The 67,197-nt window shown below is 60.2% G+C and overlaps 5 protein-coding genes across 5 annotated transcripts; 1 reads left to right on the top strand and 4 right to left on the bottom strand.

Annotated features, from left to right (window-relative positions):
• Positions 1-2,745: 2,745 nt before the first annotated feature.
• On the bottom strand, positions 2,746-4,182 carry LY6D (lymphocyte antigen 6 family member D). Its single transcript, XM_086695500.1, has 3 exons — positions 4,066-4,182; positions 3,257-3,355; positions 2,746-3,021 (listed from the first exon to the last, which is right to left on the bottom strand). Exons 1-3 carry the CDS (start codon positions 4,115-4,117, stop codon positions 2,780-2,782), a joined length of 393 nt encoding a protein of 130 aa, XP_086551626.1. The 5' UTR covers positions 4,118-4,182; the 3' UTR covers positions 2,746-2,779.
• A 7,618-nt stretch (positions 4,183-11,800) lies between these two features.
• Positions 11,801-17,283, bottom strand: LOC147571779 (secreted Ly-6/uPAR domain-containing protein 2-like). The gene is made up of 3 exons (XM_086695502.1): positions 17,161-17,283; positions 15,138-15,236; positions 11,801-12,770 (listed from the first exon to the last, which is right to left on the bottom strand). The coding sequence occupies exons 1-3, from the start codon at positions 17,210-17,212 to the stop codon at positions 12,559-12,561; spliced, it is 363 nt and encodes a 120-aa protein (XP_086551628.1). The 5' UTR covers positions 17,213-17,283; the 3' UTR covers positions 11,801-12,558.
• A 21,212-nt stretch (positions 17,284-38,495) lies between these two features.
• On the bottom strand, positions 38,496-45,992 carry LY6K (lymphocyte antigen 6 family member K). Its single transcript, XM_086695497.1, has 4 exons — positions 45,912-45,992; positions 40,881-40,976; positions 40,019-40,123; positions 38,496-38,852 (listed from the first exon to the last, which is right to left on the bottom strand). The coding sequence occupies exons 2-4, from the start codon at positions 40,954-40,956 to the stop codon at positions 38,593-38,595; spliced, it is 441 nt and encodes a 146-aa protein (XP_086551623.1). The 5' UTR covers positions 40,957-40,976; positions 45,912-45,992; the 3' UTR covers positions 38,496-38,592.
• Positions 45,993-47,705: 1,713 nt separating this feature from the next.
• On the top strand, positions 47,706-56,756 carry LOC147571777 (glycosyl-phosphatidylinositol-anchored molecule-like protein). The gene is made up of 3 exons (XM_086695496.1): positions 47,706-47,796; positions 48,343-48,450; positions 56,303-56,756. Exons 1-3 carry the CDS (start codon positions 47,733-47,735, stop codon positions 56,590-56,592), a joined length of 462 nt encoding a protein of 153 aa, XP_086551622.1. The 5' UTR covers positions 47,706-47,732; the 3' UTR covers positions 56,593-56,756.
• Positions 56,757-59,680: 2,924 nt separating this feature from the next.
• LOC147571776 (cytochrome P450 11B2, mitochondrial-like) lies at positions 59,681-65,796 on the bottom strand. The gene is made up of 8 exons (XM_086695490.1): positions 65,558-65,796; positions 65,013-65,168; positions 63,807-64,006; positions 63,474-63,677; positions 63,086-63,240; positions 61,897-62,063; positions 61,388-61,466; positions 59,681-60,861 (listed from the first exon to the last, which is right to left on the bottom strand). The coding sequence occupies exons 1-8, from the start codon at positions 65,794-65,796 to the stop codon at positions 60,748-60,750; spliced, it is 1,314 nt and encodes a 437-aa protein (XP_086551616.1). The 3' UTR covers positions 59,681-60,747.
• Positions 65,797-67,197: the final 1,401 nt, after the last annotated feature.

Raw genomic sequence — 67,197 nt, 5'->3', positions numbered from 1 at the left:
ACTTGGATGTAAATTTAAAAAAATAAATAATTTAAAATATTAAAAAAAAACAAGAAAACCCTTCTAAAACTATGTTGGTTTAGCAAGGTTGCAGAATAAAAGGTTAATGAGCAAAAAATTCATTGTATTTCTGTATTCTTACAACCAACAATTGATCATTGAAAATACCATTTATAAAGAGCATCCCGTGCAATACTTAGGGATGATGTTGACAAAAGATGTGTAAAGCCTGTTTGCTCTGAAAGCTGCAAAACACTGCTGAAATACATTGCTAAGGGCGTCAGCAGATGGAGAGGTACGCCGTCCTCATTGATGAGCAGACTTAATAAGATGTAGGGGTGCCTGGGGGCTCAGTTGGTTGAGTGTCCAGCTTTGGCTCAGGTCATGATCTCACAGATTGTGAGTTCAAGCCCCCCATTGGAGTCTCTGCTGTCAGCATGGAACCTGCCTTGGATCCTCTGTCCTCCCCTCTTTTCTCTGCCCCTCCCCCATGCGTGCTCGTGCGCGGTCTCTCTCTCTCTCTCTCTCTCTCTCTCTCTCTCTCTCTCTTTCTCAAAAATAAACATTAAAAAATAATGAGATGTAAATTCTCCTTGAACTGATCTATGGATTAGGTGCAGTCCCAGCCCATATCCCAAGGGCATTGTTCATGAGGAAACTAGGAGGCTAACTCTGAAATGCATATGGAAATGCGAAGGATCTAAAATTGCTAAGACCATTTTGAAAATGAAGGTGAAAGGTAGAGGTGTCACACGATCCGAGTTTCGACCTTAATATACTCACAACAGTGTGGTAAGGGCGTCAAGACGGACATACAGACGGACGCACCCGTCGGAGTGTCCACGGTTAAGGACCCACAGCACTTTGTGTCCGCGAGCGTGTGGAGTGGCCGGAGCCCTCTTCCACTGCCGGTGGGGATGGGGGAGAGCAGCCTCTTTGGAGAGCAGTTTGGTGGCCCCTCCGATGGAAGAATCCCCCTATCACATGCCCCTGGATTCCACTCCTGGGTTGTACCCAAGCAAGCTGTAAACATCTGTCCACGCAAAGACCGGAGGCGATTGCCCACAGCGACATTCCTCATGAGGCCTCAGGCGTGGGAACCTCCCAGATGTCCATCAACAGGTGCGTGGGTGGAGGGACCATGATGTGACCGTATAGCGGAGTCCTGTCGGCAGCAGGAGTGAATGACAGAGACCCCCCCCCCCCCCCCCCCGCAGCAGGGATGTGTCTCTGGATCCTGCTGAGGAAAGAAACCCGAGACCAAAGAGTACGTGATGTGAGATTCCATTTTATCCAATTCTAGAAAACGTGGGCTGATGCACATGGGGTGTTTCCAGGCTTGGGGGGGGGGGGGGGCGGCGAATGGCTCTGTTACAAACAGCGCACGCGGTGGTTGCCAGGGGCGGGGCGTGCAGGGGAGGACGGAGGGGGTGCGCAAAGGGGTTGCAGGCAGCTTTGCGGGTGATGGGCTGCTCACTGTCTTGGTCGTAGCGGTGACTTCAGGGGCACAGAGCGTGTAAGTCTCATCACGGTGTGCACCCTGGGTGTGTCCACTTTATCGTTACTTCAGGTGTGCCCTGACCGAGCTGAGCAAAGACAGAGGATGTTGGATGGTGACGAAGCCATGGGGGTTGGGGCGGGACACACGTGGGCAAAGCTGGGGACGTGGGTGTAGCTGATGGTGGCACCCGTGTGAAGCTCCTAATTTAGGTGATGTGATGGAGACACAGAGGCAGGCCGAGCGGGCGTTGTCCCCCCAGCAGGTCTGGGCGCCAGGGCCCTCAGGCTCCCCGGGCCCTGCTCCCGCTGGTCCCTCAGCCAAGCACCCTGCGGGGGGCCCCGCCAGCCAGGGTTCCTCCTTGCCGGCACCCGAGTCGGGGCTCTGTCCGGCCCAAGGTGAGGCCTCAGAAGGTGGTGGCCGCCCGGCAGGGGGTGAGGCCTCCGAAGCCTCTGGTCCTCCTAGGAAGGGGCAGGCTGCTTGCTTGGGCATCTGCGGGGGTGCTGAGAACTCACAGGGACACAATGATCCAGTTGCCCAGATCGGGGCAGCAAACCTGGAACCCGGGCAGCAGGGCCCAGATCCAGGCAGTTGGGCCAAGGTAAGTTTACCCACATTGGGTTGACCGCATCCAGGTGAGCTCAACAGCCCCCTTTGCCAGCCTCCCTAGGGTGGAAGTGGTGTGTGTGTGTGTGTGTGTGTGTGTGTGTGTGTGTGTGTGTGTGTTCTGACCATTTGGGTCACAGGCCTTCTGCCCTGTGCCCCCCACCCAAGCCTCCTCCAGGAGCGTCCTCTCCTGGGGCTGCAGAGAAGATGCCTGGGGAGGGTTGTGTCTCCTCTGAGGTGGGGGGGGGGGGATGACACTGGTATTTCAGGAGTCCTGCATGAGGCCAAGACGGGCCCTGGGTGACAAGTCCCAGGCCCTGGGGGCCTGTGAGGCGGGATGGCCTCCTCCCTCCCCCCTGCACTCCTGAAATAGGAAGACACAACCACACTGGTTTTCGATCATTTATTCCTGTGCAGAGGTTCAAGTAGAAAAATAAATGGAAACCCAACAGAATGAATGTAAAGTCAGAAGGGACACGTGCATCCTCTCGTCCGGGGGGCGGGGCTCCAGGCCATCAGCTCGCTGGCTGCAGCCCCAGACCCTCCGAGGGGGCCCCCAGCCCAGGAAGCGGGAACCTCCCCCGTCGTGGCGAGGGAGGGGCTGCGGAATCTCCCAGTCCGGGAGAGGAAGCGACGGGGGCCTGGAAGTCCCCGGGGGGGAAGGGGATGGGCAGGTCACAGGCTGGGGGCCGAGAGGAGGGCGGCGAGGAGGAGGCTGAGGGCCAGCGCCAGGCCGGGGGCGGGGCCGCTGAGCCGGCTGCGGGCGGGGGCGCTGCTCTGCAGGCTCTTGTTGCACAGGTCGCCCTGACAGCACCGGGTGGCCGTCGCGCCACTGCTGACCTGGCCCTGAAGGTTGTGCGTGGGCGTGCACGACTCCACGCAGTCCTTCTCCACCAGGTTCCCCAGCAGGGGCTCCACTGGAACGGATGGGCACAGTCAGACTGGGCAGCTGCCTCTGAGCCCCCCGCCCCCCCCCCCCCCCGCGTCTGGCCTCCCCAGCACCCCAAGTCCCAGCTCCCGGCCCCCACCGCCCCCCGGCCGACTCATCACCAACCCGTCCCCACCAGCCTGCCGGCGTCGGGGCCCCTGAGCGGAGCTCTGGGGTGCCCTGCGGGGCCCCCTTCCCTGGCTCCGTGCTCCCGGGTCACTCACCCTTGGTTATGGTCCTGCAGTAGCGTGCGCTGGCCGCACAGTCCTGAGCTTTCTCGCAGTTGGTGGAGCTGGAGCAAACGTGACAGCGGAGAGCAAGGGCTGGGGGGCGAGGGGCACAGGGGTCACTGTCTGGACCGAGCCCTCTGCCGCCCCTGACCCGCGCCAGGCCCCTCCTACACCCCAGGCCCTGCCAGGGCTCCTGTCTCCCCGGAGGCAGGAGGCGACAGTCCTCGGCTGCCCAGAGCCTGGGACGCCGGGACCCCTTGTGCCGGGAGGAGGGGCTGTGCTGGGCCTGTCTAGAGAGCTGGCGGTGCTGGGTACCAGGGGACCCTTCCCCAGGGACATCACAGAGCTCTGAGACTTGCTAAGAGCAGCTCACAAGACACGACTGCTGCCCCCCCCCCCCCCCCCCCCCCGCCGCCAGAGGCTGCCCCCAGCGGGCGGAAGTGGCCGTGAGGACCTGAGTCAAGGCCCAGGGCTTCAGCCGGACCACGCTGAGCCTGTGGGAGGAGGGGCTTCCCGGGGACCAGACGGTCAGGGGCTGGGTGACCCGAACATTGGTCTTTCCCCAGGGGAGGCATCTCAGCACCGCTCCCAGCCTCTCTCCCTCTGCGTGTCTGATCCCATGGGCTGATTCGAAGATGCTGCGATATTTTAAGTCTGATTCCACTAAGACATGGGTTCATTTTGTTTGAAATTCAGTCCAGGATTCCCTGAGCCCAAAGGCCGGTAACCTCAGGCTTCTAGAGCGTGTCCCACAGACCCAAGCTGCCCACCCGCCCCAGCCCTGCACCCTGCCCTTCACCCACCTGGCCCCGCGGCTACCGCCAGTGCGACAAGGAGCAGCAGACCTGGCTTCATCTTGGGGTGTCTCCGGGAGCAGTGGGGGCCCCTCCTCTCTGGAGGCCTTATAGCTGGGGCAGGTGCTGGTGGGAGGGACCAAGGCGGGCAGGTGGCCAGGCAGTAGCGTTCCACCCGCCCCACCCTGGCTGGCCCACACCCACCCGCCCGGTGCGGCCTCCCCTGCCACCTGGAGGGACCTCTGCCCCTGGCTGCCTGCCCCCCGGGGCAGGGGGCTTCCCTCCCCCCACCTCCGGGCCAGGGACAGAGGCCTCCGCTGGCTCTGCAGCTCACTGTGTACTCTTCCTCTCTCCGGCTCTCTGTCCGACCCCCGGATCATTTTGTCTCAGACCTGTCACCTCCTCCCTTGTGACCCCCACCCTCAGATAAGGTCAACAGGGTCACAAGCCTATGCAGGTGCCCTGTGGGCACCCAGGGCTGTGCCTCCCGCGCTGGCGCTGCCCTCCTGGGCTCGGGGCTCAGGATCGCCAGGCCCACCCATGGAGCCCTGGGCAAAGGACCCCACGGAAGGAAGGCACCTTGCTGAGATGCCAGGACCTCGGGGTAGTGAGAGGAAGAGGAGCAGGGTGGGCCGCGGGCTCGGGGTGTGGATGCTGGATGTGCCTGCAGAGAGGTGAGCGTGGGACCAGGGGCAGGACCTGGGGCACTGGGGGAGGGGCAGGGGCAGGGCTGATGGGGGAGGGGACGGTGCCGAGGCCGAGGTTCGACTCGCTCTCCAACTGGGAGAAACCGAGGGCCCCTCAAGTGTCCAACAGCCCTTCCTTCCACCCTCCCACCAAGGACTCTGTCCACCGTGCCCTGGGCCCCGGCCCTCCGAGGCCTCACCCTGTCCCTGCCCTGGCAGGCCGAGCCGACTGTGGGTGCGGGTAGGGCCAGAGCACAGGCGGAGATGAGCCCTCCCCCTGCCGCAGCCCCCATCCCGCAAGTACTGGAGGGCCTGCTGCAGGGAGGGGAGGCGAGGCTGGAGGGAGGACAGGGTTCAGGCTGGGGAGGTCTGGGACCCCTTGGCCCTTCCTCCCAGCGTGGCCCTGGGCGGGACAGCTCCGGAGCTGGGCCTCCCCTCTCCCCTCCCACGTGGGGTAAAGTCGGGGCTACATCCGGCGCCAGGGGTCCAAGGACGCGCCGCCTGACACTCTGTGCTTCGCTCCCTAAAGAAGTTACTGGACCTGGTGGGAGTGGCCAAGGGTGGGGGGTGGTGTGGCTTCCTTCCAGGACCCTGGGGGACGCCAGGAGGCCCCTGACGCGGTCCCACAGGCTGGTCCCAGCCTCCCTGAGCCTTGTTTAGCGCAGCTGGGGTGTCCCCTGACAGGGCAGGTGATGCGGGGGGCCCCATGCCCACATCCCAAGAGAGAAAGTCACCCCAAGCTCTGAGGCCTTCCCGAATTCATTCCACAGCCATTTATGGGCAGATGGAAGGCAGGGTCCTGGGAAGCAGGATATAGGTCTTGGGGAGGGGGTGGTGACTGGCAGATGGGGAGGGGTGACTCACTGAGGCCAAGGGGCACGGAAGCTACTGGAAAAACAAGTTTGGGGGCTTGGATTTCCTGTAGGGCCTGGTAGAGCTACGGGGTCCGGGGTGTCGGGCAGACCAGGACTGGAAGTTTGGATGTGAGGCCCGTGGGCAGCAGGGTCCCCTCCCCTGGGGCTGGAGGGGACCCAGCACACCTGGCCCATCCGCACAGGGCACCTCAGGCTTCACTGTGGCCGTGTGCTCTGGAAGCAGGGAAAGACACCTATGGGAGCAGATGTGGCAGCTAGGCCCTGGTTCCACGGGGAGAAAGCCTTTGTCTCTGGTGAGGCAGCCAGTGAGGACAGGGGCTGCCCACCAGGGTGTGAGCTGCCTGTCCTGGGGGCCTCCTAGCAGAACTATCAACAGCAGCCTCAGTCACAGTTTGCTTGGGGGAGAAAGTGGGCAGTTCCCATGGCGGGAGCTTTCTGAGAACTGGGAGTCATTGGAAGGGCAGTCAGGGAGGACTTCCTGCAGGTGGTGACCTGATTGCCCTGATCTTGGAGGCAGATTTCAGGGGAGAGAGGAGTCGTCATGGCCCTTTAAGTTAGCCCCCTTCCAGCATCCTTCTGGTGAGGAAGTGAGGTCCCAAGAGGGCCCCGCGGGCTCCAGCCAGGTCACCCTGGCAGTGGCGTGAACCCGGACACTCCTGTGTCCATGGCCTCTCCTCCTGTCCCCCTCATCCTCTGGAGAAAACTGCTACTTTCCAGAACTCAAGCCCTCTCACCCAGTCCCTGGAGCTAACAGCAACAACGGCTAGAAGAGGTCGTGAAGGGGCACAGGCGGAGGGTGCTACCAGCCCCCACCCTCAGCCCTGCCTGCTTCCTGAACACAGCGGGCCAGGAGGCCAGGCGCCGGGACAAGCCCAGACCTAGGCCGGCAGTGTGCCTTTCCTGCTCACGCCCCCCGCCCCACAGGCCCCACACCCTGCCTTCCACTGCTCCCCACGTCTCAGCCTTGGAGTGCGGGGAAGGACAGGAATCAAGGCCTAGACCACCAGGCCATGGGGGTCCCTGGGGTCGCACAAAGGGGTGAGTGGCCCAGAGAGGGAAGCAGTGCGGCACAGGGGCCACTCCAGGCGTTCTGAAAATGCAGCCGGGGAGGCCCTGGGGCCCTGCCTTGGGCTGTAGGTGAGCTTCCGCGTGGGCAAGTCAGGTTCCCCCACTGGGTGCACCCCCAAGCCTTGGGGCCTGGGGACAAGCCTCCTTCAGTTTCAAGTTGCGTTACAGGCGGGTCCCACGGCTGCACACAGGGGGACACTGCACCTACCCACTCACTCCCTTGGCTAGCAGTGCCCATCATAGACCCTGCGCTCTGGGCATGACAGGGACAGACAGGAGAGACAGGGCCAGCCCTTGGGACCCCTGGATGAGCTGGGGAGACGGTGCACAGACAAGCGTACCCCATGTGAGTGGGAGGTCAAGGAGGCCAAGGGAGGGGGGTCTCCTGAGGATAGAGCAAGGACAAGGGGGTCAGGGCCTGGATCTGGCCCCCGGTGGCCTCTGGCACGCCATAGCCCTTCCCTGTCTCTGCCCCTTCCTCCCCAGCAGGGCTGAGGTGACTCCCTTGTGAGTCAGCCAGTGGAGGGATACGGTGCCCCCTGAGGCCTTTGCGCCTCCTTCGCACGCCTGCACACACGCATGGGGCCTCCCTCGGATGACACAGAGAGGGCCTTGTCCGTGGTCACCCAGTCAGCAAGTGGGAACCAAAACTGGGCCCACCCTCCACTCTGTCCCTGCTGGCCTGGGGCTCTTACCCCACACCCAGGCCTCCCTGCTCCTCCCTCATGCGCAGGAGACTCACCCTTACACACAGGGCCACAGGCCTAGACATGGGTCCCTCTCACCTGCTTCCCAGGGCCTGGCATGGCCCCGCCTGTTCTTCATCATCTCCTGGGACCATGGCCACCGGTGTGGGGCCTCCCTTTCCCGCTCTGCCAGAGTGCAAATCCGGGGAGCAGCCACATGGGCAGCCCTTCCCTGCCTTGGGGTGCAGCCTGTCCCCCAGGAATGCCTGGACTGGAGCCCTAGGCTCCCGTAGACCAAGAGAGACATGCCAGTTCTTAGGCCTGGTGGGCCACTCCCCTGCGAGAGGCCCCGCACGGCTCCTAGGACCAGCCCCGGGTCCCCCAGCAGCGGTCTGACGTGGGCCCAGCCTATCGGCGTCTCCGGCTGTGTCTGTGAGAGGCACTGGGATTCAGGGGACCGGGTGATGGGGGGAGCTCTCAGAGTGGGGAGTGAGGGCTGTGTCCTTCCATGAAGTAGAGGAAGAGAGCTTGCCGAAGGGCACGGGCACCGAGCCACAGAGCCACAGCAACCTGGGGACCTCAGAGTTCCATGGCTGCAGGCTCTTAGCAGCGTGGGCTTGCAGAACACGCAAACCTGGAATTGCAGAAGCTAAAGCACCTGAGATCCAGGTGCCCTGGAGGGGGTTTATTCTCTGCATGTTAGGATAAGCTCCCTCTAGGGTTTGAGAAAAAGAAAATGTGCTCATGTTCTACCCCTAGGTTCTCCCTTCTGCTGTGCCACTGCTCACTGCTCCTCCTGCTATATAGCCTGAGCTTGTGGCCTTAAACCCTTGAGCTCCATGATGGCATTGGGTGTAGGTTCCAGGGTAGTGAACACCTACCACCTACATAATCCACCCATCTGTAGCTTACCCATCCACCCATCCATCCATCCATCCACCCATCCATCCATCCATCCATCCACCCATCCCCCGTATCACCTACCCATCCATCCATCCATCCATCCATCCATCCATCCATCCATTCCTCCATCATCCACCCATTATCTGTCCACCCATCCACTCATCCACTCATACAACTTATGTATCCTGTAGGAGATAGTTACAGTGATGTCTCTTTCTCCTGTCCCCTCGTCCCTTTCTCATTCACATACACACCTACCGCCTGACAAGAGAAAACAGTAATTCTCAAAGACTGTGGAGTGAAACCCAGTGGGGCCTCTGAGAGGCCCTAGATCTACAACTGGTTGGCAGGCAGCTCTGGGATTTGTGACACCCAACATGCACACACTTTCCTTTTACTTAAGATTATATATGATTTGGGGGTGGCTTTGAGAGGACATCATTGATCCTAACACTTCAGAGAGAAATAAACATCTTACGTGGATCGTGTGCCCTGTCAGTCTGTCTGTGTGTCTTTGGCCCTGGTACATCTTACACAGAGCAGTGTAAGTTCCTTTCCTTAACAACCCCCCCCCCATTTGTCCCTTGTCCCTTGGGAACAGGAAATGGACCCCTGTTGGATCCTGCCACCCTTTAAGCTGCACTAAACCCCTGCCAGGACAACCAGATTTAAAAAAAAAAAAAGATTTTGGGGGAGTGCCTGGGTGGCTCAGTTGGTTGAGTGTCCAACTCTTGATTTTCACTCAGGTCATGATCTTACAGTTCATGGGATCAGCCCTGCATCAGGTTCTGCGCTAGGTGTGGAGACTGCTTGGGATTATCTCTCTCCCCCTCTTTCTCTCTTCCCCTCCCCCATGCTCTCGGTCTCTCTCTCTCTCTCTCTCAAAATAAATATATAAACCTTTAAAAAACAGATTTTTGGCAACAGCGGATGAAGTTCTCGGATGGGGACTACGGTCCTCCCCAGTGCGTGTGGGGGAGGGCTTCAATCTTCCGGTGAGACCCAGATTTCAGAGTCGGACAGCCTCTTTCCAACTCTGCACTTTATAGACGAGGTTCCGGACACTTGTTGGGGACAAGATAACAGGAGCTGGCAGCACCACATCTGCACCAGCAGGTGGCCTGGGAGCGAGGGGTGCATTGTCCTCACGCGGCCTAGATGCCGAGGACACGCAGTCCCTGCTCCTCTGGGCCTCAGGCAGCTGCTGAGCTTTGAATCTGCAGCAGCCCAGCTCAGCCACTCCCTGCTCAGCCTGGTGGCCTCGGGGGCTCAGCTTTGGCACCCGGCCCTGGTGCAGGGGGTTTGCATGCTGTTGCAACTGCTCTGGGCGTGGGGACAGGCTCCTCAGGGCAGGGAGTGGGGCCCCAGCTGGGCCTGGCAGGGAGCTGGGTGCTCAGCCTACAAGAACTTGGGGGATCAGAGGCCTGTGTCATCCTTACCTGGGAACATTACGTAAGATTGGACAAGTGCTGCTACTTGGGGAGGAGGAGAGGCCGGGTGGAAGGAAGGTGACACAGGGAGACCCAGGACCCCCCCAGGGCTGAGCGCAGGGCAGAGGCCCAGCTTCCGACTGTGACCCTGGGGGACGCAGAACCGGGAGAAAGGCCACAGCTATGCTGTGCTCCGAGTATCAGCCAAGCTCTCTGAGCTCCAGCGGCCTCCCTGCCTTCCTGCCGGGGGGAACAGGTCAAAGCCTGTGGCCTGGCTGTGGCCCCACGCCCACACAGCCCCAGAATGCTCCTCCCTGAGGATCAAGCCCAGCTTCCCACAAACCCTGCTCAGCTGACCCACCTTTAGCGTTCCCCCACTGCCTGGGTCTCCGTGCAGCCCCTCCGGCCCTTTCTTACCTCTGGGCCTTTGCACCTGTTGTCCTCACTGCCTTCCCAGGGCTGGGATCGCAGCCCTCTGAGGGTCCGGTGAGTCCTCCAGCACCCCACCCTCCTCCCCACAGCCCTACAGGTCTGTGGTGCCCCAGGGCCCACACGATCCTGGTATGCGGTTGGCGCGGTCTCTGAGAGTCCCCTGACTTAATGACTGTGGGGAAGCCGTGGGGGCGGGGAGGAGGCAGAGAGAATTCAGGCTTTGGGGCAGACCGCTCTGCCAGCCAGGGATTAAATCCAAAAAGCAGTTTGTGCCTCAGCGTCCTCATCTGTAGCAAGGGCAATTAATGTCCTCATTGGAAATGTCTCTTGGCCGCACCTCGACTTCTGAATGTCGAAGTCTCGCAGGAGACCACCGGTCGTCACGTGGCACCCAATGTGGCTTTCCCTTGGGACTTGTACAAGTAGGGCCTGCCCTAGCGGGGAAGCTGGTCGGACAGGAGTCAAGAGAGGGAATTTCCACTCTCTTTGAGAAAGAAACCTCAAACTTCAAAGGCTGGGTGGGGTGGCCCAACCCTGAGCCCCAAGTTTGTTCCCGAGAAGGCCACTTCACGTGGACTTTGTGCCAACCTGCTCCTGGGTCCCCGGAGCCCAGCAGGCCTGGCCACGAAGGGAACTGTACTAGTGACTCAGAGGGGCCCCAAGGGAATCCTGACATCCGTGTTTTGAGGCAGGGCCCCCTCAGCCCACCTTGTCCTCCAGGGTGTGGACAGAACCACAGAAAGCCTGCGAGAACACAAGTCCCTGCCCCTGCCCCGCTTCCCCACACGCTTCGGGAGCACTCCCGGGTAGAATGGCGGCCACGGCAGCGTCACAGGCACGGGGGACGGACAGCAGGCTGGGCTTGCAGGCACTGGGTGGGGGGTGGCGGCCCTGTGAGGCCAGAGAGGTGGCTGCCGGGAACGGGAGGACCTTTGTCCCTCTTGGGTACTCTGGGAACTCCGGGGACACTAGTGTCCGGCCGAGTTGCGGAGGTGGAGGCTGAGAGGAAGGCAGTGGGACACCGGCTGTCCTGGCTGCAATCTGTCCCTTGGTTCCCAGAATCGAGGCCCAGGCCCCACCAGGGAAGGTCCCGGCCATCACGGCGTCCCGTCACCTTGGCACTTGGGCTGTGGGAGCCGCGCTCTGCCAGGCAGGCAGGACGTTGGCCTCTGGGGCCCCCGGAAGGGATGTGAGGGACAGCGATGTCGGGGGAGGGAAATTACCAGGGCCTGCGAGGGGAGGAGGCGGGTGGGCCAGGGCAGGGCCCCGGGGCTAGGAGCAGGGAGGCCCCGAGAGAGCTGTGGGCCGGGGACCTGCATGCGGCCCTGGGGAGAGGCCCCGGGCAGAGGTGAGGGAGCAGAGCTGGAGCCTCTGGCCCCTTGCCCCCCAAGAAGAGCCCCGGGTGCCCGGCTGGGCCCTGACTGGGGGTGCAGGGCGGTAGGAGGTGTGGGGCACATCGCAGGGCCGACCACAGATGCCGGGGAGCCCCACAGGAGCCCCCAGGCTGAGGGCTGGGAAGGGGTGCGGGCTTTTTGGATTCTGAGGAGAGTGCCTCCTGCTGTCTGAGTTTATGCCTGGAGGATGCCACCGCCCTCCGCAAAGTGCCCCTGCCTGGCCCCGAGGTACGGGGGACCCCCCAAAATTTCAACATCTCAGACAATGGGGACAGGATGTACGGCTTTATTCTCCTCCACGAGCTCCTAGGAGGAGGCCTTGCCGCGGGCGCCTCTGGTGGGGGGCGGGCCAGCCCCCGTGCCCCGTGAGAACACAGGCCCCACACGGATTCTGCCCCCACAGCGGCAGCCAGGGGACCATGAACAGGCCTGCCTTCGCTGGCAGGGACTGGGGGTGGGGGCGAGGCGGCCTCCTGGAAGCCCTCATCCCACGTGCTGACCTGGGGTGGCCCTGTGGGCTCTCTCGGGGTGCCTGGCTCCCAGGATGCCCGGGGGTGGGTGCTTGTGCGGAGTGAATTCGCCCCTGAGGTGTGAGCGAGCCGTGGAAGGGGTGGCGGGTCGGTGCACAGGGGAGCACAGGCGTGGCTGGTGCAGGGGACGCCCAGACCTCTGACCCGCCTGCCCCGTGCGTGGCGGATCCGGGCTCTCGAGGCCAGAGTGGGAGGAGCCCCCGTGGGCGGCCCCGCAATGGGGTGGAGGGGGTCAGGGAGGACCGGGGGGCCGGGACCCCGGGAGAGGGCCGAGGGTCCCTCAGAGGCGGGTTCCCTGAGGCGGGGGGGCTTCCCGCCCTGGGGTGGGAGCCCGAGGAGGGGGCCGGGCGGCCCCGGGGGAAGCAGGGAGGCGCACAGGAGAGACAGGGACTCTTCCCGCCTGCGTGGCCGAGTGCGGGGAGCGGGGCAGGCTGGCGACGGCCTGCGAGGGGCCGGGTGAGGGCCGGGTGAGGGCCGGGCCGCCCGTGGAGCGTGGGCTCAGCAGGCCGCCCGGAGCAGCGCCCACAGCAGGCTGATGGAGGCACTGAGCCACAGAGCCCCGTGGCTGCCCGCCAGGCCCGCGGCCGCGTTGCGGTTGCACTGGCTGCCTTGGCAGCAGGAGACAGAGAGGGTGCGGCCGTCCGAGGACATTGTGCTGTTGGGGCACACCGGGGAGCAGGACTTCATGACCAGGATGCCACCAGGGTTTGCTGTGGAGAGAGGGGCGAGGGCCGTGGGTGGAGGGCTCTGTGCGTCCCCCGCGCGGCCCGCCGCGGCCCGGGGCTGCCGGCACCGCAGGCCCCGTCCGCTTCCAGGGCTCCCGGGGGCTCCGTTCTAGTGGGAGGTGGTTAGAGCAGGGGTGGGGTGGCCGGGTGACGGTAGCCGGCCCGGGCAGAGCAGAGGGACAGGCAGGCTGCAGCGGGACGAGGAGGGTGTCGGGGGCCGGTCCCCACCCGCTCAGGACCCACCTCTGTGCACAGTCCCCCCGCCCGCACGTGGGCCCACCGGGGGGGTGGGGGGGACACCAGACGCCCCAGGAGCAAATTCTCCGGTCACACGTGATGAGTGGTCACGACCGCGCTCAGCTATTACAGAACAGGGCAGTGTCCACGAACCCTGTCCTGAGCTATCGCCGAGGAGATGGGAAGGATGGGGGCAGGTGCTGCCCGGGACATGGACCCAGCGTGGCCGCCTCCTCCCTGGCTGAGCCCCCGCCCCTCCCCCAGGATTGCCAGCAGGGGGCCAGGAGACACCTCCACCTGCTGGTGATGCTGGGAGCACACGGGCGTGACCACCGACCGGCCTCTTGGCGGCCGCGGGTCCCGTCCCCCAGTTCCTGCTCCGGGATCCCTCCTGTTCCCCCTCACGCATCAGCACCCTCCCCACTCGGGGGGCCTCTGCACATGGCTCCCTCTGAGGAGCACCCCCCCATTGTCATCCAGGGCCATGACCGCTCGGGGAGCACCGCCTGGCAGGACACACGGGTGGACAGACAGACTCAGCAAATGGGCAGTGAGGAGCGAACAGGAGGTGGGGTAAGGGGGGGGGCATGGGGGTCTAAAGGAAGCCCCCACCCCGGGGAGGGAACGGGGGCCCTCAGGGTGTTGGGTCCTGGCCGGGTGTGAGAACTGATGCTTCAGCGGCAAAAGGCACCCATGGGGGGGGGGTCCCGGCATGGGGGGAACCACCGGGACCAGCTCCTCCCCAGCCCTCCCACCCACCCCTCCTGGTGCCACAGCCAGAGCCGCAGAGCACAGCCGGTGCTCAGGGACCATCGGCCAGGTGACTGAAAGAGAACATGACCTGCCTGTGCCCCACACGCCCAGGACTTGGCCAGAAGTGGGGGAGCGTCCCCTAGGCCCTGAGAAAGTGACCTGGTCCTTGGGCGGGGTCCTTCTCCGCCTGACGGGAGCAGGTCCGGGAGGCATCGAGGGGTTTGTGCTGCCTCCTCACAGCGTCCCTGCACCAAGGAGGGGTGGGGTCCAGCCAGACACCACGTCTCCCCGTAATAAGGGGGCTCTGCGTCCCATGTGGGAGGGCCTTTGTAATCATCGAGGTTCACAGGGAGCTGGGGCCCCAGCGAGGCTGCCTGGCTCATCCAGGGCATCTGACGTGCTGCCGGGACCTCCACAGACAGGACACCAACGGGGACAGGGACCGGTGGGGGGGAGGGGGCTCCTCACCCCCTCCCAGAAGCAGTTGCTCCTGCCTCCTGGACCCCGCGCGGCCACCTGCGGCCAAACCTCAGCACACATGCCTCCCCCCTCTCTCGGGGCCGCTCAGGGACCCAGTGTCTCTGCAGCATCTTCCAACCCCCCCCCCCCACCCCTCACTTCAGGGTCCCACCCTGTGCCTGCTGCCCCTGCAGGCCAACTTCCCCACTGCCCTGTCTAGTGACCCGGTCAGGCTTCCCACCCCTCGGGGCCACCACAGCGACCGGGCCCCTCACCTCCCTGCCGTGCTCAAACTCCCACCATGTGGCCTTCTGTGGCCCCCCCCTCACACCCTGACCCCGCCTGCCAAGGTCACCGTCAAGCACCACTCGAGAGCTCGGGGCCCCAGCCCAGCCCTTGACGGCTCAGGGAAGAACCAGACCCACAGAGGGACTTGGGAGGTCAGAGGAAGGAGGGAGCCTGTCCTGGGGGTCCGGGCACGGGGGCGGGGGGGTCGTCTGTTGGAGGCAGGCTACAGGTGCGGCCGGGAAAGGCAGGGTGATGGTGACGGGCCTCGGGGCCAAGGCCGTGGGTCTTGTCATGATGCCATGGGCCGGGCTGCCCCGCAGCCCTGTACCCCGTCCTGTCCTCCAGGCGCCGGCCTCCCTCCAGGCCCATTCTTGCCGAATCCCTGTGCGGCCTGCTTCCTCCCGCATCTCTCACGCGGACTCCCTCTGACTCAAGCGGGAAGGCCACATCTGGCCTTGCTCTGCGGTGTCAGTGTCGGTCGGGGTCGCTGGGCTGCTCCTAGCCCACCTCCCACCAACACGGAGGCGGGGTCCGGCAGAGTGGGCGGGTCCCTACCACCTCCGGCACCGCAGGGGGGCCCCTGGCCGGGCTGTGGGGGTGCGTGCGGGTACTCACTGGCCTGCGTGATCACACAGTACTTGTCAGTTGGGGCGCACTCCACCAGAGACTCGCAGTCCTTGTGGCCACAGCACACGTGACAGTGAAGGGCCCGGGCTGGGGGGAGGAAGCAGGGACCCCTGTCAGCGTGGGCTGGGGAGAGCCTGGGGGCCATGTCTGGCCCTCTCTGAGCCTCCGCCACCCCCCCTCCCTCCGGAGGTGCTCCCGGTCCCCGGGGACGGGGCTAGAGACTCGGCAGGCCGGTCAGCAGGAGCGAGGGGGCCCTGGGACGGAGGAGGGTTACTTCGGGGGGGATCTGGGCTCTGCTTCTCACTGCCGCTGCCCCTTTCTGAGCGACAGAGTCCTCCCTATGAGATGGGACCGAGCACAGCCTGAGGCTGCCCGGATGACAAGTCACAGGCTCTTGGCCCCTGCCCCACCCTCCTGTGCTGGGGCTCCCGGCCTGCACCGCGGCCTGGACCCGAGGACAGCGGGGGCTGGGAGGGTTTTGCGCACCGTGGGCACCAAGGGCTGCTTAGTTAACAGGAGGGAACAGCCCTGCCTTCCCTGCCTGGGGCCTGCCAGCGGCCCCTACCCCAGACTGATCAGTGGACAGTCCACAGCAAAAGGCCCTGGTGACCCCTGCCCCGTGCACTGTGACCGGCCCCAGGCCCCGACCACAAGGATGCAGGACAAGGCTCCTGGCCTGGAGGAGCCTGCAGGCTGCCCGGGGGGTGGGGCGGCCAGCTGAGGTTGGGATGGAGTGGGGTGAGTGAGATAGAGTGACACTTTGTGGGACACCTGGCCCAGGTGTCTTCATAGAGGGAGGGGGCCATCTGGGAGGGTCTCCTGGAGGGGGTGCCCCTGGAACTGCGAAGGGGCCATTGGGCAGGTGGGAGAACCAGGGTGGAGGGGCACGTGCTGCGAGAAAGGGCACGTCTATGCCAGGCCTGGGGGCTGTGGTGTGCCCGCTCCGACATCAAAGCCGGCACCTGTGGAGGGGAGTGACAGCATCTTCCACACACGGCTCAGCAGACATCAGGGACCCCTTCCCCTGGGGAAGTGGGGACACTTGTGGCTGAACCACGGGTGATGAGGTCAAGCTCAGACAGACCCCAGGCTCAGAGGCTTTCTTCCCAGGATAGGACTCTGGAACACCCCCAGGAAAAAGAGCCATCTCTGGGGGTGACCCCTGGCTGTTGAAATGCTCCTGTCTGCAGCTGAGTCTGGTTGGGTGGGGGGGGACATTCCCAGCTTCCTCTGAACTAGAAACTCACATAGCTTCTGTTTCCCCCTCAGGGGTCGGAGAGTCCCTGTGTGGGGGGATCTCCACACTGGGGAGGCCTCACTGGGGCCTCCGGGCAGCCGCCCCTCACCGTTGTGCCAGCCTCTCTTCTGACAAACACCTTGTCCCCTGCCCCGTCCCCAGAGCCAGCCTCGAACCTTTGCCCAAGTGTCCCCTCCATCTGTGTTTCTGGCCTCCTCGGGATGGGCCTGGTCTCCGAGGCGCCTCTGTCTCTGCCTTCCCCCCAGGCGGTTCCCTAGACAGGCCGGAGGCCCCAGCTCTCCCACCTCCACTCAGGGCATGTGGAGGGGGCTATTATCCCTGGGTGGTAATTATTCAGCTGCTAATCACAGGCTGGATCACCCCCTCCCCGGGGCCCCATTTCCGGTGGCCCCAAAGCAACAGGTGCTCTCGTTCAAGGTCACACAGCCAGCAAGAGGGGTGGGAGCGACCAACTCATTTCCCTGATTCCAGCACCGAGAGTCCTGCCTCCCAAGAATCCCCTTTGTCCAGGAAAACAGGACACTGGCCTCCTGGCTGGTAGCTGGTCCCCCTGTCGGCCCAGAGCTCTGCAGACTCAGGCCTGTCACCGGCTCTTTCACCCACGAGAGGCAGATATACTAGAAACTATGCCCAAAGGGACACAAAGGTCTCCGGGTCTCCCCCCCAACACACACACACACACACTCCTCAGGGGGAAGCCACGCCCAGCAGCGGTCTGTCCCCAACCCTCCCACCCGGGTCAGCGGTTCTTACCCAGGTCAGTGCACAGAGCGGCCAGAAGCAGAAACACCAGGAGTGGCCTCATCGTGGGGCATCCACCGGCTGGGACTGGGGAGCGGCCGGCACCAGGTGCCTTTATATGACTGGCTTCTTCGCCGGGTCAGACCTAGTAATTTAGCTGGAGCTGAACTTGGGACGGCAGGGCCAGCCTGACTCACGCTGCCTGGGCTCCCCTCTGCCCCACCCCCAGGGCTCCAGGGGCTCTCGGGTCACCTGTGCCCTCTCTCTGCCTGCCTCCCTGTCCTGAGCCTTTGGCCTCCCGGTCCCTCGAGGTATCGTGAGGCCCCAGGCCCGGCTGGGGAGAAGGGAAGGTCTCGATGGTCTATGGGTGACAGCCCACGCTTGGGGCCTGGGGGACACAGCCCTGCCTGGGTCTTCCGGGTAAGCACAGCCATTTCTCTTGTGTCTCTCCCCTGGCCAGGCCAGGCCAATCAGGGAGGCGCCAAGCCCATTTGAGTGGGGACACTGAGACACTGCAGGCTGAAGCCTGGCTTTGGACCAGCGCGTCTCAATTTTTGTGTGCGCGCACACGTCACAGGGACCCTGGCAAGATGCTGCGTCTGAGGCCCTGGACCCTGCATCCCTGACAAGCTCCCGGAGAGGCTGGTGCTGCCAGGCTGCAGGGATGACCGAGCAGGGGCGGGCAGGGCCAGAGGGGCCCAGCATCTCAGATGGCACTGAGCCACTGCCCATTGGCCTCCAGGCCGGGCCTGGGGGACCCTGAATGACAAGGGTGCCCTGGGAGGATGCAGGGACCAGCCTGGGCACAGTGGGTTGCCCCCAGTCGCTGTTTTGGGGTCTGGCTAGGGTTCCAGAGGCTGAAGGTTGGAGCTCACACCTCCTGGTGTTTCCACTGCGTCCCTTCCGCGGGCCACCAGCCTCTCTCTTCTGGCGGCTGGAGTCCCCTCCCCAGCGACCAGAGCCTCCCTTCCAGATGCAGTCCCGACCGTGTCGCAGTCCGCCAAGAGCTCTGCGGCACACACTGTCCACATAAGCCTGCCTCGCCTGGCCTCCCCTGTGTCCTCCAGCCTCCCCGCCCTCCCCTCGGCCTCCAGAGCGAAGCCGCATGCCTCCATGCCCTCACCCGGGCCCGGCCCGATGCCCGGAACACACTTCCCTCCTTTCCTTCCACGGCAGAATCACTATCTTTGTCCGGAACATTCTTAGACCCACTATTCCCTCCTGTGCCCTGGCGGCGCCTGCCTGGAGCCCGTGTCCTTCCCCGGGTCCCCCGCAGGGCCTCTGCTCCGTCACCCACGGAGGCTGGGCCAGCTGCTCACCCCTAGAACCAGGTGCACAGGCCGGGAGCCACGTGCATGGACGTGGGGCCCTGGCGGTGCAGCAGGGGTCAGATCCGCGCTGGGACAAGCTCTCTCCACACCGCCGCCGCCTAGCAAAGCGTCAAGGAGCCTGGAACACTGACATTTCATATTGGCTGTTTTTGAACTTTGTGTAGAACTTTCTCAATTTTAGAGGTATGGTGTGTGGGGTCCCGTCTGCCACGGTCCCCAAAAGACCGGGGTGGGCTCGCCCTTATCAGGAACCTGCTGAGAGGGTCGCGAGGGCGCAGCAAACGCACGAGCTGCAGGCGCTGCGTCCGGAACGAGGGCACGTCAGTGTGCTGAGAAGGGAGGGCTAAGGCCCGCGCAATCCCGGGGTTGACTCCGTGCATCTCGCCCCGTCTACTCTACCCCATCCACGCCTCCCACACCCTCTAATACGCTGCACGGCATCTATCGTACTCCTCTCAACTTCATCTGCCATCAGAGCTGGGTCACCTTCGGTGGCTGTGGCCCGTGACGGTTAGCTGGGCTTTGCCCAGCAGCACCTGGCTTCCTTGGCCGGAACCCCTGCCCTGCGTGAAGCGGTCATGAGATAGAGACCGGACTCCGAGGACCAAGCTCCTTGCCAGATTTCACCTCATCCAGCCCTCAGGCCTGAGAAAGTTCTCTCCTCTGCTGCGAGGGTTACAGGACTGGGAAGGGCGCGATAGAGCCCAGACTGGTGCCAGGATATCAGAGCGTAAGGCAGGTGGCTGGCCCTAGATCCAGCTCAGAGGCCAGCGGGGAGACGCCGGGTGAGCGCCCAACGGCCAATAGCACCCTCTAGTTTTCTAGCAGGGCCCAGTCTGCGTTCCAGGGAGGGGGATCCCCTCCCTACAAGTGCCAGCTGCCAGCGCTCTTTGGGTGACGCCGACCACGGCCAGCCCCTCCTCTCACTGAACTCAGACCTGCTTGTCACCTTTGTGGCACCCCCAGGCCCCAGGTAACGCCGCCTGGGCCTCTGTGCTTGTCTGAGTGTGCGGCTGGACAGCTGTGGGTGGGGAGGGAGCCTGGGACTCTGGGATCCCCCTGCCCCAGGTCGCAGACGATCGTTGGTTCCACGGCTCTGATTCCTACTGAGTGTCAGGCTCGGGCCCTTGGTGCAGGGGTACAGAAACGCGGGGCCGAGTGTGGGCTGGTGGACCCACACTAAGAGAGATCAGCCAGCTCAGGTGGTGGGCACCCCGTGCCCGGCCTGGTTCTATCAATGCCAGTGGCCGCTACCTGGAGAGGTACCAGGTGAGAGCTGCATTTTGAAGTAGGGCTGAAGGGAGGGGACCCTTGAAACTAGAGGAAAAGCCAACGCAGAGGAGCCGGCTGAGCCAGGGCGCCAGGGCCCCGAACTCGCCGCGCAAGCAAAGTGGGCCGCACCCTCCCCAGCGGGCACAGCGTGGCTCAAACTGGGGTCCGTATTCCTGGGGATCTGTGAGCACTTTCCCCTCTCATAGGGCCACCTGGGGAACGCGGAACCTCGTGCATCTCAAAAAGTCTCTGGGGCAGAGGTTCTGCAGCTCAAGGGGTGGGAGCCCTGGGAAGGGCCTGCCTACCTGGGGAGCCATCCTTCAAGGACGGAGCGAGGTGGGGGGGGGGGTGGACCTACCCCCTCATTGAACTAATTGGGCTCCTGAAACTTTACAAGCTGGGTGTTCTCCAATTAAGGTCCAGACTCCCACCCCCGACGGCAGGGATGCATGGCTTCCCTCTCCTGGCGTAGAACTCCACTCCTCAGAGTGGCTGAGAGAGAGACGTGGGGCTTCCTGTCCCACAGGTGCGTAGGCAGGTGAGGGAACTGGGGCAGCAGGTGAGGCCGCGGACTTGCCAGGACAGAAGAACTTCATCCCACCTTGCAGGGAGAGACCTTGGCCCCCGTTAGGAACCCCCAGACCTCCCCGCGAACCAGAGGCAGAGTCCTGCCCCTGACGCCCCCTCCCTCTCTCCTACCCCGCCCTTGGCTCCTTCTTTCTACCCTGCCTCTTACCCCTCTTCCCTCCCATGCTGGGAAGGAAGGGAAGAGGACCCAGAATTCGAACGGAGGCCCCTCCCTGTTGGGCAGGGGCCGGGAAAGGGGGGCTCGTGTGCCTCCATTAGCCAAAGGGGACTCCTGTGCTCTGACCCTGGTCACACCCTAAGCCCTCATCATGTTCACGCCCTGAGCCCTGACCCTGACGAAGGGGTTCAGGACAGTCCCCACCCCCTCCTCCCCAGCCATTCGTATCACTCTGACCCCTGGATTATTTTTAGCTAAAGGAACTTGAGACCCTGAGGGCTCACGAGCACTTTTGCCCCTCCCTTAACTACATAGGGGAATGTAAATTGGGCGTCTTTCCCAAAATAAGGGTTATTAGCAGAATACGTTTTATCTGAGCGACCCATCTGGATGGTAAGGCAAACATCTAATTACCAAACATCACCCTGTGAAACGCATTCCTTCCTTCTGAAATCCCAGACCCCCTTCTCCTCAGGTCAGAGTGACGTCCATCCCTCGTTTTCCCCGCCTTTGGAATTTCCGTGTCTTTGTGGATTCTCCCTATGAAATTCGATTTTCTCCGGTTCATCTGTCTCAGGTAGATTTGATTCCCAATGCAGCTAAAAGGGTCCTGAAGGGAACAGGAGTTCTTGCTCTCCGTGAAGGGGTGAGGCATTCTCGCTCCCTGACGCTGGTCACATACTGAGCCCAGAACCTGGCCACACTCTGAGCCTTGACCCCCTTCACGGGCTGAGCCCTAGCCCTGCCCTGGCCACAGAGAGGAGAAGCTTCTCTGGTCTTGGGACCTGCAACCAGGGCATGGGAAGAAGCAAAGAAAGGCCGGTTTGTCTGGGGCGGAGGGGACCCCACAAAGGCCTTTAACAGCAGCTGGAGGGGGCTGGCTGGTGAGACTGAGTGCTCTGAGCAGAAAGTTTGGTGTTTTGAGTCATTCTGGCCTCTTTCCTCCCTGGCCCTGGCCCCGCTGCCTTCCACTTTCCTACAGCAGAGAGAATACCAGCTTCTCTGTATCCACCCTGAGGGACCCCAGCCTCAGGGTTTGGGGTGCTCTGCGAGTGCACGCACAAGCACAATGGGCTGCTTGTCGGGACATGCCCCAGATGGCCTCTCTGAGAGGTCAGACTGTGACCGGGGGGGGGGGGGGGGGGGGGGGGGGCGGGTGGTGGCTGGGGGTTGGAAATTCCCTCTGGGTGCCGGGGGTGGGGTGTCTGCTGCTCCAGTTCTGGCCCGTCTGGACAGCAAGGAGCCAGGATGCAGGGATGCCTGATGCCAGCCCGGGCAGCTGGTACTTCCCAGGAGCCACAAGATGGCAAACTGGATAAACAAGGATGTGCCCCCTGCCGGCGCTCCGCGGGGCACACCTGACGGCCCGGCCTGCCCTCCCCTGCAGATGGGGCCCCACAGCCAGCTTCCCAGAAGAAAGGCACTGGCAGTGAGCCAGGAAGGGTGCACGGGCGCTCGCTGGCCGGGGCAGGGGCCGAGGCGGACCAGGAGGCCGTCTCAGGGAGCGTGTGCCTCTCCCTCTCAGGGTGCTCTTGAGTTCTGTCCCAGCAACTTGATTCGGAAGTCACGGCACTCTCTGGGCAGAGGCTGGCCGTGGAATTCTATGTTCCATCATCCTGGTGCCCAGGGATCGTGTCATGAGCACGCTGTGAAGGCGCACACACGGGTTGTGTCTTTCCACAGTGACGGCTTTATTCAGTCACCCAACAAGGCTGACGCCATCATAGAGCAGGTTCTGGGTTCCAAACGCAGGGACATTTCGCCACGTGATTAACTTGGCTTCTTCCACGGCACCTGGAGCAGAACACGAGACAGGCCACACGACAGACCAGGCAACGGAAGGGGGGTCAAACGCCAAGTCAGTCTGCGGGCGCACAGTGGAGAGGAAGCCTCGGTCCCGTCCGAGCCAGCTCTCGGCACTCACTGCTCATCACGTTCAAGCCCTGAAGGGTCTCGGGGCTGTTCGGAGACCGGTCGGGCAGAGGCCTCGGCCGCAGGTGCCCTTTTGAGGTGGTCACACATAGAGGGGTCGTGTCTGAAGAGTCTGACGGTTTGCTGCAAAAGTCTGCCCCTTTGAAGGGGGTTTAGTTGGTCCCGGGGCCCCAGCGGACCTCCTCTGCTTCTGCTTGTCGTCAGTTCCGGGGTGTCCGCTGATGCTGGTCTGGCCGAGATCTCGTAGCGGCGGTGTCCTTCACTGCCTGTGTCGCTGCTTGACACAGGCCCCCGCTGGACCCGAGTGACTCCACCTTGCTGTCTGCAGACGGCCAGCAGCAGGAACAGCTCCTGCCCTCCGGCATCCAGCTCCATCTACCGCCTCCTACTGGCAACACAGAGTGGCAGCGGGAAGCCGGGCAGAGGCCTGCGGCACGGACCTGAGCCCTGACTTGGCCAGCATCCTCCCGCCACTGAGGCCGCACCCCCAGGCCTCCTTCAAGCCCCAGAGAGCAGAGTGGACGATGCTCCAGCCAAGGGCGACGAGCGGGAAGCCGGGGCCTTGCCAGCATCTCACAGCATCCTCCGCCCTCCCGGCTGCACGAGGGCAGCCTTGGCCGCTCCGACTCCCTCCCACCACCCTTTCGGGCCTCAGCCGGGTGTGAACTCACGCACCGAGAAGCGGCCCACGCCCCTGCCTGCCCCGCGCTGCCCTGCCGTGCATGCACGCGGGCTCACACGCACACGTGCACGTGTGCCCTGACCCACCCCACTCACACGCATGTGCACACGTGCTCACAGGCCCCCGGCCTGGCCCAGCTTCTCGGCCGTCATGGGGCGTCGCTGGGCAGGGCCTCGGCCTGTCACGGGGCTGGCTCTCCTTCCCAGGTGGCGGGGCCTGGGCGCGCCGGGGCTTCGCACAGGACTGGCCGAGAGCGCCACGGGAGGGCCGGAGGGAGGACGCGCCGGGGAGCCCAGGGGGCTGCGGCCCCTTCCCCACAGAGGCTGCTGCGCTGTGTCGGGGAGGCCGGGCTCTGGGGTCTGCGGACCGGCTGGCCTGGTCTTGGCTGGGTGGCCTCTCCTTCTCCAGCTTGACATCCTGTCGTAAGCTGGTGGTAATGGTGTCCTCCCCTGGGGTGAAAATGGAAGGGGATAAAGTGTGTGACGCTTCTGGAACAGCCCGGAATCAGGAGACGATGTGCCGGTGAAGAGGAGGGTGGTAAGGTCGGGGCTCCAAGGCGTGGGGTTGCTTCAAGCCATTGGGAAGACGGGGGTGAAAGGGGACAGACCGCAGAAGGGCCGGGAGGGCCCCGTGCAACAGGAGAAGGGACCCAGGAAGCTTCTAGGGCTCCAGAGAGCGAGGCTGCCAGACGGCCGTGGAGCAGGGTGACTTCGGGGCCACTCTCCTCACCGGGAGACAGCAGGGGACGGCCGAGGCCACGCTGACTGGGGAGCCTGGGCCTTCCTCGCCGGGTCCAGACCTCGAGCTCACACTCTTTTGCCAGGTAGGTCAGGGTCCGGGCGGGGCGGCCACGGCCACCTTTCCGCCAGCCGGGCGGGCACCAGGCGAGGTGGCTTTGAAGGGGAACGTCGCGTCCCCAGCGCTGCTCCGCGACCCTCCATTCCCAAAGCCCTGCGCAGACGAGCCCAGGTTCCCCCTCTACCTCGTTCTCCACGCTACCCTGTTTGTGCGTCTGCCGAGGCCCCTCTACAGGAAGGGAGCATCTGCCGGGCCCAGCCTGGCACCTGCCACCTGGAAGGCCCTGTGTCGCTGTGGCAGGATCGTGTCTGGGACCCGGAGAGGCCAGCTGGCTGGCCTGGAGGCTGGGACGCCCTGCTGGTGGCACCACCTTGTTGGCCGTGCTCCAGAAGCCCGGCCGGTGGGCAGACAGGGGCTTGGTGCCTCAGCCACCTGGACCCTCGGTCTGCAAACAGGAGCCAGGTGAGAGAGGACTTGTCCAGCTGGAGATGGGAGGGTCCCCCCCCCCCCCCCCACTGGTCATGCAGTCATTCGTTCAGTCCACAAACACCTCTCCTGTCTCCCGTGTCTTGGGCACCGTGCCTGGCTTTGGCCCACGCGGCCTCAGCTGGGAGTGGGAGGGCCAGTGGTTTTCACGGGAAGGTGGGCCCCGGGGGCATCGGGGGCATCGAGTGCCGGCGAGGCTCCCACACCTGGCTGGGTCCTCCCGGCAGCGAGGCCTCGGGCAAGCTTCCTGCCTCGCTTCCCTCGTCTTCACCACAGGGACTTCCATGTGGCCAACCTTGAAAGGCACTGATGCGCATCTAATGAGATGATGCCAACGGGCACCATCCGTACTCACCTGTACCCTCTGCCTCGTGCGCGGTTTCCAGGGCTGACACCGGACTTCCTGGCCTGGGGCTCACTCTTGGCCTCCATCCCTGGATCTTAGCAACGCCAGCAAATTGGTGCCCCCTTCAGTCCCCAAGGCCCCCAGCAATGACAGCTGGGGTTGAGGAGTCCGTCCACCTCACTCCTTCACCCGGGTGGGACGGCTCCGGGGTGAGGGATCTACGCAAACACCAGGCGATTCCCCTGGGATGAAGCCCGTGGCCTGCAGGGGTGACTGGCTGGACGATGCCTTCTCTCTCTCGTGTCCCCTGGAGATGGCCCTTCGTGGCCTGAATGAGTCACTTGCTCTCCAATCCTCAGCTCAGGGGCTGCTTCTAGGGGAGCTCAAACCTGGCACCCTCGGTAGCCGGCCTGTGGTCGATCAACCAGCAGCCGTGGCAATGATAATGAGGACCTCAGTTGTCGCGGGAACCCTTGGGCAGGCTGCAGGCATCCGCACAGTAGACCAGACTTCTATCTGCGTCTGTGGTTTGATGTTCCCTGGGCTACTGAGTCCAGGAACACATTCCCAAGTGGTAGCTGAACGCGATGTCTCCCCACCAAGGGAGCCCTGTCTCTGGCAGCGGCCGTGGGGAGGCAGGCCTGGGCCGAGAACCACAGGCGCTGGGCCAGAGTCTGGCTCCGCGTTGTAGCTGGGGCGGTGGAGGGGGTGGGGCGTGCGTGGCACGGAGGCTTAGAGCCTCGGTCTCCCGAGTTGGGTTTGAGGGCCTTCCTCCAGGCTGGCCCTGAGAGTCAGACAGGGGTAGAGTGCTCTGTTACCTGCAAAGCCCGGCCATCCTCCTAGACCCCTCGGAGCCCAGACGGTCCAGGAAAGGTGTGTCTACACAGGCATCGTGACCTCCGAGGAGGGTCGAAATGTGACAGAGATTGTGATCTCAGATGCCGTTAATTGGAAGGACCGATCCAAGGGTAAGGAGAGGGATTCTTAGGGAGGGGAGATGAGAGAGAGAAAGGGGGAAGAAGGGAGAGGCAGAGACAAGACGAAGAGAGACGCGGGGGCAGGGAGGGAGCCCCTCGGGGGTGCGCGGGGAAGGTTCAGCAAGCAGCTCACCCACAAAACCGTGCGGCTGTATCTGGGCCTAAGTTTACTATGGTTATACACTCATGAAAGATACGTGGCGCACCACTCACAGAGGATAAGGAAATACACCGGACTCTCTGTGGGGCGTCCCATGCGGCCAGCAGACGCGTTTGCTCGCAGCCGAAGCGAGGCGCCCATTCTGCCTGGGCGGCTGACTGAGAGTTGTGTCCGTGTTGGAGAGCAAGAGGCACTTGCCTCCGCAGAGATGCCACCTGGGGGCTCCCGATCGCGGTTGTCAAACCCCCGGTCTTGGGCCACTCACAAGGCTAACGGCTACGATCGCTTCCGCGTGGGCAACGGTCTCTCTCATTTTCTGAAGTCCAAGCAATCGACAACACGATAAACCCAGACGCGACTTTGTCTCCTGCTGGTTTCCGTCCGCCGAAGGGGTGCACAGCGAGCGGGGAAGGGGCGCACAGTAGCCCCGCCACGGCGCGTGTCTGCCGTCGCCACCGGCTAGGAACAGCAGGCAGAGTGGGGAGAAGGGAAGAAAGGACGCGGAGAGAAAGCTTAAGTGGGAAAGTGAGGCCGGAGCAAAGGGAGGGAGAGGGGCTGTGCGGTGGGCTGGGCCCAGACCCAGAGCGGTCAGTGGAAAGGGCAGGCCGGGCAGGTGGCGCTGGGGCCACAGCAGGGAGCCTAGGGCTGTTTGCACGCTGGGGCCCCCGACCAGAAGCCCCCCAAGCACATCACGGCCGCCGAGGCTGTAAATTAGAGAACATTTAAAATTCAGCTTCTCTGGGGTGCCTGGGTGGCTCAGTCAGTTAAGCATCCGACTTCGGCTCAGGTCATGATCTCACAGTCCGTGAGTTTGAGCCCCGCGTCGGGCTCTGTGCTGACAGCCCAGAGCCTGGAGCCTGCTTCAGATTCTGTGTCTCCCTCTCTCTCCCTGTCCCTCCGCTGCTCATGCTCTGTCTCTCTCTGTCTCAAAAATAAATAAAAAACATTAAAAAAAATAAAATAAAATTCAGCTCCCTTACCACACTCGCGACCACTGACTTTTAAGCACTCAGCGGCCACCTAGGGCAAGGGACTGGTGGCATCTTTTTTTTTTATTTTTTTTTCAACGTTTTTTATTTATTTTTGGGACAGAGAGAGACAGAGCATGAACGGGGGAGGGGCAGAGAGAGAGGGAGACACAGAATCGGAAACAGGCTTCAGGCTCTGAGCCATCAGTCCAGAGCCCGACGCGGGGCTCGAACTCACGGACCGCGAGATCGTGACCTGGCTGAAGTCGGACGCTTAACCGACTGCGCCACCCAGGCGCCCCGGGACTGGTGGCATCTTAACTGGTCCCGCGTGGAGTGCGGTGCCCAGCAAAGTCTGAGAAGTGTGTCTTTGGATCACAAAAGTTTTCCTCGTCCCGTTTCCCCAACTCCATGCAAACCAACAATATTTAGGTTATCTGGACTTCTCAGGGAAAGTGGTTCGTCTGCCTGAAAACCAGACGTGTCTCGTAAGTTCCACTTGTCTAAGTGGCCCCGGGGGGGTGACCACAACCCCGTCTCCCTCCGTTTGCCATAGAGAAGAGCCCAGAGCCAGCCATGAGGCTCTGACAGAGACAGGAGCCAGCACTGACCTGCCACAGAACGTTCTACCCGGTCCCGCCTGCTTTCTCTGCTCCTTCCGAAGCGCCGCACGCACCTCCCGTGCACCTGACGAGACCAGGAGCTTCCCAGCAGGAGGGCACCGGAGCTGACCTAACCATGTCCTTTTTCTATAAAGTGTCCCGAAGAGAAGGGAGGTGTCTGACTTGGCTTTTGCCCTTGTGGCAAGTTTGAAACACTCATTTGCCTGTGCTTTTATTTCCTTACCTGCAGGATGGGATGTGAGTCGGGGCTCCGTCGGTTAAGCGGCCGACTTCGGCTCGGGTCATGATCTCGCGGTCCGTGGGTTCGAGCCCGGCGTCGGGCTCTGTGCCGACAGCTCGGAGCCTGGAGCCTGCTTCGGATCCCGTGTCTCCCTCTCTCTCTGCCCCTCTCCCACTCCCACTCTGTCTCCCCCTCTCTCTCTCTCTCAAAAATAAAAATAAACATTCAAAATAAAATTAAAAAAAAAAAGATGGGGGCGTGAGTGAGGAATGAGAGCTCACCACATATCATTCTTTCCTTCACTCATTCATTCATCATCATCATCACCTGCCACAGAGAAGCCGCTGCCTTTCCACCCCTCAGGGGTCCGCCGTGAGGGTTCCCCACAAAAAGCTCTGGGTTTTTCTGGATGGTGTGACAAAGCCTGTGCCATTTGGGGGAATATTATACACATGGAACGCTGTCATATGAAGGGAGGCTTGACTTCTTCTCACTTGGCCTGATTCCCTCGGGTTTCGTTCAGGCTGTTGCCCGTGTCACTAGTTGGTCCCTTTGATTGCTGAGAAGTGTTCCACGGCGTGGACGGAGCCCGGCCGGTGTCCGCGCTCGCCCGCCCAAGGGCATCTAGGTTGTTTCCAGCCCTGACTGTTTTGTACGAGGCTGCGGGGGTGTTTGCACGGGCACATATCTTCATCGCCGGGAGAAGCGCCCTCGAGCGACAGCTGGGCCATGCGGAGCTTGCGTGTTCGGCTTTAGAAGACGCTGCCGGACCGTGTTCCTTTGTGACTGACCGCTCGACATCCTCGCCAGCCGCGTGTGGGCAGCCCAGTTTCTCTGCGTCCTCACCGGCATGTGGTGTGGTCTCTATTTTTTTATTGTGGCCTTCCTGACAGGTGACATCTCATTGTGACTAACGCTTAATTCGCATTTCCACTACGGACGGTGATGCTGAGCATCTTTTTTTTTTAAATGTTTATTCATTTTTGAGAGAGAGAGAGAGAGAGAGAGAGAGAGAGAGAGAGAGAGACAGCATGAGCAGGGGAGGGGCAGAGAGAGAGGGAGACACAGAATCCGAAGCAGGCTCCAGGCTCCGAGCTGTCGGCACAGAGCCCGATGCAGGGCTCGAACCCACAAGCCTTCGAGCCGTGAGATCATGACCTGGGCCAAAGTCGGACGCTCAACCAACTGAGCCACCCGGGCGCCCCCAGATGCCCCAGATGTTGAGCACCTCTGAGTGCTTGTTGGTGAAATGTCTGTTCGTGTGTTCTGGTCCATTTTCTAATTGCATTTTCGTCTTTCGAATGCAGAGTTTTGAGAGTTCTCTAGACTGTAGACGATACTTCTTTGTAGGATTCTGTGGCCTGCAGAGACGGCCTCCGCGTCTGTACCTCATCTTCCCATCGTCTTCACAGGGTCTTTAGCAAAGCAAAACATTTTAATTGTGGGGAAGTCCAATTTATCCATTGTTCCTGCCACGGGTTGTGCCATAGTGTCAAGCTGCGAGCACTTGGCCGGGGCCCTGGAAGGTATCCTTTCCCAAATCTTTCTAATGTTTGTAGGATCAGTGGACCTACCATCGTTTTCATTCCCGATATGGACCATGTGGGGCCGTGTGCTGACAGCTCGGAGCCTGGAGCCTGCCTCGGATTCTGTCTCCCTCTGTCTCTGTCCCTCCCTACTTGTGCACTCTCTCTCTCTCTCAAAAATAAATAAACATTAAAAACTTTTTTTTAATTAAAAAAAAAGGAGGGCTTATTTGAGAATAGCAAAAAATTGCAATCCAAGACAAGCAAGCTAGGTCAAAAGCATTGGAAGGCTCTTTTATGGAGGAAAGGGGGATGGGGGGGGTCCCCAAAACAGAAGTCCATTGGACTAAACTGGATGCCTAGTGGCTGCTCATTGGCTGGGTCGTTCGTGAGGGAACCTTCTGTCTCGCCTGGCGAGTGAAGCTATATCCGCCTGCAAGGTGTGGGTTCCTCTGCTGGAGAATCTGCAGTGGAGGAGGAGGGGGAGGGGGTGAGCGAGCACTCCAAGCTGGCCTTCCCCCCCCCCCCCGCCCCCGCATTCTAAATAAAGTTTCCCTTTTTCCACTTTCACATAATGTACACATTGAATTTAATATAAATATGTTCTAACTTCCATCGTGATTTCTTTCTTTCTTTCTTTCTTTCTTTCTTTCTTTCTTTCTTTCTTTCTTTCTTTCTTTCATCTTAGGATATTTAGAAATTTACTGCTTCATTTCCAAAGACTTGGGGATATTTTGATTTTCGTTATTAGTTTTCGTTACTCAATTTCACTATGGTGGAAAACCCACTCAAGATCGTTTCAATCCCCTGAAATTGATGAGAATTGCTGAACACCCAACACAGGGGACAAAAACTTGGTAAACATTTCATGTCCACTTGAAAAACAAACTTTTCAGCTGTTGGATGCAGGGCTCTCTATGGCATTCCACTGAGATTGTTAATCCTGATGTTCAGAGGGTCTCTCTATTAATTTGCTGGCTTGTTTTATCATACACGGGGAGGAGCCCTGAAATCTACCACCACATCTTTTCTTTCTGTTACTGTTCGCTTCAGAGGTGTTGAGGCCATGTGAACGGATGCCTACAAATTTAGAGTTCTGGCGCCCCGTTGGAGCCGCCCTTCCCAGTTGGGAAAAGCTCTCCATTATAGCAATGCTTCTTGGGTTGGCATCACCTCGGACACTAGAAGCTCTACCAGCCTTCCTTTGTTTACTGTTCGCACCGAGTGCCAATTACTCAAAACAGCTCAGCCCCACGAGCTCCCAAACGCGCCCCACCCCCCCGCCCCGGCCCCGCACGCCCGGCTTCCCCTCCCCGGTGCCGCCATGCGAGGCTCCGCCGCTAGGGGCGCCGGACGCGGCAGGCTCCTGCCGGTGCACTTCCGGCTTGCTCTTCGCGACTTCCGGTTCGGTGGCTTCCGGGTTGGGGGGGGGGGGGGGGGCGCTGTTTCGCTTGGTGGAGGCCTCTTCTCCGCCACTGCCGTCCTGTTTTGCCGTTCTTTCGGCGTCGCGACTAGTGTAATCGCGCCCCCCCCCCGCCCGAGACCCCAGCCAGAGACACCCCTCACGGGGTGTGGGCCTGGCCCGGCCCCAGATTCGGCCCTTCCCCGGGAATCTTTGTAGGAGCTCCATAGGGCCACCCACTACCTGGAGCTTTTAATTTGTATTCACCCCAACTTCACTGTAACTCCAGCGCTAGGAGTGGAAGCTCCCCCGCCTAATCGTGTTTCCCTCCTGTAGGGGTTGGAGGCCTGAAGGCCAATCTGGCAGCTTGTTTTCATAGGATCTTTTATATACTTAAACGTTGGCGGCGGGGGTCTTTTGTAAAAATTGTATGAACTTCGTCTAAATTCTATCGAGACCTCTAACCTGTTGGTAAATTATGCAAAAACCAAATTAAACACGTCAGCTTTTATCACTTCCCTCCCACCGTTTATGCCATTTGTATCCAGTTGTCTCTGTCTTATTTTCTTTAACCTTCCAAAGAAGGAATGATTGCCGCGCCGTCTCATCAGAGGTTGCTCTGATTTATCCACAATCTGAGTCCTCTCGTGTTGCTTCAACAAAACGAAGACGGCGTGGCTCGAACAACAGAGATTTGTTTCTCACACATCTGGAGGCTGGAGTCTGAAGTCACGGTGCCAGCAAATTCGAGTCCTGGTGGCAGGGAGACAGCGGTCTGCTGTCTTCTCTTCTAAGGATGCTAATGCTTTTGGCTCAGGGCCCCACCTCATGTAGCCTCAATTACTTCCTTAATCCAAGTAGAGTCACATTTGACATGAGGACGTCAATGTATGAATTTTCCAGGCACGAACGTCAGTCCACAGCACCACATATTAGTATCATTCTTTGTTGATGACTCTACCTTTGTGTCAGGTATTATTATCACACCACCACCACCCTGCCCCTTAAAGAATGTTTCTTGCTGGGGCGCCTGGGTGACTCAGTCGGTTGAGCGTCTGACTTCAGCTCAGGTCATGATCTCACAGTCTGTGAGTTCGAGCCCTGCGTCAGGCTCTGTGCTGACAGATCAGAGCCTGGAGCCTGCTTCGGATTCTGTGTCTCCCTCTCTCTCTCTCTCTGCCCCTCCCCTGCTCATGCTCTGTCTCTCTCTGTCTCAAAAATAAATTAAAAAAAAATTTAAAAAAATTAAAAAAAAGAATGTTTCTTGGGAGTTCCTTTAGTAATGATTGATCAGTGGTGAACCACTTCAGGATTGTTGTTGTTGTCGTTGTTTTATCATAAAATATCTTTGGGGTGCCTGGATGGCTCAGTCGATTAAGCATCCACCTTCGGCTCGGTCATGATCTCACAGTCAGTGAGTTCAAGCCCCGAGTCGGGCTCTGTGCTGATGGCTCAGAGCCTGGGGCCTGCTTCAGATTCTGTGTCTCCCTCACTCACTGCCCCTCCCTCGATCACGCTCTGTCTCTCTTTCTCTCTCAAAAAGGAATAAATGTTAAAAAATTTTTAAAAACCAGAAAATATCTTTAACTATTCAATTCCACACTAATTTCTAGTTATTTTCTTTCCTTCAAGGTAATAATGCCTCATCTTCCGTCTTCCATACTGAAGTTGGGGTCTACATAAGTGGAATTGCTCTTCTTTTTTGGGCCTATCTTTTCTCCCTGGCAGCTTTTAATACTTCACCGTGGCTTTGAAATCCTGAAATTTTACCCTGAATGTGTCTCAGTGCAGATCCGTTGGGATCGATTGCAGTATGTCTCTGTTACATCACTGTTGAAAACTCACCTGTTCCTCTTTCTTTGAATATTGCCGGTGTCCCGTCTCTATGACCCTTTCTTGAGATCTGCCTACTTCTGTATTAGACAGTCTCCTCTTTCCCACATCTTCTAGGCTTTTCTTTGTATCTTTGATCTCCATCTCTGGACTGCATTGTGATCATTTGTTAGCTGATTTCCACTTGTTGATTCTGTCTTCATTATATGTGATCTGTTGTTGATCCCTCAAGGTTTTGTATTCTGTGGTTAGATTTCTCATTTCTAGAAGTTCTCTTTAGTTTCTTTCTTTCCTCCTTCCTTCTCTTTCTCGTGTGTGTGTGTGAGGCCCACTGATGTTTTTTCCCTGTATCTTGTTCTTTCCTCATGTTTTTTAATGCTTTTATAGCTTTTTTTTTAATGCTCTTTTGTATCTTTAAGCAAATTTGTATTATGGTCTAAATTATACCCAGTGTTTGGTGGGCTACTTCGACCTATTGTTTCTTGGTTTTTGTGTGTGTGTGTTTGGTAACTTTTGATATTTTAGCAGATAATGATGAGGTAACACCTGGGAGATTCTTTTTTTTTTCTTTAATGTTTTATTATTTTTGAGAGAGACAGAGAGTGTGTGTGTGTGTGTGTGTGTGTGTGTGTGTGAGAGAGAGAGAGCAGGGGAGGGGCAGAGAGAGATGGGGACAGAGGATCCAAAGCAGGCTCTGGACTGACAGCATTGAGCCAATGAGGGGCTTGAACTCACGAAATGCAACATCATGACCTGAGCCAAAGTCGGATGCTCAACCAATGGAGCCACCCAGGCACCCCCACCTAAGAGATCCTATGGCTCCTGAGTTGAGGGCTGTTGACCTTCAAAATAAAACTTTAAAAATGGGCATATTCAGAGTATTGGAACTCAAGATACAGCAAAACCACAGGCGAGTCCCATAAACGAAGGGGAAGGAATGTTATTTTATGGTGAAGAAGGAGGAAGTGGGTGGGCTGTTCTGAAGGAGGGTCCACCGGAGAACAGCAGGGATTCAGAGGATGCTCATGGGCTGAGTTGCAGGGATGGTGGGTTTCTTGTAGGAGCCGCAGTGGCCACCTTTCCCTGCCGGCCGGGAACTGATGATTCCCTCCCATCGAGGATGTTTCTGTCGGGACCGTAACTGAAACTTCTTCACCTGCAGTAGTGGGGCATAACTGCATATTAGCGAGGTTTCCTTGATTAGTTTTCAGAGGGTATATGCCTTCGGGGAGCATCTTCCTTTGTTTTTCCAGCTCTCTACAGGGTAAAAGCAATCTATTACTGCTGAACATTTCTTTCTTGTATTGGACTTTGCTGGAATAAACCAGTAGTGGCAATATAAACCCCAAAGTCGTAAGAGAGTCTCTAATTCTGAGGAGAAACTTCTCTTTATATGTTTTTCTCCAAGCAGACCCAATACTGACACACACACGATTTCTTGTGCAGAGTGGATCTGTTTTCCTAGTCCTATAGTTCCTTTGGGGTATCTCTCTTCTGAAGCTCCTCATTTGAGTCCTATCTTCCCGAGACCCAGTGCCTCGTCTCCTCCCTGACGTGTGGCTCTAGGGTGACTCGAGAGAAGCGCGTAATCTGAAGGCAGCTGCCGGCTTCAGGACTTGTTGATTATATATTTTCATGATCCAGATTCTTTTTCCTCTCCTCTTCCTTCCTTAATTTTGCCACTGAAATGTTCAGATTGGCAGGGCATACGCTTGAAAAGCATTTAAAATATTTCTGAGTCAACACTTTAAAGTGTCTTACAATGGGAGGGACGGGGCATCTGGGTGGCACCGTCGGTTAAACGTACAACTTCAGCTCATGGTCTCAGGGCCTGTGGGTTCAAGCCCCGCCTCCAGCTCTGTGCTGGCAGCTAGGAGCCTGGAGCCTGCTTCGAATTCTGTGTCTCCCTCTCTCTCTGCCCCTCCCCCAGTCATGCTCTGACTCTCTCTCTCAAACTAAAAAAACATTAAATTTTTTTTTATAGTGGGAGAAATTTAACCTAAATACGGAGGCATAGTGCCAGGTAAAAACATTTCTATACTGCTTGTCTTTCCCCTTTTAGTACATGGCTAAGCCCTCTACTTCAACGTCTGATTGTGATCATGAGAGTGTAGTGTATGTGCTTACCGTGGATCTGAGTGTACGTGGAAACATGTCCAATGTGCCACCATTAAGTATGATATTTGTATTGGGTTTGGGGTAGGTTACTGTTATTAAATTTTTGACATTTCCTATTTTATGTTAAAAATACTAAGGGAGCGGTGATGACCATATGGCTATTACCGTTCATTCTCGAATTATAGCGATAGACATCTTTGGATAAGATTGAGCCATTCTTACATTTCTGGGGAAAACTGTACTTGCCGGAACCTATCCTTACTTCATTCACTTGGGTTTAGCAGCTAATGGTATTTTTTTGTTCACCATTTGTTGGCCTCCAGCTTTCCTGGACCAGTTTTGTCTCGTGGTCGTATGCGTTCCCTAAAGGGAATGAGCGGGTAGGCACTATCTAAGTGCTTGGGACAGAATGACATTTGAGACAGACGGACGTGCTTGTTCAAACAGCAGAGGCCTCAGAGGCCCTGTGGGTTCAGGGATGTGCCAGCAGCTCCGTGGGCATCAGGGGAGGGGGCCCCGGCCGTGTCCGCAGCGCAAGATCTGGAGTCCACACTCCCCAGCTCCTCCCGTGAGCCTCTGTGTGACCCGTGGCGTCCGGCCACCGGAGGACGGGGACTGGCAGCTTGTGGAGCTTCAGAGACTCGTTCCCCTTGGAAGAGCACTGCCTAGACTCCACGGGGACCCTCGACGTCGCCTTCGTGTGTGTTTGCAGAGCCTACGCACAGGTGCTGGATTTTCCACGCAGGCGCATCTGGGCGCGTATACATTTGCCAGCGGGACAGCGGGGGCATTGACGCACCGGCCCCCAGGCGCAGCCGCACTCAGCAGGGGGACCTGCGGGCCCAGGGGCTCTCCGCCGAGCGCGCCTCCCTGTGACCACACAGTCTGGGCCGCGGACCTCTGCACGCCCTTCACGTGAACAAGAAACGACAGCCGTCCCCCTCGCTGCAGCCACCGTGCTTCGGGGCTCCGTGTCGCCTACATCACACGCGTTCTCGGGCCCGGCGGCCCCCGCAGCAGAGCCATTTGGTGACCACCCGTCCCCTCCCCGTGATGTGAGCCGTCACCTCTTCCCCGTGCCCGTGGCCCCTTCCCCTCGTGCTCCGCCTCCGATCACGGCCAATACACGGCTCTGCGCCTGCACGCGGTCGCCACCGCCTGGCCCTGGGCCGGTCACTTTGCTTCGCCCTCCTCCTTTATCCGGCGGGTGTCCACGGGGCATTACTCAGCCGCTCTCCCGAGACCACCCGCACTTCGCTCGGCCGAGCCCTGGCGGATTAGCTCCCACCCACGTGTCACCCGGCCACCCGCGCGCGGCCCTCCCTCCTCTGGGGGGAGGGCTCCCGGGGAAACCCACCAGCAGGCGCTTCCGGGTCTCAGCCACCACCCCGCGTGTTCCCGCCTCTTCAGGCCGCCCATCTGGGGCTCCGACGCCCTCATGTTTACCTTCTGACCCTGGCACCTGTGTTGACCCTCGACCTCTTTTTCTGAGCAACCTGTGCATCGCCTCCCTTCCGCACTTTCCCAGACGAGTATCTACCACACTGGGGACAATATATCCCCAACTCACCGTCCCCCCTCCCCCCCTCCTCCCCCTGTCCCCTCCTCTTCCTCTCCACTCCTCCCCCTCTCCCTCCTCCCCCTCCGCCCCTCCCCCTCCCCCCACCTCCTCCTCCCCCCCACCTCCTCCCCTCCCCCACCTCCTCCTCCCCCTCCCCCCACCTCCTCCTCCCCCTCCCCCCACCTCCTCCTCCCCCTCCCCCCACCTCCTCCTCCCCCTCCCCCCACCTCCTCCTCCCCCTCCCCCCACCTCCTCCTCCCCCTCCCCCCACCTCCTCCTCCCCCTCCCCCCACCTCCTCCTCCCCCTCCCCCCACCTCCTCCTCCCCCTCCCCCCACCTCCTCCTCCCCCTCCCCCCACCTCCTCTTCCCCTCCCCCCACCTCCTCTTCCCCTCCCCCTCCCCCACCTCCCCTCCCCCTCCCCCACCTCCCCTCCCCCTCCACCACCTCCCCTCCCCCTCCACCACCTCCCCTCCCCTCCCCCTCCCACCACCTCCTCCTCCCCTCCCCCTCCCACCACCTCCTCCTCCCCTCCCCCTCCCCCCACCTCCTCCTCCCCTCCCCCTCCCCCCACCTCCTCCTCCCCTCCCCCTCCCCCCACCTCCTCCTCCCCCCACCTCCTCCCCCCCTCCCCCACCTCCTCCTCCCCTTCTCCCCACCTCCTCCTCCCCTCCCCCTCCCCCCCTCCCCCTCCTCCCCCCTCCCCCCTCCCCCACCTCCCCCCTCCCGCCCCTCCCCCACCTCCTCCTCCCCCTCTCCCCACCTCCTCCTCCCCTCCCCCTCCCCCCACCTCCCCTCCCCCTCCCCCACCTCCCCTCCCCCTCCCCCACCTCCCCTCCCCCTCCTCCTCCCCTCCCCCTCCCCCCACCTCCTCCCCTCCCCCCACCTCCTCCCCTCCCCCTCCCCCCACCTCCTCCTCCCCTTCCCCCACCTCCTCCTCCCCCTCCTCCTCCCCCACTTCCCTCTCCTCCCCCTCCTCCAAGAGCTTCATGCCTCACCCACCAGCACCATCAGGTCAGTGAAAGCTGTCCCCATCAGCTCACCAAACCCCTGCCAGTTCCAGCGGTAGGGCTTCTCCAGACGCCCACTTCTGGGCTCCCTGCTGTCTTACAAGGCATGTCCCTGGCCTGTCTTTGAAGACACTCCACCATCAGGTGGCCGGCCCAGGTCCTGCGTGGGGGTGACATCCCGCCTCTCTTGCTCTTTGTGGGGAGGCGCCCACTTTTGCCTGCCCTTACAGAACAGGGGCCCCCCAGCTCCAGTCCCAGGCTGTGAGTTCGGGGCAGCTGGGGGACGCTGTTCCTGAGGACGAGCGTGATCGGCAGGACGCGAGCACACAGCCTGTGCCCGGGAAAGGGACCTGCACACGGTAGGAGGTGACAGAGGCTGTTTGAAATCCTCTCCACTCCTGGAGTTGCGGGTCAACCCTCGGGGGGGTCCCCCTCTGCACCGGCCCCCAGGATGCATTTAGGCCTCTGCCGTGGAGGGTTCAGACGTGACAGAGACGGGCCTCGTCCGTGCCTCAGGGATGGCCCAGAAACCATCCACGGCCTGCACCATGTTGCCTCCTTCTGGGGCCACGGAGACTCTTTCTAGAAGGTTCCCAGGGTGCCGCGCCCAGCCGTGTCCCTGGGTCAGCCCTGTTAGAGCAGGTGGGGAGGGGGCGAGGAGAGGAAGGTGCAGGAGGGAGGTGTTCAGTGCAGCCCCCACAGGGAGTCAACAGGGTCAGGAGAAGAAAGCCCTAGTCTTCTGCAGACAGGGAGTGTGACCCTTGCGCCTCTTTGGCGGCTGCAGCTCAGCTGAGAAATGAAAAGAGGACCCTGCTCCCTCTCCCTGGCCGAGGCTCACGTGTTGGTCGAAGGCACGTGGGCGAACCTGTGAGCCCAGGCACCTGTGCCAGTCGCTGGGCGAAGTCCGAGTTCATCCACAGGATCCCTGATGTGGGAGGAGCTGAGGCAGAGCAGCCATGGTGCCGCCCCCGTCACAGGAGGGCCGTCCCTGGGACCACATCCCCGCACCCCGTGCCCTGCCCAGGAGCCCTTCCCTGCTGGCGTCTCCCGCCCACTGCATCCTGTCTTCCCACCGACCCTGATCCTACAAAGGCCGGGAGCCTCCGAGCGCTTCCCTTGCCGGGTGACCCTCAGGCCCCCCAGCAGTGCTGAAACCCTCGGAGACGGACAGAAGGAGAGAGCGTCGGCCACGAACAGTTAGAAGCCTTTCGTTCAGAGACGAACACTAGTACTCGAGGCCTCCCCCCCCCGCCCCCCTCCCCCAGGGCCGGACTTGCTCGAAAGGGAGCTGCGGGCTGGGCCGACTGGATTTGGTCCCCCCCACCTGTTCTCCGGCCCCTCGAGAGGCAGACCACGCGTTAACCAGCGGAAAACAGGTTTAATGCTGAGGTTCCCAGCACCTGCGGCGAGTCCGGGTCATCGGTGCCGCGCTCCCAAGGCACCGCCCGAGGCCCCTCACACAGAGGACAGAGTCAGGAAGGCGGCCAGCCAGGCCCCGCTGCTCCTCAAGCGGCTTGCTCGTCCGCCTTCTCTGAATTCCGGCTCGCGGACGTTCGGCTCCTGCGTATTGCACAAGAACCCCGAACAGCAGTGCGCATACAGGAAGGGCATAGGCTCGACGAGGACAAAGGTCTTGAGTCCCGGAGCAAACGGAGCACTTACTGGACAATACCTGGAGCACTGCTTCGAAACATAGAAGAAACGCGGAGAGATTCCTGACAGGAAGTGAAGAAGAGAAAGGCACCACGTGAACTGAGAGCAGCGCCACCAAAGCGCTTCGGGCCTGTGCCCGTCTCATCCCGACCTTCCGGTGCCCCCGCTCAGAGGCCACGGTTGAAGGGGCCCCTAGTCTACAGGGCGGTCGGGAGCCACTGCCCAGGAAGGGGTCCGGCCTTTGTGTTCACGGCTGCCTCTGGGGGCGGGGGTGGCTTGTGTGCAGTGTGACCACGAGATGCTCCCCCCCCCCCCCGCCCCTCCCCGGCTGGCCTGTCCACGTACAGGGGGAGCCCGGGTCTGGGGCTCTCCGTCCGGGGATGTACAGGCTCCCAGGCCTCACCGCTCACCACCAGGTCACTCTGGACTTTGTAACCACGGGACAGGCAGGGGAGCAAGGGGCTCTTGCCCATCCTGGCCACTGCCCGGGGCTCAGCGCCGGCCTCTCCTTGGGCCGGCGCTGTCACCGCGAGCCTGCTGTACACGGCCCGGCTCCGCCCCGGCCGCGGGGTCACGCTGCTGGCTTCGCCTCATCTGTGGTTCGCGGTGACAATCGCTTTTCCCTACGAGGTGATGACGTTCACGCGGGGCTGGCGCGAGTCCCAAGCACCCCCTCGGCACCCCGCGTGTTTCCGGGAACGCGGACCCGCCGGTAGGGGCTGACACTCTGCCTCCGAGCGCCGAGCGCCGGGCGCTGCTGGGCCTCCGCACTCCCCTTCGGGGGCTTCATGCGGCCTGGAGCTCCCGGGTGACATACGCCAGACAGAGAGGTGGTCTCCACCCGACCTAAAGCACACAACACTCCCTCCAGAACATAGCGTAAGCCCCGCCCCTCATTACATACACCTCTTGTAACAGCACTTCTGGTGGGGCGGTTGAAATGAAGGCTTTCGTCGTTCATTTAAAATGAATACAGATAACCCTATGCTTTTCTTCCCGCACCCCAATATTCCATCGCGTCCAGTCCTGGCGCCCCACCCTCCGTCGGCACGGCTCTCACGCAAGCTGGCCTGTCACCTGCCTGTGTTCTGACGTCTCAGGACTTTCCTCCGTTTCTCTTGAACGAACGTGATTACCTTAGTTACTCCCTGTTGAGAAAACCCAGACAGACCCCAACTGCTGAAAGGATTGACTGACTTTCCCGTGAACCCGGGATGCACGGAGATACTCACGGCAACGGAAGTACAAAAGTGAAAATCCCTAGGACAGTTGGATGGATTTGTGCAACCGAAACTATTCTCTATCTCGCAGACGTGACACTTCAGGGTTGCAGCTGAAAGGGGAAGAAAACCAGAGTGAAACACCACCGCTCTCCAGGCCTATCGGATGAGCACCGCCCCTTCCCCCATCTCTCCCTCCTCCAGGGAGCACAAAACCACGGGTCCGAGTCCTTGTATTCTCCCCTGGGCCGCCCTCACCCTACCTCTCACACACACACACTCACCCACACACACAGGCACGCACGCGCACACACGGCACCTCAAGTTCAATGGCTCAAGAGATTTGCAATCTGCCTTCCAGGGCCCTTCCCACTCACCTTCCCCACTCCTCCCTCCCCCGCCCCAGGCCCTGCATCCCCTCCCCTGGGTGTGGCCCGCTGCCTGGTCTGCATTAGGGCAGGACTCGCTCCCCGCTCCCTGGGGACAAGCCGGTCACCCTTCTGCGGCTGGTCCAGTTCTCTGACACAGCCCTGGATGGACCTGTGAGGGCCGGGCCACGCGTGGCGCCCAGCCTGATGTCTCCCAGGAAGGCAGGGACACTGAGGGGACAGCACGGTGCTGGGGAATAAGCCAGGATTCCGGCCACTCCTGCCGGCCCTCGACAGGGGAGCCCCAAATCAAGAGGCTCCCCCATCGGGTGTCCAAATACAGAGGCTGCCCTCCTGACGCTCTCTCGCTCCCTGACCCCCGTGCCTGCCACCGCCCTGGGGCCCCCGCGGGGTCCAGACACGGGTGGCCACCCCGTGTCTGCAGAGGCATCCTGGCCCGCTTCCTTCTCCCAGCCCAGGGGGTTGAGGGGCCCAGACTTACCTTGTTTTCCAGACACGGTGACGTTTGTCTCCACCCGCGGCAGGCCCGTGACCAGGAGCAGAGCAAAGAGAATCATCGTTTCCGTGGTGCCTGGCCCTGGACACGGGGAGTGAGGCCACGCGGTCAGCTCTGTGGCTCCGGGGTCAGACCCGGCCGCCTGGGAGGCCACCCCGTGGGCCCAGGGAAGGCAGGGCGCTCCCTTGAAGAGTGTGGACGGCTACTGGCCATTCCCTAGTCCTGTGACCCAGGTTAGGCCCAAGCATACACGCACACCAGATCCCAGTTCTGGCACCGTCACCCTTTGCTCCCACCCCAGCCCTCCAGGACGGTCTCCTGAACCCACCCTGCGCGGGCCCCACCCCACCCTTGACAGCAAAACATGCCAGGGGTGGCCCTCTAGGCCTTCCCAGCAGATGAGAAGTAACTGCAGCCATGGACGCTCACTGAAGGGACTGGTGTGTTTGGCTTAAACGCCCTCAGAAAGGCTCTCCGCACGACGATTATTAGGTATGTCGATCATTATACAGGCAGCTGGTCGTTTCTTTATGTGACGCGTACGCGCTTCTTTTTAAGGTTTCTCTCGGTAGCCCCATTTTGTATGTTTGTTTGAGTTTTACCTTTAGACTTACATCTCTCTCTTTTCTTGAACGTTTATTTATCTTTGATGGAGAGAGAGCGAGACAGGGCACGAGTGGGGAAGAGCAGAGAGAGAGGGAGACGCAGATTCCGAAGCAGGCTCCAGGCTCTGGGCTGTCAGCACAGAGTCTGACGTGGGGCCCGAACTCACAGACCTGAGATCGTGACCCGAGCCGAAGTCGGATGCTTAACCCACTGAGCCACCCTGGCGCCCCTATATTTACATCTCTTGAAACAACTTTCTTTCTCCAAGTTTTGTCGTGTAATATTTGCTCCCCGGGTTGTCACTTTTCAACGGCACCCTATCCTTCCCACCCATCACCCTGCTTCGCAACGGACCGCTTCCGACACAGTGAGCCCGCGCTCCTGTCCTCTCCCTTCGTGGCCCGGTTTTAGTTGCATCATTTCTGCCTCATCAGATCAGACAGAGGAGAGCAGAAGTATTCGGTCCTATAGATAAAGAACCATCATTCCCCAAAGCAAACACTGGCCACACCGAAAATCAACAACACGTCTTGCGCCCGTCAGAGCACTGAGGTCACAGAACTGGCGCTCCCAAGTCTGGCGAGCCAGGTGTGCCCCGCGAGGCAACCCTAAATATGCTCACCTGGAGCAGAAGCTGCGGGAACCATGAGCCGGTGGGAGCCCTTCACTGTGATTTTGACAGAGGGCTGGAGGCTGAGTGCCAGAGCAGGAAGAGCCGTCCCCAGGCTGGGGGGGGGGGGGCGGTCTCCCGAGCGCACAAGAGTCTCCATCCAGCCCCCAGCACTTCGTCTCCGAGCCCTTTCTTTCTCTGAGTGGGTAACAGCCGACAGTGCCACACAACACGCCCTCCCTCCAAGGAGCAACACGTGAGAAAGATTCGAAGCTAAAGCGGGAGACGAGAACAAGGACACTGGAGAGTGTACAACCTAAGGCGACGACAGCTACGGCAAATTGGGCACAGAGTCCAGGCCCCGGGGCCCGTAGCGTGAGTGCTCGCGCTCAGGGCCTACTTACCGCGCTTCCTCTCAACCCACAATACACGACCAACTGGCAGCCGGACACACAAGGCATGCCCGGAGCCAAGATGAACCGTCCGCAGAGGAAAAGCCAGCACGAGGATGTGACACAGGTGACGGACGAGTCACCCTCGTCAGAGAGGGGATGTGAAATGACTAGGACCAGGACACTAAGAGCGCCGGTGGAGAAGGCAGACCACATGTGAGAACAGATACGCAACGTGAGCTTAGGAAGGAAAACTCTGAGAGTCACATGGGAATGCTAGGAAGCAAAACCACGTCTTTTAAAAAAAAAATTTTTGTTTAACGTTTATTTATTTATTTATTTATTTATTCATTTATTTTTTTAAAACATTTCTTTTTTCAACGTTTATTTATTTTTGAGACAGAGAGAGACAGAGCATGAACGGGGGAGGGTCAGAGAGAGGGAGACACAGAATCCGAAACAGGCTCCAGGCTCTGAGGTGTCAGCACAGAGCCCGACGCGGGGCTCGAACTCAAAAACCACGTCTTTTTTGATGAAAACGAGGAATGTGTCGGGTGGATCACCACTGCCCTCGACACAGCCGCAGAAAGACTCCGCGAACTTGAAGACGGGTCGGTAGAACTCTCCTTGCCTGAAACGCCAAGACAAACACAGCAAGAAAACAGAACAGAATGTCCAAGAACCATGGGACGAGCTTGTTTTCGGTAACACCCAGCTCCCCGAAAGACCAAAAGGAGGAGGAGGGATGGCACGGAAGCATCCCTGAAACCATACCGGCTAAGGGCCTTCCAGCTGTCCCGACAGACATCGCTGTGGAGACTCGGGAAGCTTAGAGAACAGAACGGGCACAACCCCCCGAAACAAACAAATACACACACACAAAACCACCTCTACCGAGGCGTGTTCAAAGCACAGAAAATCAGAGAAAGCTTTCCGGAACCCGGAGGAAGAAACAACACATGTGATGTGCAAAGAAACAAGAAGAGGGCCTTCCGTGCACTTCACATCGAACCACCCAAGCAAAAGCGGGTAAAAAACATTTCAGGTGTCGGAAGACGACGTCTGCCAACCTAGAACCCGGTAGCGAGAGGAGCTCCCCTTCGAAGCACAGCAGACTGTAGTCTTTTAACGCCCATGACACCCACCACACAGTGTGTCCACTGCTCACTTCATCTCTCTTCCAGTGTTGAGTCCACGATAAAATATAGCAATACGTTTGGAGTGGAAGTCCCATCACCTTTCAAACATCCCAGTAAATAAAAACTAAAACACACGCTAAAAAAAAAAAAAATTGCGAGGAAGCTCTCTTGACACATTTATCTGCGATTTCTGTACGTCCACACCTTTTCCGCCACATGCACTGAGCACAGAGGCTCGGTGCACATCAGCAGCGTGCAAGGCAGCTCCCGGAGGGTCAGCATCCAGCAGCCCCCTGCACAGGCCCCACCGCTCCCCTCCCCTCCTGCACCTCCCCTCCAGGCTCCTCTCCCCACCCGCTCCTCCCCTGCACCTCCCCTCCTGACTCCTCCACCCACCTAAGCCTCCCCTGCACCTCCCCTCCTGGCTCCTCTCCCTACCCGCTCCTCCCCTGCACCTCCCCTCCTGACTCCTCTACCCACCTAAGCCTCCCCTGCACCTCCCCTCCAGGCTCCTCTCCCCACCCGCACCTCCCCTGCACCTGCCCTCCTGGCTCCTCTCCCCACCCGCACCTCCCCTGCACCTGCCCTCCTGGCTCCTCTCCCCACCCGCACCTCCCCTGCACCTCCCCTCCTGGCTCCTCTCCCCACCCACACCTCCCCTGCACCTCCCCTCCTGGCTCCTCTCCCCACCCACACCTCCCCTGCACCTCCCCTCCTGGCTCCTCTCCCAACCCGCACCTCCCCTGCATCTGCCCTCCTGGCTCCTCTCCCAACCCGCACCTCCCCTGCACCTCCCCTCCTGGCTCCTCTCCCCATCCGCACCTCCCCTGCACCTCCCCTCCTGGCTCCTCTCCCCACCCGCACCTCCCCTGCACCTCCCCTCCTGGCTCCTCTCCCCACCCGCACCTCCCCTGCACCTCCCCTCCTGGCTCCTCTCCCCACCCGCACCTCCCCTGCACAGCAGCTACCAGGCTCCCCCACAGGGCACTGCCAGCAGCAGGCAGGCCTTTCCACACACCCCTCAGCCCTCCTCTTGCAGGAAGTCATCCACCTGGAGCTCAGCGGAGTTCCCCTCGTCGAACCCCCTCCACCTCCCCATCCCCCCACCCCCGCAGGACAATGCTTGTCCTGATGTACTCGCTGACCGGGACCTCAAGAGCAGCTTGGGTAAAGTGCTGGGACACTGTCCACGCAGACGTTTCCTGCTCCTACAGGTGATGGGCAAACGTGCCCCTCCGCCACCACCCCCCCCCCCCCCCGGCGGCCCTGAACGCAGACCCTGGCCCTCTGCTCCAGGCTGGCCCCCCAGGCACCTGGCAGGGCCCGCTCCAGCTGCAGGGTCTGGCGGGGAGGCGGGGACATTTCCGTCCCTGGAACTGGCGGGACCCAGCCAGAGACCTTTCCAGAGCACAGAGGCACCAGCAGGGAGGCCCAGAAGGACAGGCAGGAAACGGTGGCCTTGCAGAGTAAGAAGGCTCTTCCAACCGGGACCCCGCCCTCAACGGTCCCCGCGGAAAAGATACGCGAGGGACAGCCACGCGAGGGACGAGTGACAAAACGAAGCCCGACGGGACCGGCCCCGGCGCCGGGAAGGAAGCGCACGCTCTGCGGGCGGAGGTCAGAGAAGGTTCCAGGAGGCTGAGGGTCGCAGTCAAGGACCCGCTTTTCCTTCTCGAAACTAAACACACGACATCAAACTGGGCTCCGCACAAAGGGCCTGGAAGAAGAAAGCGCAGAAACTGCGGGGAGAAGAGGTCCAGGCGGTGCGGGCGGGGCGGGGACTCCAGGGGCCGAGGGACCCCCGGGCAGCGGCAGTGGCAGCGCCGCCGGTTGTGCCCGTGGGACTGAGGGGCGCCGGCAGGACCCCCGCCGTTGCAAGCACCCCCCACGCCAGCCCTGGGCCACGCCCCGAACCTCCTGGACCCTATGTCGCCCCCCCCCCCACCCTTCACCCTACTGAGACTAGCCAGGCCTTCTGGAACCTTCCAGGCCCCCCCCCCCCAGGCGTCCAACCTTCTGCCAATTAACTTCCACGCTGCCCGCCTGTGAGGTGAGCCCCGAACCTTCCGGAACCTCTGGCGCCGCCGGACTCTCTGAGAGTGGGGCCTTCAAGGCTCGTGGAACCTTGTGGAACCCGAGTGTGCGCGTGCGCATGCGTGGGCGCGGGGCCTGCCGGGAGTGGCGCGCGCAGCGACGGAGACCCCCTCCCTTGGGGACGCGACAGGGCTGTGGGAAGCGCGGCTGCGGCCCGGAGAGTCTTCGCGCTCACCCTGCTGTGCCCGCCGCTTGGAGGCATCGCCGCCGTCCAGGCTTCCAGAAGGTTCTCTGCGGTCGCCGTGGGGACGCGTGGGGACGCATGGGGACGGAGGGCGCAGGGAGCCGGCGGGGCGGCGTTCGAAAGGGCGGTGGGGGGCGGGGGGCACCGTGGGCGCCTGTCCCGGGCCCTCAGCGGGGGGCTGCTGGGCTGCCCGGGTCCTCGCGGGGTGGGGACACGGCGGGTGAAGCGCTCCCCCAGACAGGCGTCCCCCCTCTGTCAGGTACTCCCCCAGAGAGGTGCTACCTCAGGCAGGTGTCCCCCCCCCCCCCCCCGCAGGCAGGTGCTCCCCAGACAGGCGTCCCGCTCAGGCCGTTGGCTCCTCCCCCCACGGGCGGCCACTCTCCCCTTACAAGTGGCCAACCCCCTCAGACAGGAAACACCCTCCCCTCCGGCAGGTGCTCCCCCAGAAGGTGTCCCCTTCGGGCAGGTGCTCCCGCCCAGGTGTGGGGGGCTGGGGGGTGGGAAGCAGTTTTCCCTCAGGATCCCGGGCTCGCAGACTTGGGGGTGCAGATGGGTCCCCGCGGGAACGCTGGGCGGAAGCGGGCACTGCCAGGTGCCGGGGGGATCCTGGAGCATGGGCCAGGGTCAGGGCTCAGGTGTGGGGACCCCCGGGCCCTCCCCCGCCCGCGCTTCAGGGCCACCTGATTCCGCGGGAGGGGTGGGGTGCGGGGGTGGGGGGCAGCGGAACGTTCTGGCGCACACTGTGGCCACTGCGCAAGTCAGGCTGCAGGCCTCCAAGGGAGCAGGGTGGTCGCCGCGTGCTGCCCCGCATTTGTCCATCGCCTGTAGGAGCTGGAAACGCCTGCGTGGACAGTGTCCCAGCACTTTTCCCCAGCTGCTCTTGAGGTCGGGGTCAGCGAGTACATCAGGACAAGCATTGTTGAGGGGGGGGCATGGGGACGTCGGCTGAGCTCCCAGTGGAGGCAGCCCCAGGTGACATCGTGCAAGAGGAGGCCTGAGGGGTGTGTGGAAAGGCCTGCCTGCTGCCAGCAGTGCCCGGTGGGGGAGCCTGGGACCTGCTGGGCAGGGAGGTGCCCGTGGGGAGAGGAGCTGGACGGGAGATGCAGGGGTGGTGCGGGTGGGGAGAGGAACTGTGAGCGGAGGTGTAGGGGAGGTGCAGGGGAGGTGTGGGTGGGGAGAGGAGCCTGGAGGGGAGGTGCAGGGGAGGCTTAGGTGGGTAGAGGAGTCAGGAGAGGAGGGCAGGGGAGGAGTGGGTGGGGAGAGGAGTCAGGAGGGGAGGTGCAGGGGAGGCTTAGGTGGGTAGAGGAGTCAGGAGAGGAGGGCAGGGGAGGAGTGGGTGGGGAGAGGAGTCAGGAGGGGAGGTGCAGGGGAGGCTTAGGTGGGTAGAGGAGCCAGGAGGGGAGGGGAGGGGAGGTGCGGGTGGGGAGAGGAGCCAGGAGGGGAGGTGCAGGGGAGGTGTGGGTGGGGAGAGGAGCCAGGAGGGGAGATGCAGGGGAGGTGTGGGTGGGGAGAGGATCCAGGAGGGGAGGTGCAGGGGAGGTGGGGGTGGGGAGAGGAGCCAGGACGGGAGGGGAGGGGAAGTGCAGGAGGGGAGAGGAGCGAGGAAGGGGAGGTGCAGGGGAGGTTGGGGTGGGGATAGGAGCTGGGAGGGGCTGGTGGACGCTGGTGGACCCCAAAGCCTCCCTCCGGGATCCCCGCAGCCTGCTCACGTGGGTCCTGCAGACACGCATCCTGTGAGGTGGCCTCTGTGACGTGCAGGCTGCTGACGTGTGTCCCGGTCTCCTCACCTATAGGTTCAAGTTCCTGCAGGAGATGATGCTCCTCTGGGCCTTTCTCCCTGTCATCTGGGTGCCTCAGGTCATGCTGGGAGGATATTGTAAGTATCGGTTCCTCTCCCTGTCTTCCCGGCGATAAGACTTTACTGTTATCCAGGGTCAGAGAAAGGGTCTGGGTGGGATTCCGTCACCTTAGGCAGCCGGGACCCCCGATGTCAGTGTAGTTGGTGGGCACAGGGTGGGTTTGGAAGGGTCCCCGAGCTAGGTGAGGGTCGGGAGGGCGTTTCTAGCTCGGCCCTCCCTCACCTGGGAAGGGCAGCGTTGGAGAGTCCAGGGAAGTCTGGGAGGGCGCTGGCCTTTTCTGACTGCCAGGCTCTCTTGGGCACAGGGGCCGTCATCTGCGGGGCAGAGGGTCCCCTCAGCTGGCTCCCTGGCGGTGCTCGCCCGCGTCTGTCTCTGGGAACAGGAACAAGTCCCGCGTGTACCCGGTCTCTGCCCGGAAGCTACCCTGGCCAGAGCGGAGCCTGTTGAGGGCCAGGCGGTGGAGGCCTCCAGAAGTCCCTCAAGGCAGGGGGAGGGCACAGCCAAGGGTAAAGGTGGACGGTGCCCGGGGCACTGGAGCCAGATGCTGCTTACTGTTTCCTCAGGGACCTATAATCTGAAATGCTACGATTGTTGGACCATCAACAATTTTAAGTGTCCACAAATTACGTTGTGTCCAACAGACCTCAGGCGCCGTATGACCATCTCTGTTCGTAAGTACCTGTTTGTCTTCCTTGCGCGTTGTGAATTAGGCACCCCACCTGAGCACTTTCAGGGAGCTGTCTGATCTGCTCTGTCTTGGACCCAGCCCCGTGGCCCTTGGCCTGCTCTGTCCCCATCCTGAGAGCCCACCCCAGCCTCTAGGCTCAGCCCCAGGAGAGGCCGGTGTGCACCATCCTGGAGAGCCAGGCACCCCGCAAGGTGGGGCTGTCAGGGTCCACGCGCACCATGGGGTTTGCCAGACCCTAGGCCTCCGCTCCGTGTCAGTCCTCGGTGGCGGTGCTGGCGCCCCCGAGTCGCCCGGGCGGTCCCTCGTTGCCCATTTGATTCAGGCTGGTGGGGGGAGGGCTTCCAGCTAAGTAGGCCCGAAAAGCGGGCATCCTGCGGACTTCTCAGGACAAGGACTACTGCACACGGAGGGCAAGGCCAAGTGTGGGCTCAGGGCAGAGCATGACCTTTCGGAGTGCTCTTGGCTCTTACTCAGAGGCTCAGGTGCTCTGAGAAAGGCGTCCCGCTCGCCAGGGCCCTAAGCTGAAGCACAGGGTCGGCCAGAGGCCAGTGACCATTCGATGAGTCTGGGAGGCTGCAGCCAGTTCAGGGCCTGGCAGGGAGGCGGTGGCCCCGTGTGGGGCCCTGCCGGGGGCCTGTCCTCTGGCCCCTGGCCTTCCCCAGTGTCTCTTTGCACCTTAACGTGCCATTCTGTGTTCCAAGCCCCCTGCAACACGGTCTTCTTTCTGCCTCCTCTCGGTGGTACCAGCTGGCCTGCCCTGTGGGCATCTGGGGCTTTGGAACTCAGGAAGGAGCTGGAATCTGTCCCGGGTTCCTGCAGCGGGCACCTGTTGTGTGCAGGTCTCGGCCTATCGACGTGCAACGATATGGCGGGACTGGCCCTCGTGGTTCTTGTGATGACTGAGGACGCCCTCGGCGCGGCCGTCAGGAACTGGGAACCCACAGGGCTGTGGCTCACGAGTCCTGGAGCTTCCAAGGCACACGGCCAAGTCGTGGTGGGACGGGAGATGCACGGGCTGGGAGTGTGCCTTTTCTGGGCTCAAGGGGGGCATCTGGGGTTTCCCGGGCCCGTCTTCATTGGTCAGTTTACAACACGAGGGCAGGACTCTAAAACGCGAGAAGAAGAGAAACCAGAGACCCGTGGTCAGCTCTGGAGCCCCACCAAGAGCCCTGGAACGAAGGAGCCTCGGGCGGTAGCAGTGCGGGGGTGCGGGCTCTGTATCTAGTCCAGCGGCTGGTGGTGTTTCCCCCAGAGAGCCGTCCTTGAGGTGGGTGCCTTGGCAGTCAAAGCTCCTCAGGCACTTGCACCACAGGAGGAACAGAAGCCACCATCAGAGCTCTGCTGCTGCCCCTCTGGGAGACCCCGGTGGGTGGCGGGTTGCCGCGCTGGGACGGCTGCTTCTGAAGGGGGCGTTGGGCTCTGTTTCCCAGCCTCTCGCCCTGTGTGGCTCTGGGCTATACTTGGCCCAGGGAGAGCCCGCATGAGGTCTGCAGGGCTGAGGTGAAGCAGACGGTTGGTCTCGAAGGTCATGATGGTTCTGTGGTGATGGACGCCAGGGGACCCCATCCAGCATCTCCACACTTCATCCTGCTTCACGTCCACCCCATCAGCCCCGTTGTCCACGAACAGTTCCTTAGACAGTAGCAGTTGCGTGGCCGCTGGCCTGCACAGGCGACAGGTATGTGGGTGAACACCTCACACATCTTCACGAGAGTCTCCTGTGCGTGGGCCGAGACGGGGGGCGGGGGCAGAGAAGCATGGCGTCCATATTTTCCTCCCAACTGGGCTCGTCCCCCCAGCCCCGCCCCACCTCAGCGTCAAATAGACCTGGTTTTAGACTGTCCCTCTGATCGCCAGCCGGCATCGATAAGCAGATAAGCCTCTAAGAGATGGTCGACATCTTTGGTCATTAGGGAAATTAAAATTGAAAACACGATTAGGTGTCTCTAATCAGAGTGACCGAAGTCAAAAACAGTGGCCACACCAAAGGCTGGCCAGGACGGTAAAGAAACCAGATTTTCATATGTGGCCAGTGACAGTGAAAAATGGGACCACAAATTATGGGGAACGTGGTCCGGTTTCTTAAAAACACAACATGCAGCTACCGTCGATCCCTGAATTGCATTTCTGGGGGTTTTCCCAGAAGAGTTGAAACTTCGCCTGTACGAAACCATGCGTGGATGTTTGTCCCAGAGTGGTTTGTAGCACCTTGATCCCCAAAGCAACCCAGACATCCTGGAGCACCTAAACGGTAAAGACACCGTGGTGAGTCCACCGTGGGCGTTACTCGTCAGTAAAGCAGGGCAGCTACTGCTCCGTTATCCTGAATGAGTGTCCTGGGAAACACGGGGAATGAGAAAGGGTCAGCTCCAGAGGTGACTGTCCATGTTTCCTCTTACAGACATCCTAGAAATGACCAACTTCTAGATGCGGACCCCGGAATCGTTTTGTGGGAATCAATGGCCAGGCATTTGTGTGGGAAAGGGGTGGGTGTGTCCGTATGAGGGATGACTGTGGTGTAAGCCTGGTGTTCCCCGTCACCGCTTTGAGAGCCGGTGCCCTTGTCGCGCTGCTGCACTGCTGTCTGGCCACGAGGTACCGTTGGAACTGACTGAGTCCAAGTGCACGGAAGCTTTCGTATTTCCTGAAAACGTTTTGAAGATACAATTATCGGAAGTAAGACACTGAACATCAGAAAAGCAATTTAAGATCTAACGGATCATTAATGACACTAATATTAAAATGGATACAAGTAGGAACCCATGACTTTCAGAACAAACTAAATTCATATGTTTTGCTTCATAGAGGCATGCTTTGAAATGAGAACATAAAAACTCTGAGAATAGAATACAGAACATGATATACAACGTAAATACCGACCCCAAGCTCCTAAGCACGCACTGTGGCAAAGCTAACGTGAACTCAAGGGCGTTGCTTGTGTGAAGAGCAGAACAGCACTGGATGGAGATGAAAGGGTGAGACAACCGGGAAGACACCAGCATCGAAGTGCACACACGCCCGATGATGCAGGAGGAAGAGCCACACCGAAAAATGCTCCCCAGAGCGTAGGAACTGTAGGTAGGGGCATGGTCACAGTGTTGTCGTTAACATACCTCTGCCCATGGCTTCCAGGTGCTAGAGCAAGGGCCCCAAACTTACCAGAGCCATTCAGCTGGGGTGGACCAACTCTTTCTATAAAGGATCAGAAGCAACCTTGCTTACTAGTAGGCCACCTAGACTCGTAGCAAGTGCCCCGCACTGCCTGTGTGGGGGTAGGAGAAACCATGGAGCGTGGGTAAACAGAGTGATCATTCCTATGTCCCAACAGATCTTTACCCATAGACACAGCTGGTGGACTGGGGCTGCCCCGCGGGCTCTTGTTTGCCACCCTCTGCTACAGAAGGTCTGAAGGACGCTGGTTACGAAGGAGGAATACTCATGATGTGTGACAGCAGAGCTACCCATGACCCAATACACGTCTTTCACAAGATCGCTAATGACGTTTGTGATACTGAGTTCATGCCAGGACCTAATGCAAGCATCTACACGTGTCAAAGGAAGGCATTTCTGCAGAGTTCCTTCTCTGTTACGGCGGACTTAAGCTAGAAATCGTGACTCCAAAGAGAACTGGGGAAACCTCCACTCCTTATAATCACACAGAGCAGTTCTGAATAACCAAAGACCCAAAGAGAAGCCACATGGAAGTTAGGAAAGAAGAAGGACTCCATGATTCTAAAGCTAGGACGTGCGGAAAATGAGTGGAGTGCAGCGAAAGCAGAGTCGAGAGTGCAAATAGACACTCTCGGCCTCTCGTAGAAGAGAGAACGTGTGCCAAGGCCCCAACTTCCGCTCAGGAAGACAGAAGAATAGGAAATCCACCCAAAGAAATGAGGTAGGGAATGTCAGGAAGACAGCAGAAATCCTTGTAATGGGAATACAAAAACCCAGGAAGAATCCCCACAAAGCCAACAGTCGATTCTTTGGAGGGATTCGTAGTATGGGTAAAATGGGGTAGGGGAGCTCAAAGGCAGAAATGTAAAATTCACACTTTCATTATCAGAAATGCAAAGGGGGGGCATCCATCAGAGGCCACTTTTTTCTTTCCCTTGTAAAGAAAACAAGAAGCCACTATGATAGCCTTCCTGTGACACACTGGAGAGTCGTGATGAAATGAATCACACCTTGAAAAACACAGTTGAATTGGCTCTGACCCACAATGAGATTGTAAAGCTGAAGTGCCCTGAATCCTTTCTGGAAAACCTAGAAATGGAAAACCTGGAGAACCTGGAAATCCTTTCTGGAAAACCAACTAGAGATAGCGTCTCTGGCAAAGTCCACTAGCTTCATAGGAGAAATCACTCTACCATACACAAACTCTTCCAGAATATAAAGAGGATTTCTCCCCAACACATTCATGACGACAGTCTGACTCTAACACAAAGCCTAGGAAGGACATTGGAAGGATGGAAACCACAGACGAACCTCTCCTGTGACTAGAGCTGCAGCGGTACTAGCCAGATCTGAACCAATAGAATCCTCCTGTGGATAAGCTATACCACACCCAACGGAATGTTGTATCCTGCATGGCATCCTGGAACAGGAAAAGAACATTAAGGCGAAAAGAATGAAATCTGAATAAAGTGTGGGAAAATGTGCCATAGGATGGCAAACGATGAGAGACAAGAGGGGCCTGGGTGTAGGTGTTTAGAACACACAGACACACACACACAGACACATACACACACTGCAGTGTGGCTTACAATTGAAACCCACTAGTTCAGTTCACCATCTTAGCAAAGAAAATGGGAAACATCACAGCCACAGGTGCTGAAAACTGATGAAATCCAGCAACCTTTCCGAATTAAACAAAAAAATTGAAATGGAAGACGAGAGGTCATTTTCTGTCCCAAGGAAAATACTGGAACACTTTTCCCTTGTGGTGAAAGTGGGGTCAGATGTGTCTTGTCACGACCTCCACTTCCATGAGGCAGAATTATGGGTGGCTCAGGAATTATTAGGTCACGGGGAGAAATGATACACACAGTGGCTGGGATAAAGGAAGCAAGCAGCTACTACTCACCAAAGATGATGAACTTTGGACATAAGCAGTGCCTTGGGCAATGGCCCGAAATACAAGGTCAGTACTCAAAAATCAAATTAAAAAACCCATGGTGTATTTATACAACAATGAACACGTGGAAAATGAAATGTGCAAAAACACACATAGCATTTGAAAACCACCACATACCTGGAAACAAACGCAAGCAGATTTCTGCAAGATTTCCATATCGAAGCTGTGAAACAGGTGAAATGGAAGGACTTAAACCAACGGGTGAGCCAGGCTTCTGGGTGGAGCAACCCAGTAGAGGTAGGACAGCTGTTCTCCTCAAGTGCATCCTCAGATTCCATGAAATCCCAGTCAGAGTCTCACCAGGTTAGTGTGTGTGTGTGTGTGTGTGTGTGTGTGTGTGTGTGTGTGTGTTGGGGTGGGGGTGGGGGCAAGTTGATTCAAAATATTCAAGTGTTTATGGAACTTTGGGGGCTAGGAATGTCCAAGTCAATCTCATGGAAGAAGAGAGGAACAGAGAACTTGCACTCTTACGCAATATTCTTTCGTCTCGTCAATGCACATGGTCTAGTGTTGGTGTTGGGATTGAAAAATAGACCGACAGTAGAGAAAAGAGGTCTCAGAAAAAGCCACATGCTTTCTGACAACGTTGACCCAGAAGGTTGTAGGGAAAGACACTCGTCGGCACTCACCAGTAGTGGATGCAGGAAATCTTCTTATACACATGATTTACACAGCAGAAGCACTTTCAGATGCTTTCTAGATCTCCATGTAAATAGTAAAAGAACAAAACGTGGGCTTTATTTTTTTGGAAGGGAAATGTAGAAGAATGTATCCCTGGGATAATTAAGAATTTAAGACACCTGAACAATATAGTGCTGATCACAGATGAGGAAAAGCGGTAATGGGATTACATAAAAATTCACAACTTCTGCCCCTGAGAGGATACTGATAAGTGTAAAGATGCCACAGATGAAGAGAAGGCCCTTGAAAACACTGTCTGCCCAAGGGCTTATATTCCGTATATGGAATGAACTTCTTCTACGAATCACTACTTGAACAAGCAGATCATCCAATAGAAATTGGAGCCAAAGGCTTGGAGGCTGTTTACCAGAAAATGATATCCAAGTGGGTACTAAATATAAGAAAAGTCATCCAACGTGAACGTTTCTGGTGGAAATGAAACTCAGAACTATGGTATGGTAACACCAAAAGGAATGATTAAACATTCACAAACAGCTACTTGTGTGGTGGCAAGATGTTGAGGTGGACACGATCCTTTGGAGTATAAATAGGTTCACCCGCTCTGCAAAACTCTTCAGCAATGTCTGCTAAAGCCATATGTATGCATCTTAAGGACTCAGCATTTACCACCATGTCAAGAACTCACACGTGCTCACCTCAAGACGAGGATGAGAATATTAACTGCAGCACTCTGGGGGAGGTGACAGCCAGAAACAATGCTAATGCCCATCAGCGGTCAACCATGGAATGTTCATCAGTGGAAAAGTGTACAAAGGGGAGAGTAAACCATACACAGCACTGGGCTACATCAGGGATGGGTGTCCCAAACACAAAGCAGAGAAAAGAAGCCAGACCCCAAAACAGACAGTACAGGAGTTCATATTCACAAAGTGCAAAAACAGACAAAACTAACACATAGGCTTGGAAATCCAGACATTTCTTATCTTTAGCCTTGGCTGCTTTTAGTGCCTGATGGAGGAACAGAGGCGGGAATTCGGTAGTTTTTATCCAGTTCTGTTTCTGGAGCTCGTGCGAGTTCCATGGTTATGAGCACTTCCTGAAATCCAGTCAGCTGTCGGCTGGCTTATGAGTGTGCACTCTTCCGTAGAACGTTGGACTTCCAGAAACCCTTCATGTGGGAAATAGAGACAAGCAAGTGACGGGAGCTTAGCTGGGTGTTCCTTCCTTTGATCTCAGAGCCATGAGTGGAAATGTCAGTGGTGGCAAGTTACAGGGAGAAAGTATCGGGTAAACACCGGGGTCACAAGGGAGCAGAAGTGGTGAGTGAGCGCCGAAGAATTTAACTCAGGGACTCTCTAAGGAGGCCTCAGATGGCGCCTTGCTCACATGGCCAAGATACACATGCTTGTGCATCTTAAGGACTCAGCCTTGGTGGTTGGCCAAAGCTGTTGGGCGAGCCCACCAGTGAAGGTAATCACAGTAGTTGTGGGACCCTGCTTGCGGTGGAGCACCCTGTCCGTGCTGGGGCGCAGGTTGGCATTAAGGGTGCATCGAGGTTTATATGTTGGGCCAGGAGCTGGGAACACCTGGCCGAGGGTCCCAGGCGGGAGCTCGTCCTAGAGGGGCCACACCGAGTCTCAGAAAATCAGGTGAGGGCCACATGGACGGGGCACTCCACTTCAGGGTCTGTGTGATCCTGTGAGACATGAGCAAAACATTTCTTTGGGCTCTGTTCTCTTTCTAGAGCCCTGAGATTCGTAGGACAAATAATGAACAGGACATTTCATCTGTGCAGCCATGTGCCAAGGCACCTTGATACTATTTAGAGACAGCCAGAGGCAGAGATGAGATGGCCGTGTAGACAGAAAACCATCTCCAGGAGAAGTTGTCCATGGAGGAAACAGACCCTCTGGTGGCCTTTCTTGGGCGTTCTTTATCCGTGAAAATTCTAGGCAACGTAGTCACATCTGGGGATGTATAACACTAGTTACTGGGTGAACTGTGCTTTGTTGTTTGCAAGCAGAAAACCTGAAATCAATGATTTTCATGTCTACTTTTTAAGGTTTGAACAGTCGGGAGCTACTTGTTTACAAGAACTGTAGGAGCAACTGCACGTTTGTGTATCCAAGCGAAGTGCCTGATGAAGCCCCAAGAGTCTTAAGAACTAACAGCTTCTATTTCGTCCGTTGTTGTGGTGCAATGACTTGCAATGAAGGAGGGCCCACTAATATGGAGAGGGAGATCACACAGGACCAGACTCTTGAGGATGAGTTAGAAGGAACTGTATGCTTGGGGGCGTCAACACTTTCCCTGAGCATTGCCTGCATCCTGGTCAGCCATACACTGACATGAGAAGCCCTCTGGGAGGGTCTGATCTCTTCCCTCATTCCTCAGAGCAAGTTCACTCTCCTTTCCTCCCTTGTGAGCCAGGGATACTGACCCACAGGGCCCCAGATGGACCAGTTACCCTTTCCCAGCTTATTTCAAGAGAGAAATAAAGAACATTATTGCTTGGGTACTGCTTACCTAGAGATGTGTTTGTGGTTTTAGCATTTGATCTGTTTCTTCCTCTTTAGACATCATCTTGCAAATAGACCAAAACATCTTGTTGCTTTAGCATGCAGAGATGGAGTATTTTTTTAAGTTTATTTTTCAGAGAGAGAGAGAGAGAGAGAACATGCATGGGAATGTGAGCAGGGAGGGGCAGAGAGAGGGAGACAGAGCCCCATGCTGGGCTCAAACTCAGGAACCATGAGATCACAACCTGAGCCTAAGTCAGACGCGCAACCGCTCAACCAACTGAGCCACTCAGATACCCCAAGACACTAAGTATTTTAAATAAGGCAAAACAGTTACAGGGGAGAGTGTATGAGTTCGCTCAAAGAGAGGTCCCAGCTATGCTCGGACCACAGGCACCCGAGGCCACCTGAGACTCTGTGCTTTAGTTCTCAGGTGGGGATGATGGAAGCCGAGAGGGAGCTGGGCAAGAGGTGGCACGTGGATATCATGGCCTGACGTTAGAGACTGTGCCCGGTGCCCTGTGTGGGCCAATCAGACAAGTTGTGCACGGGCTGTAGTCCTCCCTCAAAGTTGGGCCTATCCTCCCACCAGGGCTAGAAGGTCTCCCAGGTGCTGACATTTGAGCAGGGGGAGAGGCTGGGAGTCTGCTCGTGACCAACTTGAAATGGCATGGAGACTTCTGTGCTGAGGTTGTCATTCTTGCACATGTGGTGGTATCAGAAAAGAGGTGTGAGGGGAATAGAAAAGTGTCACCTTCTTTACCCTCATCCTTACTTCTCCTTTAAATCAAACCAGAGCTTCAATTAGATAAGACAACCATAACATAACATCCAAGATTCCAGTGTTTTTACTAGATTCACAATATTGAGGTGTCACTACTACTTAATTACAGAACATTTTATACCCCAAAGAGAAACGGGCTTCCGCCAACAGCCAGAAAGCGTAGGACCTCTCTTGCAAAGTAGGCAGTTATTTCTGCAGGAAAGTGAAAAAACATTTGCAAAGAAAGTGAGACTTCAGGTCCGCAGCGGTGAGGCGGTGCCACACGCACGGTCAGCCCGGTCCTCCCCCGGGGCAGCCACGAGAGCGTCCGACGCCAACCCTCCACTTCTGTGCCCCAGCAAGGGTGTGCAAACTCTGGCGAAATCATGAGGCTGATGCTCTCAAAGTCTCTCCCCTTCCAGCAACTATAAATAATCACAAACTCGTACAAGAAAACTTGCGTGAAAAAAAAAGAGAGGGCCCCTAATTCCCGAAATGAGAAGAATCACAGACTAGGGAGCAGCCCGCACAGCAGCTTTGGGGACAGGTGTGGGTCCAGTTCTGTGAGGGAAAGGATGCGAGGCAGAGGCCCAGGCAGGATCAGAAGATGGGACCAGAAGCCCCCGGGAAGGCAGGACTGCGGAGAATGGATGACGTGGTGCAGAAACTCTGCCCAGCAACATCGAGAGAAGAGAAGGAAGCTGAGCTCCACAAGGTTGGGGCTGAGGACTATGTTCCCGCCTGAGAATGCGGATGAATGCCCTCAGGTTGGCTGAGGATCCTTCTCGCACCAGTGGAGCCTTCGGGGGCCCCCCAGGCTGAGTAATTCACACAACTGTGGCCCTGGGCAAGGGACCATGCTCGGGTAACAGGAAGAGGCCACCTAAAGGCTCAGGTGGAGCACAGCCTGGGCCCAGGCCCCACCTGCCGGGAGACCAGATGTCCCGGGAGTGGACGTCAGGTTTTTGTTATTTTATTTCATTTTATTTCATTTGAATTTTATTTTATTTTTGAGAATTTTTCTAACGTTGATTTTTGAGAGAGAGAGAGAGAGACAGAGACAGGGAGGCGGACAGAGAGGGAGACAGAGAATCCAAAGCAGGCTGCACGCTGTCAGTGCAAAGCCCCGTGTGGGGCTCGAACCCACAAACCATGAGATCATGACCTGGGCTGAAGTCGGATGTACACCCGACTGAGCCACCCAGCCGCCCTCGGAGGTCACGGATTTTAAAGGCAAGGCTATTTGTGTATGGAAAGAATGACAAGGCATAAGATGATGATTCTTAAGCACGGTGTCTCGAGGTAAGAGGAAGGATTTTAGAAAGAGCCCAACGGACACCCACAGCCAAGCCTCAGGAGATGGCACGCAGGTTACACGAAAAGGGACCCCCACGAAGCACTCATACAGCACGGCTGGAGGAGCACAGAGAAGCAGGAAACGACCCGGAGACGCTTTCACTGCAGGATGTTTGCAAGATGTGTGACGCCACTCTCGATCCAAGGTCCTTCGAGGCGGAGGAGGCACCAAGGCCTCGAGAGGAGGGCCCGGCGGCGGGGGTTGCGCTGGCATGTCTGCCAGGGATGAGCTGCGAGGCCATGCGGCTGCACGGATTCTCTGAGCCTCGGCTTTGCCGCGGGCGACACGGGGACAGTCCCGGTGCTCACCTGCCAGGGCTGCCATGGAGATCAGGAGAGCCTGTGCCCCGCTGCACAGAGGGACTCACACACACTGCCTCCGGGGGAGCAGTTTGGATTCCGGGCCTGCCCGCCAGCAGCCAGCAGGTGTCCCCACAGGGCAGGGCCTCAGGGAAGGAGACTTGGCAGTGGCAGGAGCCACAATCCCCCTGCTGAGCGCCTGTTGAAGCAGCTGCGCTTTCCCAAGGCCCACCTGCCTCCCTGGGGCCTGCGAAAGGGGAATGGCTGCATAGAGTGCCCACGGGAAGACCTCACAGCTCGGCGGGAGAAGGGCTGGGCCGGCGTGGCAAGCCCAGGCTCCAGCTTGTGCCCGTGTGTCCCCAGGTCCCCAGGGCCCTCTCTTCCTGCCTCCACGTGCCCTTCAGCTGCACCTGGCTGGGGCACGGAGAAGACCTCCTCCCTGCAGCAGCCCTCCTGCACTGGGCCCAGCAAGGAGGGCGCACGCTCTTTCCTCCTCCAGGGAGTCTGCACAGGGAACACACGCCAGCGGGCCACTCGGCGGGCGCCCGGGGCTGGCCCAGGCACATGTGCGGCCCCTCCGTCATTGCTTTGCGGTGAGCTGAGTGCCCGGTTCTCCCCCAGGGAGGTGGGGGTGGGGAAGGAGGGGGAGCAGAGCCACCCCACCACTCACCCTTGCCTCCCGGCCCCTTTCCACGCCGGGGGTGTCACCTGGCCGCAGGCAGCGTGGGACAGGCTGCTCGCTCCTGCCATCTAGGAGATCCCAGCCGCCTCACAGCTGTCCAAAACCCCTTCCTCCCATGAGGTCAGGAGTGGCCCCTGTCCTGAGGGCCACTGTGGGAGGCCAGCCGGGCACGGCACACAGACGGCTTCGTTAAAGGGAGCGTGTGGCTGTGCCTGGCTGAGGTGGCTTCTCTGTGGTCACCCTGCAGCCCGCCAGAGGAGATCACCATCCTCCCTGCTTTCAGAGGAGTCTCATGGGCCCAGATGTCCACCTCAGCTCCTCGGTGGCTATTGTAAGAAACAATACTCCTGACCTGCTTACCCAGGGCCTCGGCTGGGTGCTTCAGTCACAGTCCCAGAGCACTGGCAGGGCCGGGAGGACCCAAGTGGACTGAGCAGAGCAGGTAGGGGGACGACTCACGGCCCAGCTTCAAGATCTAGGCTGGCAAGACCAATGCAGACAAAGAGTCTGGCCTTTGGAGTGGCGGTGAGCAGGACAGGGCCGCCAACCTCTGTGTTGTGCGTGGGGGCGGGTTGAGTACAGAGGGGATATGAGATTGGACAGGCAGGTAGGTGGGGGTGGGGGCGGATCTGAAGCCCCTGGAGCTGGTGTTGGGGGCTGCGGGGGCCAAGGCCCTCCGATGGTGCTCCTCGCTGGAGAAGACGCTGGTGGCACTGGGCTCACAGGCAGGACCTGCGGCCAGATTCATCCCCCTGCCCCTCGGTGCGAGGCGCCGGCTGGACAGTGCTGTGGCTCCAGAAGCAGGGTCCGTGGGAGACAACAAGGGTGGCCGGGGGCAGGCAGAAGGGGGCTGGCAGCACCGCTGGCCCGACTGCGCGGTGACGTGACTAGTTGATGGCCCGGAAGGTGAGGAGGGGGTGGGTGGAGGGCACGAACACGAACTGGTAGGTCATCTTCACATCCTCCTGCCTGAGGGTCTCCACCAGGAAGCTCTTCAGCACCTAGGACAGAGGCACGGGTTCCACCTGGCCAAATGGTCAACCCCGATGTCCTGGTCCACCTTCCCTCGCCTTTCTGGACCCTACCTTTCGGGTCAGGCGCAGCGGAGGAGAAGGAGAGGCCTGTGGTCCCCGAGCAGGCCACCCGGCACCCCCAGGCCCCGCCCACCCGCAGGCCACGCCCTGCCCGGTCGCATCCCGTTCCGCCCCCCCGGGCCACCCAGGCCCGCTCACGTGGTGCAGCAACAGCAGCATCTCTGTCTCTGCCAGGCGCCGCCCCAGGCACTGGCGCAGACCAAAGCCGAAGCCTAGGTGTGGGTATCTGGTGCCAGAGCCCCTGTTGTCCAGCCAGCGCTGGGGATGGTAGCACTCGGGCCTCTCAAACACAGAGGGGTTTCGACCCAGGGAGTAGAGTTGCACCTTGACCAATGTCTGCGGAGAGGTGGGGAGGGGCGGGGTCGGTGGCCCCAGGAGTGAGAAGGTCACGCGGGCTTGGCGTCTGCTGGAGGGGCTGTGGGGCCTCACTCACCCCTGCCGGGATGTGGTAGTTCTGCAGCACCACGTCCGAGGCCACCTTTCGGTCCACAGACATCCCCACGGGGTACAGCCTGTGGATGGGGGCACCCGACAGGGTCCTCAGCTGTCCCTGGGACCCTCGCTTCCCCTCGGCCACCTTCCTATCCCAGGATGCGCCGGCCTGGGGGAGCTGCCAGCCACCCTCCCGGGTCGCCTCTGGCACCGGGAAGCCTAGATCACGAGGAGCTGCTTCCTTGCACTTCCTGAGTCAGACAAAGTTCCCTGAGCCCGAGCAGCCCCCGGACACGGCGGACACGGCCGAGGATGGGGCCCGGGACATTGAAGTGGGAGCCCAGGGGGAGAAGAGCTCCTAACCCTTTCGGGACAACGGGACGAGGTACAGGGTTGCATCTTGGGCGAAGCCGCTTCTCAGCCCCGGGACCTGGCCGCAGGCTCCCTGAGCACTGCTGTCCAGACAGTGGGGCCAGGACAGAGGCGGCAGCCGGGGCCTGCCACACCCACCTCAAGGTCTCCTTGAGGGCCGCCCGCAGCAGGGGCAGCTCCGAGGTTGCGCTCTGGGGATCCTGCGAGATCCTGGCCTCGGCCCCCAGGCTCTCCTGGCGTAGGGCCTGCTGCACTTCAGGGTTTCGAGCCAGCTCAAAGAGAGTCATCAACAGGGGGTAGACCGTCTGCAGGAGCCACGGGTGCAGGGCTCAGACCTTGGCCCAGGCCACGCACCTCAGCTCCCGGGGCCTCTCCACCCCGGAAGACGGTCCTCCCTTGGGGGTGGGTCGCCTCAGATCCGCGGTGACGTGGACGCCCGGAGAAGGACTCCTCCCAGGGATCTGGGACCTCAGGATCTAAAACCTAACACCTGACTCCCTCAGCGAAGGTGTCCCCAGGCTCAGTAAAGAATCAGGCCTTCTCCAGCCCCTTCGAGGCCTGGTTCTCACCCTCCTCTGGGGTCCTTCCTCTCAGGGGTGTGTATGGGGGGCGGGGGGGTTCTACTGCCCTAAACCGTTGGCACCCAGTAGGATTGTCGCCCGGACACCCGCAGGCAGGTCAGCCCAGACCCTGTGGTCGGAACACGGACGGCCCGCCCCGGCCCCTGAGTCGGCTGGAAATTTGGGGAGTTTCTCCACCGCAGGCCTGTGCCTCTCCTCGGAGCCCCGGGTGCCCGGCCCAGAGCACGACATCACAGATGCTGGTGCGTGAACCTGGGGTGGAGGGCCAGGAGGCTCTGGCTGCACTCCACACCCTGCGGCCTGCCCCCACCCCCAGGCTGCATGCCATCTGTTCTCTCTTGCACAAGCTGGAGCCCCGTGCGCCCCTTTCTGTCATCCGCCCGTCACCTCCAAAGCATCTCTGACCTGGGGCCAAATGGACTCTGAGCCTGGGAAGGGTTCCTGGTGCGGGCAGCCCTCCAGCCGCATCGCGGCCCTTCCCCTCTTCCCAGGACCCAGGCGACTGAATGGTGTCTGTGCTGCTCATGTCTCTGGGCTCGTCCACCCTGCACTGGGCCTAGAGTGTGGCATCCCACTCGGGGAACTGCAGACCCCTTCCCTTGAGGGTCAGTTCCCGGGCCCCCCACCCCAGGGCAGAGCCTTCTGTCAGCTCAGAACAGGAGCCTGAAGAAGACACAGGCACGGGGGCACGCAGCCTGGGGTCAGGAGGCTCCATGGCCTAGGGCAGGGCTGGTTGCTGTCCTGACCGTGTCCACGCTCCCGGTGGTGAGCTCGATGGAGTTGGCCCAGATGGCCTCGAGGCTCAGGTCCGCGTGCGTCAGCAGCTCCCCCACGATGCCGCTGTAGTGCTCCGGGCGGCTGAGGGCCAGCTCCTGGTAGATTTTCTGGATGGCATTGTTGGCTGTGGGGCACGGAGAGACAGGGGCCGGGGCACTTCTCCTCAGGCCCCTGCCCGTCAGCCCGCCTGCCCCGTGCCAACTGCTCAGGACCGGCCCGGCCCAGACTCACTGCCAAGCCTCTCGGGGCCACAAAGGCCCCCGAGGTGACCTCAGCCCTCCCCCAGCCTGTGGTGACAGGAAACCGGGGACCCTGGTGTCCCTGGCGTTCAGCGCTTGCCCAGTCTCTGGCCCTCACCATACTGGAAGATGTAGTCCCAGGACTCAAAGTGCTCCTTCCACAGCTGGGTGCTTGTCCAGCGTGATAGGACCCTGGGCATGAACATGAGCTGTGTGGTAGACTTTAACATGACCTTCAAAGCCCGGAGAAAGTTCAGGCTGGCAGGACTTGGGCTGTGGCCAAGGAGGCCCAGCCGCTCTCCAAAAAGGGCTAGATTGCTGGCTGTGGACAGGGAACGGTTGCTGAGCCCAGGGTGGCCGACAGCGTCACGGGGGCCTCAGCCCCGTTCCCGGCCGGTCCCGGCTTCCCCGAGCCCTGACCCCCCTTCCCTCCCACCCTGACCCCGCGGACCTTCTATGGTGTAAGAGAGGATGCTGGGCTGGATGTCCACGGTCAGACTCCCCCGGGCATTCTGCAGCACTCTCGACCTCAGGGCCTTCGAGAAATCCCTTGCCACCCAGTCCACCATGGGCAGGTACTTCTGGACGGCCTGAGGCGACAGCACGTCTGGGTTCAGCTTCAGTCGGTTCATGCGCCATTCGGGCCCGTTTCTGTAGAGCAGAGAGAGGCGCTTCAGGGGAGTCTGAGTCAGCAGCCTGGGGCCAGCCCTGGACCCATCTTCCTCGTCTCCGAGGGGAAGGGGCCAGGCAGGGAGCGGCCCGCTGATCCCAGGGGGCAGGCTGCCTGCCTGGGGGCGTGAGCGCCAGCCCTTTCCCTCAGGGAGGCCTTGTGTGCTGGGCCCAGGGTGCCCCCGTGAAAGGTGGGGCTGAGCCCAGAACTCCTGCCTGGCAGTGCCGCCTGGGTTCGTGGAGTTTGTTCACGCACACCCGCAGGCCCCTTGGCTGGCACGTCAGCAGCTGTCCGGGCTCTCCCTGTCCCTGAAGGCAGGGGAGAGGTGGGCCAGCCAGCTCCAGAGTGAGGGGCCCCCGGCAACCTTCTCCTTCCAACCCTCCCTGCTCTGAGAATGATGCTTCTGGGCCGGTCCCACATCCCCTGTCCACCCAAGAGGATACACACGCACACACACACACACACGCACACATACACACACACACACGTGCTCACACACACACCCACCTACAGCTTAGCTCCTGGGCAAAGGTGCCTTCTTCCCCCGTCCCCCTTCTCCCCAACGCCCCCTCCCCAGCCCCGGCCTCTCTCCTCCTCAGCCACCTGGGCTCTAGTCAATGCCAGTGGGTCCTCAGGCCCCAGCACATGCTGACACGTTCCCGAGCCCCTAGCCCCGACTCTCCTCCCGCTGCCCCGGGCTTCCTACCCTGACCTGTAGGAAGGGAGAAGCCCACCCCGCACGGGGAGTCCGCGGAGGCCTGCGCAGCCTGGGGCTCCCTGATGGCAGCGATCATCCGTCCTCCTCTCTGAGGCCGTGGCCCCGCTGCCCCTCCTCAGCCCCAGGACACATACGATCCCCAAGGGGTGGGCACCCAGCGGGAGCCAGTGGCCGCTCTCCGCCCCAACCTGGACGGGCCTTGGGCGGGCCCGCTTGCCATCAGCCCTGCCCGCCCCTCCCCGCCCCTGCCCGCCCAGACTCCCTCTCACAGCAAGAACACGCCACATTTGTGCCCGCGATGCTGTCGGTAGGCCAGCCAGGGGTCCAGGGGCGGCCGCCACGGTTGATGGCCGTCCACTTGCTGTAGCCTCTGCACATCCTCGGGTAGCATCAGGAACACCATGCGTGTCCCTCCCACGTCATACCTGTGGGACGAAGCTCACAGCCCTGCTGGGGGACCCGTGCCCTCCCCCAGGCCTCACTGTGCAGGACCAAGGCGGCCCGTCTCCCGTGGGCCTGTCCCTTCTCCCGGACTGGGGCTCTCCCGGAGCGGGCAGCCCCTCCCGCGGTCTGACCCGAGCCTCTCCTGCTCTGCTGTCCGCGCTCTGCCCTCTCAGCCGCGGCCAGGGAGTGCTCCCTCCTCCCCAAGAGCCGCAGTCTCCAGGTGCCAGGCCCGGAACCCCCGCTGCTCGGCACCCACCCCGCCTCCCCGGGGGACGCGGAGCACAGGCGGGGGTGCGCCTGGCCGGGACTCAGCAGCCGCTAGGGAGAGCCGCACAGGTGCTGTGGCTGAGGTGGGCGGGGAGGCCTTTACCTGAAAATGGGCCCCAGCTCCCGGAAGAGCTGGTGCACCTCCAGGTGAAGGTTCTCCAAGCGCTGATCCTTCCAGATCCGCAGCAACCTCATCCACCTGCTGCCGGGACAGCGCGGTATGGCTTCGAAGGGCAGCACCGCCTTGGGGGCCGGAGCGGCTCTGGCGCCCGGTGCGCGGGCCCTGCCCGGGGACGGCCAGGGCCCTGCCAGCCACACGCGTGCCTTTGCCCCGAATGCCATCCTGCTGCTCCCTCCGGCCCCCGTCGGCCCAATTCTTTTATCTCGCTGGAGGCCTGGGCCTGTGGCCTGATCGCGTCATGGGAGAAGTTGTCCCTGGACCCGGCCAGGAAACCCGCAGCGGGGGTCAGGGCTGGAGGCCTCCAGAAGAGACGGATGGGCACCTTGTGCCACGGTTTCGCAAGGCCTGCTGGCTGCTGGATGTGGAGAGCAGGGCAGGGTCTGGATCGTGGGCTGAGTGGGGCGGGCGGGGTTGTGAGCACTTCCCTCCTCCCCGGTGGGGGAAGGGAGCAAGATGGATGGGGCCCCTTATCTAATCGAGAGACGCAGGGGCCTGCGCTGTTCTCCTCTCCTTTCTACAAGGACCAGAGCAGGAAGCAGTGGGCAGCCATGAGTCCCACAAACCTACGTGCCTTCTGTCCGCTCTTCCCAGATCATAGGCTGGGTGCAGGGAACGCCCACGTGAGCCGACAAGGGTCCCCGCCCGGGAGGGCTTTCAGGGCCCTTAGGGGACTCCAGCGACCCAACTGTGGGTGGCACCGATGTGGCCGGCACCCCGTCTCGCTGGCTCTGCTGCCTCAGCTCTGGGGCAGCGAATGCCCAGGACATGAGCAAGCCACTCCTCAGGCGGGGAAATGAGGCACCGCTTGCCTGGCCCCCCCCCCCCCCCCCCCCCCCGTGTGGCCCCCCGCAGGGGCGGCGCTCAGTGCCCAGGCCCTCCTTTCTCGCCCGGAAGCCTGCGCTCAGGGGTGCGGACCCAGAGCTCAGGCCAGTGGCGGGAGGATCAAGTCCACGATGGGGGCTGTGGGCGTGGGCTCCCACCCTCTGGAGGGTGGATCCCGGGTTTGGGGTCCCAGGGCACCTCACCCACGTCAGGCGGGCTTCCCCCGAGGTGGCTCTGGCCATCATCGTTCCCATTTTCAGATGAGGGGACACAAGCCCTGGGCTCCTGCCACCCCCAGGGCCCCCAACGTGTCACAGGGGCCCCGCGGCCCTGGCTCCTGCTGGGCCCCCAGCCCTGACCGTGATTTGGGGAGGGGAGGGGGCGGTGGGGTAGCCGCAGCTGGGGCTCTGGAGGCAGCAAGGAGGCTGCGTGCGGGTGTCGGTGGGAAGGGCCAAGATCTGAGTGTCTTCAAGGGTACTGCAGTGGGATCCTGTCCCTGCTCCAGTCAGTTGCCCCTGGGAGTCTTCGGCGGGGCGAGGAGTCACGACTGCCCAGGCCCCTTCAGCAAGCTGCCACGTGCGCGTGCCTCAGCCCCGAACGGTGGGCACGCCTTGCTTTGGCAGAGACGCAGGCTGAAGCCACAGCGGCCCGGGCCAGGCCGCCCCGCCTGCTGCCGACCCTCCACCCCCAGCGGCGGCCCAGGCGGCGGAAGTCGTGGGCGCCCTCTCGAGGCCCGCGGG

Source organism: Puma concolor, chromosome F2, assembly GCF_028749965.1.
Source record: "Puma concolor isolate L17-30 chromosome F2, mPumCon1.1.hap2, whole genome shotgun sequence".
NCBI lineage: Eukaryota > Metazoa > Chordata > Mammalia > Carnivora > Felidae > Puma > Puma concolor.
This window is presented reverse-complemented; position numbering and strand designations above follow the sequence as displayed.

Bases quoted from the DNA above. Each gene is read 5' to 3' on its own strand.
- LOC147571779 (XM_086695502.1), bottom strand. From the start codon at position 17,212: ATGAGGCCACTCCTGGTGTTTCTGCTTCTGGCCGCTCTGTGCACTGAC. The intron at 15,237-17,160 runs GTAAGAACCGCT...TCCTCCCCCCAG, and splicing joins CGCTCTGTGCACTGACCTGG to CCCGGGCCCTTCACTGTCAC. The intron at 12,771-15,137 runs GTGAGTACCCGC...CTCTCTCCACAG, and splicing joins CTGTGTGATCACGCAGGCCA to CAAACCCTGGTGGCATCCTG.
- LOC147571777 (XM_086695496.1), top strand. From the start codon at position 47,733: ATGATGCTCCTCTGGGCCTTTCTCCCTGTCATCTGGGTGCCTCAGGTC. The intron at 47,797-48,342 runs GTAAGTATCGGT...CTGTTTCCTCAG, and splicing joins GGTCATGCTGGGAGGATATT to GGACCTATAATCTGAAATGC. The intron at 48,451-56,302 runs GTAAGTACCTGT...CTACTTTTTAAG, and splicing joins CCGTATGACCATCTCTGTTC to GTTTGAACAGTCGGGAGCTA.
- LY6D (XM_086695500.1), bottom strand. From the start codon at position 4,117: ATGAAGCCAGGTCTGCTGCTCCTTGTCGCACTGGCGGTAGCCGCGGGG. The intron at 3,356-4,065 runs GTGGGTGAAGGG...CTCGCCCCCCAG, and splicing joins GGCGGTAGCCGCGGGGCCAG to CCCTTGCTCTCCGCTGTCAC. The intron at 3,022-3,256 runs GTGAGTGACCCG...CATCCGTTCCAG, and splicing joins CTGCAGGACCATAACCAAGG to TGGAGCCCCTGCTGGGGAAC.
- LY6K (XM_086695497.1), bottom strand. From the start codon at position 40,956: ATGATTCTCTTTGCTCTGCTCCTGGTCACGGGCCTGCCGCGGGTGGAG. The intron at 40,124-40,880 runs GTAAGTCTGGGC...TTCCCCTTTCAG, and splicing joins CACCGTGTCTGGAAAACAAG to CTGCAACCCTGAAGTGTCAC. The intron at 38,853-40,018 runs GTATCTCCGTGC...ACTTCCTGTCAG, and splicing joins TTGTACTTCCGTTGCCGTGA to GAATCTCTCCGCGTTTCTTC.
- LOC147571776 (XM_086695490.1), bottom strand. From the start codon at position 65,796: ATGGCATTCGGGGCAAAGGCACGCGTGTGGCTGGCAGGGCCCTGGCCG. The intron at 65,169-65,557 runs GTAAAGGCCTCC...TTCGTCCCACAG, and splicing joins GAGCTGGGGCCCATTTTCAG to GTATGACGTGGGAGGGACAC. The intron at 62,064-63,085 runs GTCAGGACAGCA...TGGCTCCTGCAG, and splicing joins CCACCGGGAGCGTGGACACG to ACGGTCTACCCCCTGTTGAT.